This window comes from Callorhinchus milii, unplaced genomic scaffold (assembly GCF_018977255.1).
Source record: "Callorhinchus milii isolate IMCB2004 unplaced genomic scaffold, IMCB_Cmil_1.0 Scaffold13, whole genome shotgun sequence".
NCBI classification, from domain to species: Eukaryota; Metazoa; Chordata; class Chondrichthyes; order Chimaeriformes; family Callorhinchidae; genus Callorhinchus; species Callorhinchus milii.
In genome coordinates, this window is record NW_024704754.1 from 9255534 (window position 1) to 9327622 (window position 72089).

The window sequence follows — 72089 nt, forward strand, 5'->3', positions numbered from 1 at the left end:
TGCACACACTGTCCCCCCATCTCGCACACTCTTCCCCCTCACAGGCACACAATCGCCCCATCCCATGCACACACTCTCCCCCTCTAACACATACATTCTCCCCCATCACTCATACACACTCTCCCCCCTCTAACATACAAACTTTCCGCCCCTCACACACACTGTCTCCCCTCCCACACTCTCCCCCACTCTCACACGCTCGCTCTACCCCCTCTTATGCACACTCTCTGCCCTATCATGCACGCATTCTCCCCCATCACGCACACACTCTCCCCATCTCACATACACTCTCCCCATCTCAAACACGCGCTCTCCCCACTCTTACACACACATTCTCCCCCCTCTCAATCACACACTCTCCCCATCTCATGCACACTCTCCCGTCTCTCACATACACTCTCCCCACTCTTACGCACACTCACATATTCTCACGCACGCACTCTCGCCGCTAACATAAACACTCTCCCCCCTCTCACGCACACTCTCCCCCTTTCACACACTCTCTCCCTCTTTCACACACTCTTACCCCCCCTTCTCACACACACACTCTCCACCTTTCACACACACTCTCCCCCCCTCACATACACACATTCCGCCCAATTGAGTAATCCAAGTAGGAGATGACAAACGCATGCACGAGAGTTTCGGCTGCATTTGGGGTAAGGTACGGTCGGAGGCGGGCAATGTTGTAGAGGTGGAAGAAGGCCGGTCAAGGACCAGATGTGCGGGAGGAAGGACAGCTGGGGGTCGAACCAGGCCCCCTAGGTTGCGCACTGGTTCGGTGAGTCTGAGGGATAGCCCAGGGAGGTTGAGTTCAGATCCGCAGGACTGAAGACGTTGACGGGAGCCAAGGAGTATGGCTTTCATCTTGTCCATGTTCAGCTGCAGGAAGTTTGCACTCATCCAGGACTTGATGTCTGTCAGACAAGTTACATCAGTGGACCTGGAGTTGGTATTGTAGAAGGCGAAGTAGATTTGTGTGTCATCTGTATACATGTGGAAGTTTATCCCGTGTCTGCGGATGACATCGCCCAGAGGGAGCATATAGATAAGGAAGAGGGCCAAGGATGGAGCCCAGGGGTATCCCACAGATGACTGGGCAGGGGAGGGGGGAGAAACCATTTGCTGAGATGAAATGGAGGTTACTGGTTAGGTAGGACTTGAACCATGCAAGTACAGTCCCATTAAGGTAGATGAGGGAGGAGAGGCGTTGGAGGACGATGACAAGGTCGACTGTGTTGAATGCGGCAGAGATCCAGGAGGACGAGCCCTGACACTGGTCACAGATAAAGACATCGTTTGTGACTTTGACAAGGGTGTTGTGGGCAGCGCGAAAACCAGACTGCTGCGGCTCGAGGAAGTGGAGGGAGAGGATGACCTGCAACAATGCATTCCAGGACTTTGGCAAGGAAGGGTAGGTTGGAGATGGGATGGTCATGGTTGGATTAGAGGGATCAGGGTGGGTTTTTTTGAATACGGGGTGTAATAACAGCAGTTTTCACGGGGAGTGGAACAGAGCCTGAGGAGAGACCATGTCGGGCAGCAGGGGGAGTTGAGTGACCAGCAGGTAGGTGGGGAAGGGGTCGAGGTAGCAGGTGGTGAACTTCATCCGGGCGATTGTGATTGAGAGGGAGGGAGAAATGGGGGCAAAGTGGCAGGAGCTGTGGCGGAGGGAGAAGGCGGTGTGGATGGTCTCGGTGGAAGGCAACAGGGGAACAACCTTGCGGATGTTTTCAAATTTTGAGGCGAGAAAGTCTAGGACCTCTTTGCACTTGCAATTTGACAAAAGAGCAATTGTTCCTGAAATACCTTTGTGCAGCGTGTCACTTCACATTAAAAGCAGCAACAAATTGAAAGTTGATCATTTTATACAAAGTAAACAACCAGAATTTACATTTCATAGAATCATAGGATTATACAGCACAGAATGAGGCCATTCAACAACAACACAACAACAACAAGATTCCATTTATAGAGCGCCTTTCACGTCAGGAGGACGTCCCAAGGCGCTGCACAGTTGGGTCATGACCCGAGCAGGGCCATCGTCTTTGGTGCCGGCTCTTTGAAAAGAGTTTACCAAATCAATCCCACTCCCCCACTTTCTCCCCATAGTCCTGCAAACTTGTCCTTCCCAAAGAATCATCTACTTCTCTCATAAAAGTTGTTACCGAATCAGCTTCCACCACCCTTTCAGACAATGCATTCCAGATCCGAACAACTCGCTGTGTGAAAAAATTTCTCCTCACCTCCCGTTTCTTTCAACCAATTTAAATCGGTGTCCTCGGGTTACTGACCCACCCGCCAGTGGAAATAGTTTCTCCTTGTTCACCCTATTGAATCCCATCATAATTTTGAAAATGTCTATTTAAGTCTGTTTGTTAAACATCTGTACACCATAAAACTATGTATCCTCATTGTAATAGCAGCATTATTCATTAATAGTTCAAAATAAGTGCACATTGAGATTGGAGTACCACTATGGATAAAAATGGTACAACATTTTTGTACCAGTGGCCAGTTTAAAGTGGGCTGTTGAACAAATAAACACTAATTTAGGACGTGGAGTCCTGGAGCTCAGTGGTTAGAGCACTCGCTTTGCAAGTGAGAGACCTGAGTTCAGTTCCAGGCAGAGGGCGAAACCTTGGGCAAGTTTCCTTACTCCACACAGAGCCTAATAATAATCCCTCCAAAACCACAAACAATAATAAATTGGTCACTTTCAATCTACGACTGTTTGTGGGACATTGCTGTGTGCAATTGGCTGTCGCGTTCGCCCACAAATATACAATCAATTCACTTTACAGTGTGTTCTGTGAAGCGCTTTGGGACATCCTCCCGACGTGAAAAGCGCTATATCAAATGCAAGGATTATTATTATTATTAATTGAGCATTGATTGCTCCATTCGCAACACTACAATCGTGGATCAACACAGCACAAATCATCGGCTACATCGACCATGCCTTCAATCACCCTGCTTCCCACCCTCCCCGATCCCCAGCGCGGGTCAAAACACATTGACTGTCCAGCACCTTGGGACTTCCTCCCAATGTGAAAGGCGCTGTACAAATGTTGGAGGACAGCCACAAAAGCGCATTTCCTGTAGAATTACCTTCACTCAAATAGAAAGGAAAATCTGAAATAACCACCAAAACCACCTTAATTGTCAAGCACATTTTAATAGGATCATCCTCAGCCATTTGATTTGTTCTCCATCAGAATTCATTCTTCACTTCAAACTGTGCAAGAGTCCAAATAGCATGGCTGTCTTCTGCCAAAACCAAAATGACTGCAATACAACCCATCACCCTCTTCACCAGTAATGAGAGCCAAATGCTCATATCGTGCACAGGTGACGATCTAGCTGTGATTTAGTTGTGATTGCAATAATCAGTGTCGGCAGCACAGGCTGCAGCATTTCAATTGGCACATTTTCAGTGCTTTGATGAGAGAGACACAGACGTGGACACAATAACATAGTGACAGTGATTGAACAAACTAGCTGAGCCTGCAAGACATGTTTGAAAATGTTAAGATCGGGCAGAATTATGGAATTCTTTGTTTAGAAGCCTATTTACTGCGTTCTTAAAACAGAATCTGTCCAAATTGAAGCTTTATTTAAAAGTTTCTACATTTCTGCACAACCTTGAATTTTAAAGCAAAACAGTTTTAAGGCTAAAACTACGGGTGAAATTTCTGAATTGTGAATTACAAAGTTAACATATTCCAGAAATTGACCCCAACATTCGCAGGAGTGGATTGTAAGCCATCAACCATCTCCCTCCGCTTCTCCGAACTCAAAAAGTTTTGAGTGTCAGACACCAAAATGTATCGTTCCATCCTTAAGCAGCTAATTACTAAAATTACTACAATTCAAAATACGCATTAGAGAAAATAAACATGCAGCCCAAACCCGAACATTCATTCAAGTGATAATAATTCCTTAAATGTTTTGAATAATGACTATCGTCTTAATGGCATAGAGGCATAGACAAATTAATAATAAAACCCTCTCAACTGGATGAATTAAATTGATGCTATACCGTACCACAATCTTTAAAATTAACACGTCATTTACAAAGCATATACCAGCACAAAATGCCCCTTTTTGCAGTGCACCTGTCACACAGTGATTGATGCACCTCAAATTTGTTTCTGTTGGTCCATATTTCTTTACCAGCTGGACTCTCCCAATCAGATCAATGTCTTCCCTCCAACTACAGGTCACAAAGACACATCACTGCCACTCAAGTCTGAGAAGACTTTGACGGTTTTCTGATTACCCATAATTAATCCAGTTGTTCCAGTTTGCAGCACTTCCCACCTCATACATTCAAATACATTAAGCAAGGTCTCCTTGGAGCTGAACTGGCTGTGAGGCCCGGCCTGCAACCTGGCAATGGAATGTCGGAATCGAACCAGCCCTCTGTGGCAGTCTCGGTAGTTCGTTTCCTAAGCCAGGCGGGTCTGCAGTATTCCAGGGCACTGCTGATGACAGTCAGGTTCGATGGCAGGACCTGGAAGGGCAGACCAATCACTGAGGGCAGGGAATCATCTCACTCAGCTCCTGGCAACCTTGCAAACCAAAGCCCTAATGGGTAGGGTGGTCCTTCATGGACAAGCAGCAGGAAAGCTTGCTGGACAGGAATATCAATGGCAAGCTATGCGGTTTTAGCTGGTTAGACTCCCGCCGTACCCCAACGCATACTCTGGGTACCCCAAGCCTTGCCTCGTCTAATACTGCGTCTAATACTTTCCGGAATTAGGTAAGGATGTGTCCCTCTGGGATTTCCATGTGTAGATGGGATGCATGGAAATCTCAGCTTGGTTTGGATACTCTTAAGCACAATGGAGGGTTTCTGCATGTGTCAGACATCCAGCTGACCAAAAAAAAATACATTCAAACACACATCAATTATAGGAGCAGATCACACTGATGCAAATTAAAAAGAGTCAGGGCTTTTTTTGGATGACACCCTGTTTAAAACCATACAGGCAGATTCCATGCACCTCCCTTTACTGATTGGGACGTGAAAGGCACTATACAAATATAATTTTGTTGTGGTTGTTGTTGGGAATGGAACCACAACAAATTCATGATAAACAGCTGTTCTTTGTTGTTTGCTGAGCTATTAGAGTTAAAGTCTCCCTGAAAATGAGGAAAGAAAGGAGCCTTCAACCCTACAGGCTTGGATTGGGTCAGTGATGATCTGCACAGAAACCTAATTTGTTCATTGGGAACAAATCTCCCAAAGCAAGTGCTACTCTGAAGAGAGGTTAGAATACTGACATGGGTTTAATGCATTGCACTCTTTCACTTTACAGGTTTGTGGAAACTCAAAGGCTGCAGTTTGCTAGCATGTAGATGAATCGAAGCAGGGAGAGAGGTGAAACGTGTAACAGTGTGTACAGACACGCACTGGCTTCATGTGTCCATACCAAGGTAGTGTTGCTGAGTGTGAAGAACAGCGGGAGCAGAAAATCTGAAACCATAAGAAAATGGAGGTTAAATTTATAGCAACTTGCTGACAGAGACCTTCAGGTGATGGTACAAGACTGGAAAGGGGAGAAATTAACTTGTAAGCCATCCCAACCTAAATAACATTTTACCTTTTTATTGTGCGTCAGCCTCACTTTACCACAACACACTAAAAAAGTAGCAGCGAAAAGCACTGCTGCACACTTGCTGTTGCTGAAGGAATCACTCAGCTAATCTCCGGCTGAACTGCCAACTCAATAGAATTTGCGGACATAGGACTTCATTGGTTTAACTGCAGCCCGGGCCTCACGCTGCAGCCCGGGCCTCACGCTGCAGCCCGGGCCTCACTATAATTTATAGCACCTTTTGTGTTGGAACAATGTCTCAAAGTGTTTTAAATGTCTGTGATCTTTTCATTATGGTTTTACAACAGAATTTCCATTCCATGAACATAAACAGCTCACTAGCAGCACACCATAACAATAATAAATCCTTTCATTTGATATAGCACTTTTCACATCGTCTAGAACTCTCAAAGTGCTTCACAGAATATACTGTCAAATGAATTGATCGTATATTTGTGGGCGAATATACACACGATGGTCTGTCGTGGCTTGTTAAGAGCTTCATAGATGCTGAATTTTTTTTTTGGTCTGACACATGCAGAAACCCATCACCATGCTTAAGAGTATCTAAACCAAGCTGAGATTTCTATGTATCCCAACTACACATGGAAATTCCAGAGATAGATTTTTGGATTGGAATGCACACTCTCTCCCTGCAGGACGCATCCTGCTTACCCAATTCCGGAAAGTATTAGATGCAGGTCGGCACAAGCCAAGGCTTGGAGGCCCTAGTGTGTGCATTGGGGTACTGCTGAAGTTTAACCATAAGAATATAACAATTTGCTGGCGAAAGAAGACCAAGGTCATCTAGTTCGCCTTCCACCATCCTGGCAGTCACTTGACATGTCGTGTCCCAAACTATACACTGTATCCGGACATATTATTTCCTAGCAGAAATCTATCTAATTTATTCTTGAAACAAATTACGTATTCTGCTTCCAATGTTTCTCTAGGGAGCCCGTTCCATAAGTTTACTAGTCACTCACTGAAGTAGTGTTTCCGCAGATTTTTTCTGAATTTACCCCCTTCAGTTGTAGGCCATGTCCTCGGGTTATACTATTCAGTACAAGATAAAACAGCTTGTCATGGTCTACACTATCTATTCCCTTCAGAATCTTAAAGACCGTAATCATATCAACCCCCAACCTTCTCTTCTCATGCTCAGTTTATCTAATCACTCCTTGTAGTCCAGTCCCTCAATCATTTTGGTTGCCCTCCTCTATCCTCTCAATTGCTGCAATATCCTTTTTATATTGCTTCACCAGAACTGCACACAAGTGCGCACCAGTGATTTGCAAAGTGGCAGGATTACCCCATTATTTCGGTTCAATATTGCTCTTTTGATACAGCCTAGCATTTAGTTTGCCTCACTGCTACTGGGCACTGTTGGGATAGCTTCATTTTATTATCAATCAGGATCTGCGGGTCCTTTTCATTTTTTTTTAAACAGCACAGAAAGAGGCCATTCGGCCCATCGCATCTGCGCCAGCTGCTAAAAGAGCAACCCAACTCAATCCCACTGGCCCGTTTTCTCTCCATAGCCCTGCAATCCTGTCCTCCCCAAATGCCCATCTACTTCTCTCTTAAAAGTTGTTATTGAATCGGCTTTCACTACCCTTTCAGGTAATGCATTCCAGATCCGAACAACTCGCTGGGTGAAAATAAATTTCCTAACCTCCCGTCTGTTTCTTTTAACAACTATCTTAAATCGATGGTCTCGGGTTACTGATCCACATGCCAGTGGAAACAGTTTTTCCCGGTTCAACATGTCCTGCCACCTTCAGAGATTTGCTTATGTGGATCCCAGGTCTCTCTCTTCATTTGCCCCCTTTAGGATTGTACCATCAGCTTATACTGCCTCTCCTCATTCTTTCTAACAAAATGCAACACTTCGCATTTCTCCAAATTAAATCTCATCTGCCACGATTCTGCCCATTTTTCCAATCTGTCTAAGTCCCCTTGGAGTCTGGTGCTACCCTCCTCACCATTGACTACTTTTCCTAGCTTAGTATCATCTGCAAATTTGGAAATTGTGCTCCCTATATCCAGGTCCAGATCATTCATATAGATCAGAAAGAGCAGTGGTCCCAATACCAATCCCTGAGGGACACCACTACACACCTCCTTCCAGTCAGAAAAGCAACCGTTTACTACCACTCTCTGCTTTCTGTCTCCCATACAGTTCTGGATCCATGTTGCCTCAGTCCCTTTAATACCGTGGGCTTCTATTTTGTTTCTAAGTCTCTTATATGTCACTTTGTCAAATGCCTTTTGAAAATCTAGATAAACTACGTCTATTGCACTACCTTCATCCACCCTCTCAGTCACTTCATCAAAAAATTCTATTAGGTTTGTCAGACACGATCTGCCTTTAAACAAATCCGTGTTGATTGTCCTTTATTAAACCATATTTTTCTAAGTGAGAATTTATATTGTCCCGGATTATAGACTCCAGAAGTTTCCCTACTATTGATGTTAGGCTGATTGGCCTGCAGTTCTCAGCCTTTGAACGTCCTCCCGACGTGAAAGGCACTCTATAAATGAAATCTTGTTGTTGTTGTTGTTCTGCCCCTTTTTGTACAAGGGAGCAACATTTGCAACCTTACAGACATCTGGCACCACTTCAGTGTCCAAAGAGGATTGAAAGATTGTGGCCAGAGCCTCCGCTATTTCCACCCTTTCTTCCCTCAGTAACCTAGGATGCATCCTGTCTGGACCAGGTGACCTATGTTGAGCACAGACAGCCTTTTTAGTACCTCCTCTCTGTTGATTTTTATCATATCCAATTTCTGTTCACATGCCTGTGATATTGTGGCATTGGTTGCATCGTCTTCTTTTGTGAAGACATTTGCAAAGTACTTATTTAGTACATCAGCCATGCCCTCTGCCTCAACAAGAAGATTTCCACTTGGGTCCCTAATTGGACCCACCCTATCTTTGACTAACCTTTTACTCTTGATATGCTTATAAAATACCTTAGGGTTCCCTTTTATGTTTTCTGCTAATCTTTTTTCATACAATCTCTTTGCCCTTCTTATTTCCTTTTTACTTCTCCTCTGTACTTCCTATGATTATTTTCGGTACAGATTATTTTCTTACCATTTAAATAATAGTTCCTTTCTGGGTTTTTTGCCCCCATCCTGCATTTCTCTACATTAAATTTCATCTGCCATCGATCTGCCCAATTCCCAAGAATGTTCAAGTCCTCTTGTAACCTATCCTGTTCATCTTTGCAGTCTACACCTTCATTAGGTTTGTGCTTGTGACTCCTAGCTCCAGATCATTTATGAAGATGTTAAGTAAAAGAGGTGCCAAAACAGACCCCTGTGAAACTCCACTGGTAACATTCTCCCAGCCTGATGACATTTTCTGTGCCACCACCTTCTAGGTTCTATCGGTCAGCCAATTACGTATCCATTGTAAGATACCTGATTCCCTTTCTTTATTTTCAGTACCAGCCTTTCTCGAGGAACTGTATCAAAGGCCTTACTGAAATCCAGCTAAAACACATAGCTTACTATTGATATTGTTCTCCAGCAAGCTTTCCCACTGCTTGTCCAGCTCAGATCACCCTGTCCGTTAGGGTTTTGGCTTGCAGGGTAAACAGGAGCTGAATACAGCTACAACCACAATCACAATATGCAGTGAAGCCTTGTGAAACTTTCCAGGCTGGGCAAATATTTGTTACGCTCGCTGTAACTAGCATTTAATTAGCTTTTTACATGCAAAAATCTGAAACAAAGAAACTTTTAGCCACGCTATTGCCGTACCTTCCCACAGTTTCTGCAGTGATGCCGTCGCCTGAGGATGGTAAACGGAGCTTTACAGGACATGCACTGACTGCACGCAGAGTCAGTAATCCATTCCGGAGGCACTGTAACACAAACCAAGGTAAGACATCGGCTGTCACCTTCCTACAGATAAACCCAATTATATTGGAAAATTCTTCCTCTGGAATGTATTAACGGACACGCATTACGCAAAATAAATATTTCAGTACATGTACTTGGTTTTAGATTCAATACCATGTCAGAAATGTGCCTTTAGCAAGTAATATCAGCAAGTACCCAGAACACAGAGATTTACCATGGTTTGGAAGCTCTAATAGTTTCATTCTGTATTATGACCACATTCTGTACCTTCTAGTTTATTGTTGTTTGAGGTGGACGCTCTGGATGAATGGGAACGAGATTGTTGGCAAAGCACGCAATCCTCCAACGAGGGATCCTCATCCCTCCTCTCCTCTTCTGTAAGAAATAGAACAACCACCAACCCCAGAAATTCCAAGTTTGAAAACAATCGATTATGTCAAAGCAAAGTTCTTCTTTGAGTCAGATATAAAATTACTGCATTCCAAATAGTGGTTGTTTTTCTGACTGGAGTGAAGTGTCTCTCAGAGCTCAGTATTGGGACCACTGCTTTTATTGATCTGTATAAATGACTTGGAGTCCTGTAGCTCAGTGGTTAGAACACTCGCCTCACAAGCGAGAGACCTGGATTTGATTCCCAGCAGGGCAAAACCTTGGGCAAGTTTCCTTACTCCACACAACTGATCCCTCAAGAAAAAAAACAATAATAATTTGGTCACCTTAACGTACAGCTGCCTGTGGAACACTGCTGTGTGCAATTGGCTGCCACGTTTCTCCCACAAATATACAGTCAATTCACTTTACAGTATATTCTGTGAAGCGCTTTGAGACATCTAGAAGACGTATAAAGCACTATATCAAATGCAAGGTTTATTATTATTGTACTTGTGTATAGGGAGTACAATTTCCAAGTTTGCAGATGATACTAAGCTAGGAAAAGTGAGGAGTATAGCAAATGGACATAGACAGACCGGTAAAATGGGTAGACATGTGGCAGATGACGTTTAATGTGGAAAAATGCGAAGTGATGCATTTTGGGAGGAAGAATGAGGAGAGGCCATATAAGCCGATGGTACAGTCTTGTAGGGGTTCATATAACTAAATCTTTGAAGATGGCAGGACAGGTAGATAAAGCTGTTAAAAAAGCATACGGGATACTAAAAACAAAAACAGAAGTCGCTGGGAACACTCAGCAGGTCAGGCAGCATCTGTGAAGAAAGGAAAGCGAGTCAACGTTTCGGGTCCACGACTCTTCGTCAGAACTGGGGCATGTTAGGAGGGAGAGGCTTTTAGGCTAACAGAAAGGGGGGAGGTAGAGCAAGGAAGGCAAAGGAGAAAATGGGGTAGAGGACAGGGGATGATGGGTTAAAGAGGTGTATTAACAAAGGGGAGATTGCAACAAAGCAGGGGAATAGAGGTGTTAATAATACTGTAGAATAAAGAGGGGGGAGAAAACTTGCAACAAAACAGGCAGGTCAGGGGGCTGTGAAAACGGGTTTTAGTGAGAACCTCATCAAACACAAGGGAAACAGATAGCAAAGAAGGAGAGCAGGGTAAAAGAGAAGAACGAAAGTCACGTCGAAGAGAAGAGCAAAACTTCTAGGCTTTATAAATAGGGGCATAGAATACAAAAATGTTATGATGAACCTTTATAAAACACTGGTTAGGCCTCAACAACAACAGCAACAAGATTACATTTGTATAGCGCTTTTCATGTTGGGAGTACGTCCCAAGGCGCTGGACAGAGTACAGCATTTCAGACCCGAGCTGGGGTTGGGGGGGTAAGGAAGGGAAGGGGAGGGGAAGGGGGGTGGCCAATGGCATGGTCAAAGAGGAGGGTCTTGAGGTGGGACTTGAAGGAAGCTAAGGAGGGGGCAGGGCGGAGTGACTGGGGAATGGAATTCCAGAGGTTGGGGGCAGAGTGGCTGAAGGTTCTCCCGCCAATGGTGGGGCGGGTGGGTCGGGGGACGTGGAGCAGGCCAGAGACGGCTGAGCGGAGGGAACGGGTGGGTTTGTAGGGGGGTTACGAGGTCGCAGATGTAGGGTGGGGTGAGGCCATGGAGGGCTTTGTATGTGAGGACCAGGATTTTGAACTGGAACCTCTGATGGATAGGAAGCCAGTGTAGTCGGGCAAGAGTGAGTCAGCTGGAGTAATGTGTTCAGTTCTGGGCACCACACTTTAGGAAGGATGTCAAGATATTGGAGAGGGTGCAAAGGACCAGGATGGTACCAGGAATAAGAGACTTCAATTATCAGGAGAGGCTAGAGCAGCTAGGATTATTCTCCTTGGAACAGAGGAGGAGGAGACTTAATGGCAGTTTTCAAAATTATGAGGGGATTCAATAGGGTGAACAAGGAGAAACCACTTACACTGGCGAGTGGGTCGGTAACCCGAGACACTGATTTAAAACAGTTGCTAAAAGAAACAGAGGGGAGGTGAGGAGATATTTTTCACACAGCAAGTTGTTCAGATCTGGAATGCATTGCCTGAAAGGGTGGTGGAAGCTGATTCGATAATAACTTTTAAGAGAGAAGTAGATAATTATTTGGGATGGACAAGTTTGTAGGGCTATGGGGAGCAAATGGGATTGATTGGATAGCTCTCTTCAAAGAGTCGGTACAGACACAATGGGCTGAATGGCCTCCTTCTATGCTGTATAACCTACCAAGAATAGAGGGGAACCAAGAAGAAAATGTTAGCGAGCAACTTGGGGGAATATTAGTAAAGAAATGGTTTTAGGTAAATTGTCAGGTCTTAAAATTGCTAAATCTCCTGGACCTGATGGCCTAAATCCCAGGGTTTTAAAAGAGGTGGCTAATGAGATAGTGGATGGCTTGTCTTTGATCTTCCAAAATTCTCTGGATTCTGGAATGGTTCCAATTGATTGGAGGATTGCAAACGTAACACCACTATTTAAGAAGGGTGGGAGAGAAAAGATGGGAAACTATAGACCAGTTAGTCTGACTTCAGTGGTAGGGAAAATTCTTGAGTCCTTAATTAAGATGTCGTTATGGGATTCCTGGAAGACCATAACAAGATTAGGCAGAGTCAACATGGCTTTACAAAAGGGAAGTCATGCTTAACTAATCTTTTAGAGTTTTTTGAAGATATATCTAGCAGGTTAGAAAGGGGGGAACCAGTAGATGTAGTATATTTAGATTTTAAAAAGGTATTTGGCAAAGTGCCACAGAAAAGGCTATTGCACAAGGTTAAGGCCCACTGGATTAATGGGAACATATTCGCATGGATTGAAGAGTGGCTAACGGGTAGAAAACAGAGAGTAGGGATAAACGGGTCATTCTCGAATTGGCAGGACGTGACTAGTGGAGCGCTACCAGGATCAATGCTTGGGCCTCAGCTACTTACAATTTACATCAGTGATCAAGACGAGACATTGAATGTTACTAATGACATCTTGACAATTTGCGACCAGGGCTCCCTCTGCCTCCTTGACCTATCGGCCGCATTCGATACAGTCGACCACTCTATTCTCCTCCACCGCTTGTCCTCCCACCTCAACCTTCAAGGCCCTATCCTTGAGTGGTTTAGCTCCTACCTCTCCCACCGTCTTCATTTTGTCTCTGCAAACGGCTTTTCCTCCGGCCCCCGCACTGTCTCGTGCGGTGTCCCTCAGGGCTCTGTCCTCGGTCCCCTCCTTTTCACCCTCTATATGCTCCCCCTGTGGTGACATCATCCGCAGACATGGGGTTAACTTCCACATGTATGCGGATGACACCCAACTCTACCTTTCCTCTTCTACCCTCAACTCCACGACCACCAATGTCCTGACAGCTGCCTGTCCGACATTGAATCCTGGACGAGAGATAATTTTCTTCAGCTCAACATGCGCAAAAGTGAGGCCCTCCTGATTGGCTCGTGTCAGCGCCTCCGCACCTCAGGCACTGACAGCATCAGCATCCAAGGCTGCACTCTCCACCTCTCAAAGCCAGTCAGGAACCTCGGGGTTCTGTTCGACCCTGAGTTGTCCTCTCTTCCTCATATCCGCGCCACAACTGGCACCGCCTTCCATCACCTCCGGAACATCGCCAGACTACGGCACTACCTCACCCCTCATGCTGCTGAAACATTGGTCCACTCCTTTATCACCTCAAGGCTGGACTACGGGAACTCTCTCCTCGCCGGCCTTCCCGGCACCTCCCTCCACAAGCTGCAGGTCATTCAGAACTCTGCAGCTCGTGTACTGTCCCGCACCAGGCTTCGCGACCACATTACTCCCACCCTCGCTCGCCTCACTGGCTCCCCATCCCCCAGAGGATCGATTTCAGGATCCTCATCCTCACCTACAAGGCCATTCACGGCCTTGCACCCTCTACTTCTCCGACCTACTATCCCCCTACTTACCTGCCTGTACCCTCCGTTCCTCTGGCTCCGGTCTGCTCCACATCCCCCGCCCTAACCGCCCTACCATCGGTGGTCGGGCTTTCAGCCTCTCAGCCCCGAGGCTCTGGAATGCCATCCCCCAGTGCCTTCGCCGCCTCCTCCCTTTCCTCCTTCAAGGCCGGTCTCAAGACCTTTCTCTTCAACCTTGCCTTCAGCTCCCCTCTTGACTCTCTACCCCTCCTCGCTCACTCCCTCCCTTCCCTCCCCCTGACCATTTCCCCCCTGCTCGGGTCCCGACCCAACTGTCCAGCGTTTTGGCGCGTTCTCCTGAAGTGAAAGGCGCTCTATAAATGCAATCATGTTTTTGTTGTTGTTGTATCTAAATTTGCGGATGACAATAAACTAGGTGGGAGAGTAAGCCCTGAGGATGATGCAAAAAGATTGCAACGGGATATAGATAGGCTAGGGGAGTGTGCGAGTAGGTGGCAGATGGAATTTAATGTGGGGAAGTGTGAAGTTATTCACCTAGGTAGGTAGAAAAAATAGAAAAACAGATTATTTTCTAGAGGGGGAGAGATTAGATAGTGTTAGTGTGCAGAGGGATTTGGGTGTCCTTGTACACCAGTCTCAAAAAGTTAGTTTGCAGGTGCAGCAGCAACTAAGAAGGCGAACGGCATGTTAGCATTCATTGCAAAAGGTTTAGAGTACAAGAGTAGGGAAGTCTTGCTGCAACTGTATAGGGCCTTGGTGAGACCGCACCTAGAGTACTGTGTGCAGTTTTGGTCTCCTTATTTAAGAAAGGACATACTTGCCCAAGAGGGGTTGCAGCGTAGATTCACTCGGTTAGTTCCTGGAATGAGGGGACTGACCTATGAAGATAGGCTGAAGTTTTAGGGCTGTATTCTCTAGGGTACAGAAGGATTAGGGGAGATCTTATTGAAACATATAAGATTCTTAAAGGGCTGATAAAGTAGACACTGAGAGTCTGTTTCCCCTGGTAGGAGAATCTATAACCAGGGATCACAGTCTTAAAGGAGTCCTGTGGCTCAGTGGTTAGAGCACTCGCTTTGCAAGCGAGAGAACTGAGTTCAATTCCAGGCAGGGAGAAAGCTTGGGCAAGTTTCCTTACTCCACACGCCTAATAATAATCCCTCCAAAAAACAAAAAACAATAATAAATTGGTCATTTTCAATCTACACCTGTTTGTGGGACACTGCTGTGCGCAATTGGCTGCCGCATTCGCCCACAAATATACAGTCTAGAAGACGTGAAAAGTGCTATATCAAATGCAAGGATTATTATTTATTATTAAAATTAAGGGTCAGCCTTTTAGAACAGAGTTGAGGAAACATTTCTTCACTCAGACGGTAGTGAATTTATGGAATTCACTACCCCAGAAGGCTGTAGATGCTCAGTCCTTGAACATCTTCAAGGCTGAGACTGATAGATTTTTAAAAAATAGAGCGATTAGGGGATATGAGGATAGGGCAGGTAATTAGAGTTCAGTCTGAAGATCAGCCATGATCTTATCGAATGGCGGGGCAGGCTCGAGGGGCCGAATGGCCTACTCCTGCTCCTAATTCTTATGTTCTTACGTATATTTCTGTGATTCTACACTTTGCATGCATTTCATCTGAAGAGAGAGGTGCTGTCCTTCAGATGAGACATTAAACCAAGGTCTCGTCTGCCTGCTCAGGTGGAAGTTAAAGATCACATGACACTATTTGGCAAGAGTAGGGAGTTTCTCCTGGTGTCTTGGCCAACTCAGTCACTCACTCTGCGTGCGCAAATTGTCTGCTTCATTATTGTCATAATTATGATTATGTAACTGTGTCTGCAGCTCTAGCGTTTGGTCTGCATACTGGTGCAACACTGAGTCCATTACAGACACATGTCAGAGACCTCCAGTCTCCTCAATCCATGTTAAAGAGATTTCTGGGTGTTCTCCAGACCACCTGAAAGATAGGCAACAGTCTCAACATTTTATTATAACATTTTAAGAGGTTCACCTACAAAATATACAGTCAGTACACTTTACAGTAAATCCTGTGAGGCACTTTGAGATGTGCTGCCAAACGTGAAAAGTCCTATACCAAATATAGCGATTAGTATTGCTAGGATTATTATAAACTGCCAGGATACATGTGACTTTTGGATCTTCCTATGAAAGTCAAAATATCTAGTAAAAAATCAGTGCTGGAACCCTAGTCTGTGGAGTTAATAATAATCCTTGCATTTGAGGATTATCACATTGTTAAGACGTCTCAAAGCGCTTTACAGAATCTATTGTGAAGTGGATTGACTGTTTTGTTGAAACATTACAAACTGTTACTGACTGTACCTGCTTTCTGTTCCAGTCAACCTCCATTTCTGGTCTGGATGTTGCGATCTGAAATACTGCCTTTAAAATCCGCCGCAAGTCTCCAGCAAAGTTGGTCTGAAGCTGGTCTGCTACACCTTTCCCAAACAGACAGTTGCTCTCTGAGATTAATGCAGTGTACACAGCAATAACGGAACACAGAGTCCAAGAAGGTCACATTTTACAGAGAAAGGTAGGAACACAATACCTGAAACTAAGAGACTTATGGTGTGATGGTACATGCACAAATGAGGTTAAACAAAAAATAATAATCTAATCCTTTCAAATGACCACTTTGAAAATAATACGTTAGAGTTATAGCAATAAAATAGAAACACATTTGATTTGGCAGATAATTGGCCCTTTGCACCAATGTTTGGGGAGGGAGGAAACAAGACAGAGAGAGAAAGAAAAGATTAGCAAGGTTTCCAGCTTTTATCTAGTTGCCCCACTAGAACATGCATGCTACATGATCCTCCTCAGTTAAATGACCTGCTTCAACCAAGCCTAAGCTGAACTCCACGGTGCCGTACATTGGTTCTGCAATGTGTTGCCTCTTTTGTCACCCCACCCCATAAAATCACATTCTGCAGCAATTTTTAGTGTTCTAAAAGCAATTGTTCATCCTTTGAGTACAGAGTCTCTGACCTGAAATACAGACAAATAGGCGGTGAATCATGTCACTGCTACTGTGATATCGAGATCGGACGTTCTCCCGCGCTGTGGCTTTGATTGCCCGGACCTTGCATCTCAGTGCTTCTTCGTGAGCTGTGGCCAGAGGTACGGTTTCAATGTCAGACTTTCTGTCAGCAGCAAATGTGAATAAATCAGTGAAGAGAAGCACTTCAGATCATTTTGTCAAACATATTTCTGGCAGTGAAACCATTACATGGATTTACATACAATTTTAAAAACATATTAGGAACGATCTAAAAACTGATGTGTGTAGACGCGCGCGCACGCGCTTGTGCGTGTGCATGCACACAACTGGGAAAACAAAGCGTCTGACACATATCCAGGATGAACCCATTGTCCAGTGACAGTGACCCTCCAGAAGCTTTCTACTGTCTGGATGCTTTACCAAAGTCAACTGGATTTCTCTCCCTGTCGCTCACTGCAGAGCGAGCCCAGCCATATACCAGTTCTCAATAGTTTGTAACAGAACCCCCACCTCCTACCCCCCAATTTAGTGTGAGACTCCAATGTAGGACTGTCCTCGCTGGATATGTATCATGCTGTGCTATTGCCAATATTTTCATTGCTTTAAGAATATTCTTCTGTGAAGCCCAAGTTATCACATTGGTCTTTGTCGATCATAAAAGTCCCCATGGACTACATGTAATTCTTATTAAGGTTACGTTCGATGAGTAGACATGGAATGCTCAATGTCTTTCTAAGCCTCTCACCTGCTGTGCAGATCACCAGGTGACTGGGATAGGTTTGTGATCCCTCCTTCACAAGTGGCACCTTTATTCATTTCATTCCCATTACTTTTCATCCCAATGCGCAAATCAGGGTGGTCCATGCGCTGTCTATTCACATTTCCCCCAGGAAACAATGCAAGTCCAGATGCCCGGTTTAAAATCTCCTCAGCATAAGAAGTGTAACATGGTGAACGGGGAGTGGGAGTCTGTTCATATATTGTTGGGAAGTTGCTCGTATCCAGGGTCTCAGATTGAAACGTACAAGAATTTGATGCAAATGTCCCTTTTGTGCCAAGTTCATCATTAAGTTCTGAATCATCAGCTTTCAAATGAAAGTCATCATCTCTCATACTATTGTCCTTTGAATAATTCACGTCATCAGTGCTGGCAAAAGATAACATTTCAGGAGTATCACTGAAGAACCTTTCACGACTAAGTTCACTCTCATCAGCATCCCGTCCAGTAGCAGTGCTCAGATGAAACATTTGCCCTCGTATTTCCATTTCTTCTTCATTTCTTCTCTTGGGTCTCAAGCTAGCAGTGTCTGATGAATCAGTCGTTTCAGTACGTGTTTGGTTTGGTAGGTTGGAGGCACAAGACAACCCATCTTGGTGGATGATTAGCTTCAGGGGATCATGTGGACGAGCATACTGGACAGACAAAACCTCACCATCAATGGCTCGAGTATTCAGTGAGCCGTTCTGAAGGGATGAAAGACTGGGCAACATTGTCTGTGTATTGAAGAAATCCACAGGCTCTGCAGCACACAGACTCTTCTCCAATACAAAAAGTTCCTCATCGGTGAGGACATAAAGTATGTCCCTGGAGATAAAATGGAAGATACAATTAGTTAGCATTGCAGTACCTATCTACAATACATCTCTCTTACATCCTAGCTTTACATCCCTCTCGGTTATCCCAAGTATGTACGATTCCTCAGCCACTCTCTGGTATTTTGTCCAAGTGGAAAATCTGGAGTCCAGTGCTTAGTGGTTAGAGCACTCGCCTCGAAAGCAAGAGACCTGGGTAGGGCGAAACATTGGGCAATTTTCCTTACTCCACACGCCTCTGTTTACATCGCAGTAAGTAGGAACCCGGTGTTATTCGATTGGCAGATCGTTTTTCCGGGGGGTAATAATAATAATTTTCCTTAAAAAAAATGGGTCACTCAATCCACAATTGTGGACATCGCTGTGCGCAATTGGCTTCTGCATTTCGCCCACAAAATATACAGTCAATTCACTTTACATTATATTCTGTGAAGCGCTTTGAGCCGTCTCGAAGACGTGATAAGGCGCTATATCAAATGCAAGGATTATTATTATTATAATACTCTCCATGTGGGCCTTGATAGAGAATAGCAGGCAGCGACTGGCGGTTCTATCAAAGGCAAGTTATGCGGTTTTAGCTGGTTAGACTCCAGCAGTTACTCCAACGCACACTCTTGGGTCCCCAAGCCTTGACTCTTGCCAACCTGCACCTAATACTCTGGGGAATTAGCTGAGCAGGATGCGTCCCTTCAGGGAGAGAGTGCGCGAGAGTACAATAATTTATCTCTGGAATTTCCATGTGTAAGTGGGATGCATAGAATTCTCAGCTTGGTATGGATACTCTTAAGCATGGTGATGGGTGCATGCGTCACAAACCCGGCTGACCAAAAAAAAACTATTGTAAAGTTTCATCATTATGGCAGACTTCTGCCCCCAGAATGCTTGTTACCTTATTTTCTGAAGGATGGAATAGAAAGGGCTAAAGAGTTTGGACATATCATCATTCTGTTGGTGCAGGCTGAGAGGTCCCTCTGGATAAATCAACAGTCCACTGCACAGAAGAAAAAAAAGATGTATAATGCTTTATATAAAGAGTTTACTTCAATATGAAGGCAGGCCCTAATATTAATTTGCCTAGTAAACAGTGCATCTATCTGACTCTCCATCTCTGGATTCTTTTGTGACACGAGTCAGCATTGTGCACACCATGTTCCTAGACCCTGACTGTTCCTTGATTGACCGTTTCTGTGTTGATGTCCCACACAGCACAAACTAAGCCACGGAACATCACTCTCAATGTCAGAGGTGCCGTCCTTTGGGAAAGACGTTAAACCGAGGTCCTGTCTGCTGGATGTTAAAGATCCCATGGCACTATTCAAACAGAGATGGGAGTTTTTACCAGTGTCCTGGCCATCAATACCCCAAATAAAATGATACAGCGCAGTACCAAATGCAAAGATTATTATTATTAATTACTTCCTTCTCGTCTATAGATTTCTAGGCAGTATACTGAGTCCTCCTACCAAGATGATGAGTGAATCTTCAGAGTCTCCTTCAATACCCTACTGTGACCAGCCAGCAGGGGACCCAAGAGCTGTAACACCATGAATTCTGCTAAGCCGCAGGGTGGTCCAATCTTTTGAGAAAGGTCCGCGGGCCACACCCAGCGTGGTCCAACTTGCGGTCCATGGGCCAGATTCAGCCCGGCGGTTGATTTTATCCAGTCCAAAACCATTTCCAACATTCCAACTTCCGCTCCCTCTCTGGTGAACGTCCTCCCAGGGCAGCAGCAGGAGCCGGCGGTTCGGCGGACTCAGCGCAGAGTGTGGAAATAACACCACCCATTACTGCAGTCGCCCTCAACCAATCGCCCACCCTCAAACAATCCCCCGCCCTCTCGCTCTCAGTTTTTTTTTCCACCTCTCCCTCACATTCACTCCCTCCCCCTCTCACTCCCTCACATTCACTCCCCTTCCTCCCACACCCTCCCACTCCCACACCCTCGTTGGCCAGGCTCCAAGGACCTTCTCAACCGATGGAAGCGGAGCTTCTTACCAGATGATAGCGAGCCGGGGGATGGTAAACATCAGCACAGGCTCCAGGCTATCAATCATCTCCTGAGACAAGTAGCCCAGCTTCAAGGCCCTGCAGTAGAGGAAACAAGTGATGTTACACACCACCAAATGGTCACTGGTGACTTGTAAACATTGCCTTGGGCTAATGCAGCAAGAATGGTAGAAGTGGCTGCAGGCGACTAATACTGGATCAAATCTAGTTACAACACCCTTTTTCATAGAATCATGGAATTATACAGCACAGAAGGAGGCTGTTCGGCCCATCCTGTCTGTGCCGGCTCTTTGAAAAGAGCTAACCAAATCAATCCCACTTCCCCGCGCTCTCCCCATAGCCCTGCAAACTTGTCCTCCCCAAATAATTATCTACTTCTCTCTTAAAAGTTGTTATCGAATCAGCTTCCACTTCTTTTTCAGGCAATGCATTTCCGATGCAAATAACTCACTGTGTGAAAAAAATTCTCCTCAGCTCCCCTGTTTCTTTTTGTTTTAAAAGTAAAGCCTTTTTACATACACACTGGGAGATAGCATTGGTGAGACTCCCCCAGCAATGCAATCAAGACTGGCCAGCAAGAGAGGCTTCCCCTTTTCCACAGGACTTGTAGTGAAATTAAAACAATAACAGGTAATTCAAGTACTGACCTCTCTATTGTTTCGCAGAAGAGCACAATAATCTGTTGTTGCTGGAAGAGCTCCTCAGGAGATTTTATTGGCACCACAGCAGACACGTAACTGGAATGAAGTAGCAATGTTAGGAAGGACAGACAAGCTGCTGTACTTTTATTTTTGCACAAGTGACTGAAAGGTATAAGTTGTGCGACTACTTTTAGTCTCTAATCTCAGAAATTGAAAGACAGCAAGTCTATACTCACGAGTGTAAATGAAACTGCCCTGTAAAGCTTATAAGAGTAGGTTCACCTACAATGAGCAGCTTTGGTAACAATTGCTGCCAATTCACGAGTAGAAAGCTACCCCCCCAATGCAATATTTATCAGAGGCTTGATAGCTACCGCCCACTAGACAAAGAGATGCAATCATCCGGTCTACCAGGCGGTTATTGGGAACAGGAGAAGGCTGTTCAGCCCATTGAACCTGATTCATCAGTTTTGTCAATTAGATCACGTCAGATCTTTTCATCCCATTTCCCAGTCTTTTCTCCATAACTTTCAACATCCTTACTTCTGAAGTATCAATCCACCTCCCTTTTAAATCCATCTCCCAATTGATTTTTCTTTTACAGACGAAGCAACAGATTAAAGTTTGTCAGTTTGCCATGGAGGAGATGTTAAACGACTATTGCAAAAAGGTTTTGACTTTGTGCATTTGCAACTTTTCACAATACCCTATGCCCTCACCTTAGTTCAAACTCAGCGAAGGAACAATCGAACCGAACAAGAGCTTCTTTCAGGAGATCGGGATACACACTGGCGTCAGACAGACACTGGTCCCGAAGACTTCGCCGCACCTCCTCCAGGCTGTGCAGCATCTCCTCCGCCAGTGGACGCAGGAGAAGAGCTTCAGCTTCTTGCATTTCAATGAGGGAACCAGCAACTAAACACTTGAGGCGGACAGAACACTTCCCTTATACACAGTTGGCTGCCGTATTTCATCCACAAAATACACAGTCACTATACTTTACAGTATTTTCTGTGGCATCTTACGTGATAAGGCGCTATATCAAATGCAAGGATTATTATTACACAAATTTTTCTCCCCAATGCAATATTTATCAGAGGCTTGAAATGTAAGAATTTTACTGAGTTTGGAAAACTCTTCAATTCAAAAAACATTTTTTCAGTGTACTTTAAAAAGAATGGGCTTCCAATTTAACAACAGCAACAAAATTACATTTGTATAGCGTCTTTCACGTCTTCTAGACATCTCAAAGCACTTCATAGAATAGACTGTAAAGTGAATTGACAGTATATTTGAGGGCGAAAGAGACCATTTAGCCCGTCGTGCTTATGCCGGCTCTTTGAAAGAGCTCCCAAGGCGCTAGACAGTCAGTGTTTCAAACTCGAGCTGGGGGCCAGGATTGGGGAGGATGGAGGGCACGGGGGATGATCGAAAGCACGGTCGAAGAGGAGGGTATTGAGATGGGTCTTGAAAGAGGCAAGGGAGGGGGCGAGGTGGAGGGACTGTGGGATGGAGTTCCAAGGGATTGGGGAAGAGAGGCAGAAGGCCCACCCCCCAATGGTGGAACACCTTAAATTCAGATTTTAACAACTTAAATTTGAAGTTAAAACAACTTCTTAAATTCAGCCTCAATTTGGATGCTTTTTTTCAGCAGTTTTTAAAGAAAATTAATTCCAAATTAAGAGCCAATTTGAGAACTTTCTACAATTCAGTACAACCTTAAAATTTAAGGCAAAATAATCTTATAGGCTATTTCTAGGTGGAATTTCAGATCAAGAGTCTAATCATCCACATTCCAATCATGAACATTTGGAGCACCATATTAAGAGGAGCCTCTAAAATATAGTAATTTAAACAGTCAGCATGCTAGCTTCACCATCACAGAAAGGTGACTGAAAGCACAGTCAAAATGATGGGTCAAGGCAGGGAGGGAGGGGCAAAGTGGAGGGTCAATGGGATGGAGTTCTAGAGAGCAAGAGTAGAAAGCCTGAAAGCCCACTGATGGTGAGGCACGTGAAACAGGCTGGCTTTTCCTGAGTAGAGGGAAGAAGAGAGTGCTACCAACTCAGCAGGTAGCAATTGAGAAACTTGAATTGTGTTCAGTGAGTTGTACAATCGGTTCCTGATCTGAACGCTCTCAGTGCAAAGGTTTACCTCGGCAGCGAACCATAGCTGCACTTCCAGGTGGTCCTGTAAAAACTCATCTGGAAACTTGATGTGGAAATCTCGATTTGGGCGCTCATTAGGAATCCTTTCATCCATGATTTGGTTAATAATCTGCAGCATGTGTTGCTGAAAGATGGCATTGAAAAAAATATCAGTTTCTGGACAGAAGGACATGATCCTTACATTTGTTTAGTTTTGCAAAACAGGGTGGAGGGAATTCACCTGCTAATCTCTGCTTCTCCTCCACCCCCACAGAAATCCAGACACTTCTACTCATTACAATAGAACATTCATCTACAAACACACAGTCTCTATCCATTTACAATAAAGCCTGTGAAAAGCCTTGAGACTTCTCTTGATGTCTCAAAACACTTATCAAAATAGAACTGATTGGTAATGGCAGGATTCCAAAGGTGTGCTCTACAATCCATGGCAAAGTTTTTTTTCCCTTGGGGAATTCATAACAACTGCTTGTTCAGTGAAGACCACCCACCTATTCGGGCTTTCAATAGGGTTAACTGGGACTGAATATTAAGAATCCCAGCCTCCAGTGTGGTCTGCTTGTCCAAACTCACCAATGAGCCAATCTGTCATTAACAATAGCCTGGAATACTGCAGACCTGCCTGGCTCAGGTATTGGAATACTGAGACCGACACCATAAGACCAACTCTATTATGATCTGCCATTTGCCAGGCAAGTCACCTTGGAACCAACTCAGCCCCAAACAGACCTTGCCCCCAATAATAATAATCCTTGCTTTTGATATAGCACCTGATATGTTGTTCAAATGTCTCAAAGCACTTCACAGGATATACTGTAAAGTGGATTCACTGTGTATTTTGTGGGGGAAATGTAGCAGCCAGTTGCACACAACAATATCCCACGAACAGTCATCGAGTGAATGAGTATAGCCACTAATTGACACGCCTGCAGATATTTAGCTAAATGCATAGATATTGCATTCCATTTAAAGATGACTCTGAACCTGATGATTCAGCAATAGACGATGTGACATTTAAAACCCACTTAAAATTACATGAAATTGCATGAAAAGGGCGGCCTCTTTAAATGAAACCTTAATGTGCGGTTTCTGTTCAGCATTTAGTATATAATGTTTGTAACCTATACTTACAGGTGTTGTGTACAGTTGTGTAACTCAATAAACCTCATTTCTAAGTTGGAACAAGTAGTTAGTAGAACCTTGAGTTAATAATCTGAGCAAAACAACAACAACAACAAGATTCCATTTATAGAGCGCCTTTCACGTCGGGAGGACGTCCCAAGGCGCTGAAAGGTTTGGTATTGAGATCACTGTGAAGTTGAAGCAATCAGAAGCTCTACGTTTATTTTAGAACCAATATTAAAGTGACTTTAGAAGCCAATTAGAAGTTATGTAATATTTAGTAGTGCTGTAAAGGCTCCAACGGTGCAGGTTGAAGGCTAGAAGATCGCAGCTTTTGAGGTTAAGTTAGAACCACAGAAGGTCACGGACTCAGAATCATAGAAACGTACACAGTAGAAGGCCATTTGGCCCATTTCTTTGTGTTATGTGATGAAGCCACCTGTCCTAAACTCAATTCCCCACTCTTGCTCCCCACCTTTCTTGCTCCCCACCTTTCAATACCCTTCCTCTGCATGTTGTCCAATTTTCCATGCTTGCCCTGGCCAATTCTTTTTAAAAAATTTAAAATGTTCATGTCAGGATGTCCTCCGACATGAAAACACAAATGTAATTTGTTGTTCTGTTTTAAATGCCCCCAATAGACTCTGTATTAAATTGTTATGGTCTAAAAACAATTATTGATGTTTGATATAGCAGGTTGGTGGTCCAGTGGGGGAGCACTATGCCAAGCTGGGCGAGTGGAGGGAGGTGACCATAGACACGGTCGAAGAGGAAGGTCGACCTGAAGATGAGGAGGGAGAGGGCAAGGCGGAGGGATAAAGGAAGAGTGTTCCAGAGTTTCAGGGCATAGTGGCTGAAAGCGGAGCCACTGATGGTAGAACGGAGGATATGAGGAGTTTCATACATGTGTTGCAGATCATTCCATAACCTGATGACACTCTGGGAGATGATGGTTTTCCAAACCTCTCCTTTTACTTTTCTAGACGCAATCTTGAATTCATGACCTCTTGGTCTCAAATCCCCAACCAGTAAAAAGAGTTTTCATGATTAATTCTTTTACACGCTTTCGTTACCTTAAGCATCTCTATCACCCCTCAAATTTCACTACTCCAATGGTAATAATTCTAACCTCTCTAGCCTTTCCTCAAAGCTATATCAGGTTGTAAGCAAGGTTCAAAGCTGCATGTACGTGTATGGGTGTGTTAGAGGACAAGCATAAGCAATACATGTGTGATACTCTCATGCCCTCCGTTCCCATCACTGGCCACGTTTTCAGCCACTATGCCCCGAAACTCTTCTGGTCGACCTTCCTTTTCGTCCGTGTCTATGGTTACCTCCCCTCCAAGCTTGGCGTAGTGCTCCCCCACTGGATCGCTACCCAGTGTGGGTGCCGCTATACCAATGCAAAACACCGATTGTCCAGTGCCTTAGGATGTCCCCTCTATGTGAAAGGTGCTATACAAACATGATTTTGTTGTTGTTAAATTTTAACAATATTTGAACCACAAGGTTAAATACGCATCCATAGAAGCTCTGACCTGTCTGGTTCGAAGATGGTTTAAGTGTACTATGTACTGCTGGGGGTTGTTTTGCAGGTCCGCATTGTTCAGCTCAGTCAGTACTTGAGTGACTTCTTTATCAGCAAAGTAGAATTGTGCCAAAGGATGGGGACTGGATCTCTGAGTGAATACAAGAAACAAGGGTCAGAGAATGGGTTATCTTCTCTCAGTTAGAACAACACTTAAGGTGTTACAAAATCAACCTCACTGCCTAGAATGGGGCAAGCGAAAGAAATGAAGCAGTCATGGTTGCATCCAGTGCTCATTGCTGGAAAGCACGCGTGACAAGGATCTGACTCAACCGAGATGTATCTTATAAGACTGTTTGCATCGGTGTCCAGGCTCAGACATGACCACCAGTAGAGTGACCAAAACCAAAGCTAGGGCAAAATGCATTCTTGCTACAGTGCACTCTTGTAGCATTAATGGAACGAGCTTGATGTTGGGGCGGTGATGTTTTCTAGCCAACAACAAATCAATGGACCAGTGAATTGGTCTCGCACTCCCTCTGGCATGTGTGTGGATTTTCCAGTTACTCCGGGTGTGGTAGAGTCCATGACATAAATAGGGTTGTTTCTATAGCAACTGAAATTGCAAAAACACTTCCAAAGAAGCTGTCCAATCTAAATACCATCAAATGCCAACCAGAGCAAAGAGCTAGTAGTAAATTCTGAAATTCTTCCAAATTCAATTGAGACAAAGCCTTAAATGAGATTCTCCTCTCTCCTGACAAGCATATCAGATACATAGTATTAACCCCTAATGCTAGCAGTTGATGCTGTGACAATTAATTCCTTCCAGGGATAGTACTGGAAGGTAGACAGCAGTGATAAATCAGATTGTATCAACAATGGCAAACACAGAGACTTGCAGATCTCAGGAAGTTCAATGGCAGATATAATATCAGCAGTTACAGGTGTTGCTCGAGTGCACCAACACACAACAGAATAGATCACAAGATCGATTCAGATGAAAAAGTCTCTTCAGCCCACCTGATCTCATCCTTTCAGAATGCCCACCCTACCACCTTCCTATCACAGCATTCAGCCTTTTTTTTTTAAATGAGTTATTATGAAGGGTTTCTGATTGTCAGCCAGGAAATTTTGAGCAGAACCCATCTCCCACTCTAATTCCCGGAAGGAGCGCCCAGAATGAGGAATCTCTTTTATAGCATGTTACAAAAATCTTCCATAGAATTATTTTTCTAGAATGGGGCATTCTCAATTTAATGAATTTAAGACAAAGTGGTCCTAAGATTAGGCTAAGATTAGGTGGAATTTTAAAGTGTCAGAAGTGTTGCTTAACAAAAAAAATACAAATGTTTTCTTTTAAATCTGGAGATGAGGCAGCAATGAACTAGACAGAAGCAAAGTGGTTTTTAGTTTAACTTAAAAAAAGTGGAAATTATTTTCAACCAACCAACCACTGCCTTTATGTTTAAGCAAGAGGATTACTAGAATCAACACATACAGATTAAAAAAGAATTGTCTGCAGACAACAGGTATTATGCAATGAAGCACTGAATGCATTTCAGTGTTTACACTTGCGTCAAGAATACTTACCTTTTCCACACCAACAACATTGAAAAAAAATAGTTCTGAGATTCAAAATCAACTTCCTGCAGGGAGGGGAATGAAATGAGAGAGAGCTCCATAAATTCAGCTGCTATTTTGGGAGCCTGTCTGACTGGTTCCTTCACCCTCTCCAAATACAGTGCGGTCCAGGACAGATTTCTACTTCTGTCTAATTTGTCATTTGTAATTTTTAATATATGTAAATGATCTGGACTTGGGTATAGCAAGCACCATTTCCAAGTTTGCGTACGACACAAAGTCGTAATAAACAGTGAGAAGGATAGTAGCCAACTGTAGGAAGACATAGACAGAATGGTAAAATGGGTAGACACATGGCAGATGAATTTCAATGCGGAGAAATGCGAGGTAATGCATTTTGGTAGAAAGAATGAGGGGAGGCAATATAGGCCGGTAATACAATCTTAAGGGGGGTGAAAGAACAGAGACCTGGCGGTTCAGGTAAATGAATCCTTGAAGGTGGCAGGACAGGTAGATATAGCTGTAAAAAGGGCATATGGGATACTAGGCTTTATAAATAGGGGCATAGAGTACAAGAGTCAGGAGGTTGTGATTAACCTATATAAAACACTGGTTAGGCCTTAGTTAGAATACTGCGCCCAGTTATTATTTATTATATATGTTATACATTATATATTATAGAATTATTATACTTTGAAACGCATCTTGAGCAACGCACTGTCAATACTGCAATCTGACACCAAGGAGATGTTAGCACACTCTCTACAGAGAGGAATTAGTTGCACCTCAAATGTGCAGGAACAGACAGTACAAGAACCGATATGATTACACACAACATGTGTTGTGCTCAAAACTGCTGCACCTTTTTCGAGGAATATAAGGTTCACATACAGTCGATACTTAACTATAATAATTTGGTCACTCAATCTATGACTGTTTGTGGGTCACTGCTGTGCGTAATTGGCTGCCACGTTTCAGCAACAAAATATATTTTGGAGGATTTTTTTTAGATAATACTGCATTGTCCTCAGCATGTAATCTGTTCCGCAATCAACAGCAATCAGAGCAGTTCACCGGTATACATTCCAGATTTGCACATCAACTACAGTATTTGCTTTACAGAACAATCTAAAATCTATTACTAGCTAATGTGCCTGATTCCTGCAAGACAGGATTTCTACATGACTGAGCTGCATACCAGTAGATTTGACTGCAGTCAAATTTCCTGTGTGAAAATTGGCTGTTGTATCTGCCTACCAAAGTAAACACACTACACTGCACAGTAAATCCTATGAAGCGAGTTCCTGACATACCAAATGAAAAGCTTATTTGTATTATTATTAGTTGGTGTTACAGGCAATGCTGACTGTTTACTTATGCTGTTCAGTATGTTATTACGGCAGTAACTCAGCATGGTTTCTCCTTGTTCACCCTATTGAATCCCCTCATAATTTTGAAAACTTCTATTAAGTCTCCTCTTAACCTTCCCTGCTCCAAAGGAGTATAATCCTAGCTTCTCTAGCCTCTCTTCATTCCTGATACCATCCTGGTAAATCTCCTTTGCGCCCTCTCCAATGCCTTGACATCCTTCCTAAAGTGCGGTGCCCAGAACTGAACACGGTACTCTAGCTGAGGCCTAAAGATCGAGAAAAACAGTGTGTTAACTTAAAACCATAGTAATTCCTGGAAAAGTCACTTAGACCAAAAGTGAATATCCACAGGGTTATCTATCATTACAATTTAAAATAATTGACAAAAGTACCAGAGGGGTGATGAGGAGAATTTTTTTTACATGGCGAGTTGTTATGGTCTGGAGTGCATTACCTGAAAGGGTGGTGGAAACAGATGCAACAACAATCTTGTAAAGAGAATTGGATAGTTAATTGAAAAAGAAAAATTTGCAAGGATAGGGAGGAGTTCGTCTGATTGAGAAACTTTTCCAAAGAGGCCCAGGCATGATGGACTGAATGGCCTCCTTCTATGCTGTAATATTCTATGATTCTACAATGCAGAGAGTACAAGTCCATTAAAAATCAATTCATGAATTACCATCAAGCATGGCAACCAAAAGCCAAAATTCCACTAGGGTCAGCCTGTAAGACAATTGCCCAGAATAGTAGGAAAATCTTCATTTCAATCTGAATTTTTTTCAAAAAAAAAAGTAAAGTGGAAAACTGGCTTCCAATGGAATAATTCTGCAAGATCTTAATTTTTTAACATAAAACAAGCTTAAAGGCTAAGACTATGTCAAATTTCAACTCATATGCCCCCCTTTACCCTCCTGACGCCATTTAATTATTATTCTATTTACTGGAGCACATGTGCTCTGATCCCCCTGTCAGCCATTTGGCTGACAAAGGACAATATACAATTTACATTTATGTAGCGCCTTTCATGTCAGGAAGATGACTCAAAGTGCTCAACACTGCTGCCTGGGGTAGGAACCAAAGGGATGGGGCAGAAAGAAAGGTCAAAGAATTACATGTTTCGCTCACAAAATACAGACAATCCACTTTACAATATATCCTGTGAAGTGTTTGAGACATCTTGATGACGTGAAAAGGCGCAAGGAATATTATTATTATTAAGGCAAGTGAGGAAACAAATCGGAGAGACTCCATGCCGAAGTTGCAGAGAATAGCCAATCAAACACACAGCAGTCACCAAACCAGGGAACCTTGCTGACTGTCAGCATGGCTCAGGTACTGATTGGCTAAATGAACTGAAACACAACAACAAACAACAGCTTCCATTTCTATAGAGCCCTTCATGCGACTTAGCACCTCGAAGCATAAGCACAAAATAAGCTATCCAAGTCACTGAGACAGCGTAAGTTAAAAAGTTGTTACAATTGTTTCTGAAACAGGAAGAAAGTAAACAGCAGAACATTCTTGAGTGGAATATCCTTACTTTAGGTTTGCAGAGCCATCTCTTCACTATGCTCGGTAGCATCCTCTCTGGCACTTCAAGGAGCTGGGTCTTCAATCCTGATGTCTGATGCCTTTGGTCTTCCTTCACTTGTTTTTGGTAAACTCTGTCTGACTTGGTGACATTTCTCACACCTGTTCTCAGGTATCCTGGTATAGCTTTCTCTCCCTCTTAGGGTATTACTGTTCACTCTCACTCCCTGGCCAGAGGACTTATCTTCACTCACTCTGTTAGGTTCTCAGTTCCCTTGGGTAAGATTGTAATCCTCACTCACTCAGTTAAAATGGTAATCCTCAAATCTCTCACTTGGTTAAGGTAGTAATCTTCACTCACTTGGTTAGGCTGTTGCTGTTCCTCACAGAGTGAAGGTTTCTCTCACTCTTACTTGGTTAGGGTAGTCATCCTCACTTTCTCACTCACCTAAGGTAGTAACTTTCATTCAAGACCATTGCTCCTCACTCACCCCCCACCCCGTCTCTCTCACACAGACTCTCTCTCTCTCACCCCTAACTTTGTGTAATGTATTCACTCATTTAATCTCTCCCCTTTATCACAGGCTCCCTCACTCCCTGGCTGTCAGGCTCCCTCACTCCCTCACTCCCTCACTCCCTGGCTGTCAGGCTCCCTCACTCCCTCACTCCCTCACTCCCTGGCTGTCAGGCTCCCTCACTCCCTCACTCCCTCACTCCCTGGCTGTCAGGCTCCCTCACTCCCTCACTCCTCACTCCCTGGCTGTCAGGCTCCCTCACTCCCTCACTCCCTCACTCCCTGGCTGTCAGGCTCCCTCACTCCCTCACTCCCTGGCTGTCAGGCTCCCTCACTCCCTCACTCCCTGGCTGTCAGGCTCCCTCACTCCCTCACTCCCTGGCTGTCAGGCTCCCTCACTCCCTCACTCCCTGGCTGTCAGGCTCCCTCACTCCCTCACTCCCTGGCTGTCAGGCTCCCTCACTCCCTCACTCCCTCACTCCCTGGCTGTCAGGCTCCCTCACTCCCTCACTCCCTGGCTGTCAGGCTCCCTCACTCCCTCACTCCCTGGCTGTCAGGCTCCTTACTCTCTAACAATCACTTTCTCACTGACTCTCGGTCTCATCTCTCACTCACTCTTTCACTTTGTCACTCACTCTCTCTCTCTGACACACTTTTTCACAGGGTATATGCCTCACTCTCTGGTACAGTTGGGAGTTGCCCTCAGTCACTCCCTCCCCTCGCTCAGCGCTGACATAATTCGGCTCCGTCATTCCAGCCGCCGCTCGGCCGCGGCTCCGCCGCTCACCTGACGCTCACACCTGTCTGAATCATAATTTACGCGCTGACGCACGCGCGTCAGTCCCACCGTTCACGCACACTATGCCCCGCCCCCGCAGCACACTGCGCCCCTCCCGCCAAAAGAGTGACAATTACAAATGTACTCCAAATGAATGAGAGTGAGGATTATAAACCTCCTCATTTGGGAGCAAAAATATACTTAAGCATAAAATGTGTCAACATCATATCAATAACCAAGTTTAAAAGAAACTCTGCAAATGAAACCCTCACTCTGCACGTGAGAATAAGTGAGGAGCAACAACCCACCTTCAGCAAGTCAGTCACTTCACGATTACCATTTTAACTGAGTGAGGGTGATGACACCTCTGGGGAGGGGAGTCAAAAGCAAATGGATACACAGGGAAGCGTGTGAATGCAATCGTCATTGGGGACACAATGGTGAAAGGAGTAGACAGGCGTTTCTGCAACCAAAGATGTGACTGACTTGCATGGTATGTTGGCTCCCTGGTGCCAAGGTTGAAGACATCACGGAATGGGTGCAAAACATTCTACAGGGGGAAGGGGAACATTCAGAAGTCGTGGTCCATGACATAATTTACACGCTGAGATCCTACAGGGAGAGTATCAGAAGCTAAAGAGTAGCCAAAGGTGGTGATCTCTGGATTACGCCCAGTGCCTTGTGCAAGTATCAAAACAGCAGATCAAACACATGAATCCATGGCTGGAGAAATGATGCAGAAAGAAGGGCTTCAGGTTCCTGGATCATTGGGACCAGTTCTGGGACAGGTGGGACATGTACAAGGTGGATGGGGCACACCTGAACATGGCTGGGACCAATGTCCTCGCAGGGAGGTTAACTAGTGCTTTAGGGAAGGGTTTGAACTAATTTCAAGGGTGGAAGGGAATCAGGATGTAGTATTAGAGAGGACAAACAAGTTTCATAGAGGACTGGGAGAGACGAATAGCAATGTAATAATTAGTAATCCAGAAAAAGGAGAGATTAGACGGGGGAGAAATACAGAACAGACTAAGTCGGTGTTGGAGCACATGTGTACAGAGTGTGACAAAAAGGTTGGTGAGCTGCAGCCTCAAGTTGCCACATGGGGTTATGATGTAGTGGCAATAACAGAGACCTGGCTCAAACAAGGGCAGGAATGGGAGCTGAATATTCCACGCTACAATGTATTCAGGAGGGATAGGGAAGAAAGAAAAAAGAGGGGGGGCGGTAATATTGATTAAGCACACGGTTATGGCCCTTAATGTGCTAGAAGGTCCAAAAACAGAATCTAATTGGTTAGAGTTAAGGAGCAGAAAAGGAGCTGTTACTTTGTTGGGTGTATACTATAGACCAGGGGTGGGCAATTATTTTGGCTGGCGGGCCACTTACGAGTTTTGGTAAAGCTTCTCAGGCCACACGCTTAATATAGATGCAAATGCTTAATAATAGCTCAAAATCAAGTCTTACACTTGCACATGCATAAAATAAAGTCTATATAACTGACATACATTCAAATTAGGCTAAATAAAAACAACTCATTGAGCAGACATTTATTCAATATTTATTCATTTATTCACATATTGATGAGAATGTGAGAAGTTCACTCAATGGGAAGAATGAAAGCGCTGATGCACGTTAACCAGACAATTGAAGTCAGGCATCGTCTCAGTTGTTGCAATGTGGAGTACTGCTGCAAGGTGGTCATCACAGATCTATGTTTTGATTTATTGAATTTCATCACAGAAAATGTCTCCTTGCATATATATGTTGATCCAAAAGCACAAGCATCCTCCGGGCATGAGCCTTTATTTTTTGAAAGATATATTCATTAAGAGGCGTAAAAACTAGGAAGCGGCACTGATTTGAATTGCACCGCAAGCAATGGATCACATCGCAGGTCAATGAGCTTGAGTCAGAGGTCAAATGGGGCTTTGTCAACATCAAATGAGAAAGGTGAAGAGACCAATTTTCATTTTCAATCAAATTGAAATCCTGGAATCAGCGAGAAAACTCAGCATGTAAGTCAAGTAGTGACAAATTATACTTTTTAAGGCTTTGATCGCAAACAGTAATCTGCTGCAAAGTTGGAATGTGGGCGAACTGCCTGTTTCCTATCTGACGCGATGAAAGAAACAATTTTGTTATAAATGATTTGACACTGCAATACAAATCGTACACAAAGACCCCCTTCCGTTGCAGTTTTGAATTCAGTTAATTCATGTGGCCCATGATATCAATGGCAAATGCGAAATCAGAGAACCAATTTGCATTATTCAGCTGTGGGAAATCCAAATCTTTTTGTTTCATGTTCAAAAATAAATCAATCTCTGCTCTCAGTTCCCACACTCTTTTCAAGACCTTTCCTAAACCAAGCCATCTTACATTTGTGTGATACAGAACACCCTCGTGCTCGGATTCCAATCCTCAAGCAGAGTTACAAATTGCCAGTGGTTTAATCCTCTTGCTCGAATGTAATTGACCACTTCCGTAACTGTGTCCACGACATTGCTTAGTTTTAGAACACTCTTACAGAGGACCTCTTGGTGAATAATGCAGTGTAGAAAAACAATATTCTGTTCTGGATTTGTTTCTTTGACTTGATCTTGAATTCTTTTCAGCAACCCAACATTTTTGCCTGTCAGATTTGGGCTTCCATCGGTGGTCACATTCACCAATTTTTTCCACTCCACTCCTAATTTTAAGATACACTTATTTACTGCCTCGCTTAGTTTATTTTGTAACTGCAGATACAGGTTCTCAGAGATATCCTCAACACGTCTCACAATAGTTTGCCTTGACAGGCTAATGTTCTCAACTTCAGAGAATGGTTTGCTGTTCTTGGCGATTTTGTGTGCAATCACATAACTCACTATGGTAATCTCATCCTGGAACGCAAATTGTTTTGTGAAAACGTTTTGCTCTTTTTGCATTTGAACAACCATCTCATCAGCTTTCTTTCCTTTGGCAGAAACATTCTTATTTTGCAAGCATATTTGCTCTCAAAATGGTGATTCAAGTTGTAGTCTTTGAGCACTGCCACACTTTCTTTGCAAATTAAGCACACAGCTTTTCCACCCACACTGGTAAAAAAAATTTAAAAGTCCATTCTTTGTTGAATATTCGGCCTTCAGGGTCCACTTTCCGCTTCTTTGATAAACTCATTTCGAATTAACGTCCTCTTCAGTGAATAGTATTGCCGCGGTTGCCGCACACGCGTTTGAAAATTTGCCGATCCATACATTTCTGACATCAGCCTGATTCAACACTTAAGGGAGCGTGCACACAACTAACCAGTGTGATTGGCTAATGTTCCCGGTCTGATTCAAATGCAAAATTTGTGGAGAAAAAAAACTAATGACTTTAGCAATTAAAAATCGATGCTGTGACAAAAGAAATGTAAGGGATGCATTTAAAACTGATCCTTTCTGGTACTGAACAAACTATAATTTTTTCTATTAGTAGACAATGACAGACCGGATAACATGATTTGGCGGGCCGCATTTTGCCCACCCCTGCTCTCGACCATCAAATAGTGGGAAGGAGATAGACAAGCAAATCTGCAAGCAGATTTCAGAAACATGCAAAACCAATACAGTAGCGATAATGGGGGACTTCAATCATCCTAACATAGACTCGCAAAATAACAGTGTAAAGGGCAAGAAGGGGGAAGGATTCTGGAAATGTGGGCAGGATAACTTTCTGGATTTCCAGCCCAACGAGGAAGGAAGCAATGCTAGAACTAGTTCTGGGGAATGAAGTGGAGCAAATGGAGCAGGTTTCAGTAGGAGAGCATCTGGACAACAGTGATCACCACATAATTAGGTTACAGTACTTATGGAAAGGGACAAGGAAAAGTCCTGTAGCTCAGTGGTTAGAGCACTTGCCTTGCAAGCGAGACACCTGGGTTCAATTCCAGGCAGGGCGAAACCTTGGGCAAGTTTCCTTGCTCCACACACCTAATAATAATCCCTCCAAAACAAAAATAAATTGGTCATTCTCAATCCACGACTGTTTGTGAGACACTGCTGTGCGCAATTGTCTGTTGTGTTTCGCCCACAAATATACGGTCAATTCACTTTACAGTGTGTTCTGTGAAGCGCTTTGGGACGTCCTCCCAACGTGAAAAGCGCTATATCAAATGCAAGGATTATTATTATTATGGAAGGAGGGTTAATTTCAGTAAGTTAAAAAGGGACCTAGCCAAGGTGGACTGAAAAGAAAGACTGGCAGGTAAAACAGCCAATGAGCCTTCAAGGAAGCCTTCAAGAAGGAGATAGTTCGGGGACAGAAAGTACAGAGGAGAACTGAAAAAGGAAATAAGAAGGTAAAGAGATTGCATGAGAAAAGATATCATAAAAGAAGAGGATGTAGCCTATTTCACAGTATCTGAGAGAATAGAGACATTGGATAGGATAAGAATAAACCGAGAAGAGGTACTAAAAAGTTTGACGGTGCTCAAGGTAGATAAGTCACCCAGTCAGGATGGGATGCATCCTAGGTTACTGAGAGAAGTACGGGTGGAAATAACGGAGGCTATGGCCACAACCTTTCAATCATCCTTGGACACCGGGGTGGTGCAAGAGGACTGGAGAGCTGCAGATGTTACTCTCCTGTAGAAAAAGGGGTAGAAGGATAAATCCGGGAACTACAGGCTTCAACTGTTCTCACTCCTTGTTGTGCTTGTGAATTTTAGTATCACGTACATACTTAGTATGCTCCCCCCTCCCTCATCCACACTCTCCCCAACTCTCTCTGCTCCTCAAACTCCTCAGTCATTTCTCCCCCACGACCCCAAATCTTCTGTATACTACTCTCTCCTCCATCCCCACACCGCACCCCTACCGCCCCAACACACACAGCAAACCAATCCACATTTCCCTCCAAAATGTCCGCTCCCTCTCCAATAAAGACCTTACTATCCATGACCTTATCCTGGATGAGGACATTGATATTCTTGGGTGTATGGAAACCTGGCTCTTCCCTGGTGACCCGTCCCCCTCATTGAAGACTCCCCTCTCGGCTACACTTTTCACCACACCCCCCATCCCAACAAACGCGATGGCGGGGTGTCCCTCATTTCCCAAGCTTGGTCTATCCCCCTATTTCTCTGACTGTTTCTCCTTCTTTGACTACCTCACCTTCTACCATCCCACCTCTCTCTCCCTCAAAATCCTCCTAGTTTATCGCCCCTCCCAAACCTCCTAGCTCCTTTCTCACTGATATCTCTCTCCGCTCATCCCTGTCCATCTGCACTGAACTCCTGCTCATAATGGGTGATTCTAACCTCCACCTAAACTCCCCTTGCACCACCTCCTCAGATTTCACTACCCTCCTCTCCTCCCTAAGCCTCACCCTCCACATCAACTCACTGACCCACAACCGTAGCCACTCCCTTGACATCACACGGCCTTGACATTTCCGACCTGTCTATCACAGACAAAGCCATCTCAGACCACTTCCTCATATCCCTCTCCGCCCTCTTCCAAGATCTCCACCATTTTTTTCCAGCCCTGGAAAAAAACTTCCTGAGTCCATCACAAATGCCCTCTCTTCCTCAGACCTGCTCTTCCTCTGGCCCTCCAGTCGCAGCAAACCTGATGTAGCTGTAAAGCTGCTGAATGACTGTCTTTCCACATCCTTCAATTCCCTGGCTCCCCTGAAATTCAGGGTAGTTTCCAAACCTACCCACTCCCCCTGGTACAACAGTCACCTCTGCTTACATAAAACACAAACCCAAACGCTCGAGTGCAGGCAGAGATCCATCCTCATGATTCATCGCCAGCTGTGGCTTGAGCACCTCCACATCTACTGTCTCTCCCTTTCACAGGCCAACACTGACTTTTACTCCAAAGTCATCCTGGAGGTCAAAAACGACCCAAAGACAATGTTTTCCACCCGCCATCACCTCCTCCGTGCACCCCCTCAAGCTCCCTCTATCCTCACGTCAAAAGCTAAGAGTAAAGAGATCCTAGACTTCTTCCCCTCAAAGATTGAAAATATCTGTTTGGCTGCATCAGCCTCCCCTCCATGTCGCTTCCACCCCATCCAGACCATCCATGCCACCTGTTCCCTCCGCCGAGGCTCCTGCCACTCCACACTCCTTTGCCCCCATTTCTCATTCCTGCCTCTGAACCACAATCACCTGGATGAAGTTCACCACCTGCCGCCTTGACACCCTCCCCACGTAGCTGCTGGTCACTGAATTCCGCCTTCTCTCCCCTCTGCTGGCCGACACAGTCAACTAGTCTCTCTCCTCAGGCTCTGTTCCACTTTCCCTGAAAACCGCTGTTATCACACCCCTCCTCAAAAAAACCACCCTCAATCCTTGTAATCTCTCACATCTGTACCATTTCCAACTTACCCTTCCTTGCCAAGGTCCTGGAACAGATTGTTGCAGGTCAACTTCAGTCATACCTCTCCCTCCACTCCCTCCTGAAGCGCCTGCAGTCTGTTTTTTTGCCCTGCCCACAGCACGGAGACAGCGCTTGTCAAGGCCACAAACGACATCCTCTCTATCTGTGACCAGGGCTCCATCTGCCTCCTTGTTCTCCTGAATCTCTGCTACGTTTGACATAGTCGACTATGCCATCCTCCTCCACCACCTCTCCTCTCTCATCTACCTTAGTGGGACCGCACTCGCATCGTTCAATTCTACTTAACCAATCACCTCCATTTCATCTTGGCAAGTGGTTTCTCCTCCCTCGCCCGCCCAGTCACCTGTCGGGTACACTTGGGCTCCATTCTTGGCCCTCTTCTTTTCCTTATCTATATGCTCCCTCTGGGGGATGTCATCCACAGATAACTTCTACATGTATGCGGATGATACACAAATCTACTTTGACTCCTCCAGTACCGACTCCAGGTCCACCGAAGTTCTATCAGCTTGTCTGGCAGACATCAGGGACTGGACGAGTGCAAACTTCCTGCAGCTGAATGTGGACAAGACAGAAGCCATGCTCCTTGGCTCCTGTCAATATCTTCACTCCTGCAGATCTGAACTCCTCAACCTCCCTGGGCTTTCCCTCACACTCACTGAACGCCATTCACAGTTCGACCCCTAGCTGTCCTTCCTCCCCACATCTGGTCCTTCACCTGGACTGCCTTCTTCCACCTCCGCCACACTGTCTGCCTCCGACCACACCTTACCCCAAACGTAGCCGAAACACTTGTGCATGCGTCTGTCACCTCCTGCCTGGATTATTCAAACGCACTCCTGGTCTCCTGAAGTTAACTTCCACATGTATGCGGATGACACCCAACTCTACCTTTCCTCCTCTACCCTCAACTCCACGACCACCGATGTCCTGATAGCCTGCCTGTCCGACATTGAGTCCTGGACGAGAGACAACTTTCTTCAGCTCAACGTACGAAAAACCGAGGCCCTCCTGATTGGTTCGCGTCAGCGCCTCCGCACCTCAGGCGCCGACACCATCAGCATCCAAGGCTGCACTCTCCACCTCTCAAAGCCGGTCAGGAACCTCGGCGTTTTGTTCGACCCTGAGCTGTCCTTTCTCCCTCACATCCCCACCACGACTGGCACCGCCTTCCATCACCTCCGGAACATCGCCAGACTACGGCATTACCTCACCCCTCACGCTGCTGAAACCCTGGTTCACGCCTTTGTCACCTCAAGGCTGGACTATGGGAACTCTCTCCTCACCGGCCTTCCCGCCACCTCCCTCCACACTGCAGGTCATTCAGAACTCTGCAGCTCGTGTACTGTCCCGCACCAGGCTTCGCGACCACATCACTCCCACCCTCGCTCGCCTCCACTGGCTCCCCATCCCCCAGAGGATTGATTTCAAGATCCTCATCCTCACCTACAAGGCCATTCACGGCCTCGCTCCCTCCTACCTCTCCAACCTACTATCCCCCTACCTACCTGCCCGTACCCTCCGTTCCTCCGGCTCCGGTCTGCTCCACGTCCCCCGCCCAATCGCCCTACCATCGGTGGTCGGGCCTTCAGCCTCTCAGCCCCGAGGCTCTGGAACTCTATCCCCCAGTGCCTTCGCCTTGCTTCCTCCCTTTCCTCCTTCAAGGCCGGTCTCAAAACCTTTCTCTTTGACCGAGCCTTCAGCTCCCCTCTCGACTCTCTTCCCCCTTCTCGCTCCCTCCCTCCCCTCACCCTGACCATTTCCCCCTTCCTCGCTCCCTCCCTTCCCTCCCCTCACCCTGACCATTTCCCCCCTGCTCGGGTCATGACCCAACTGTGCAGCGCCTTGGGACGTCCTCCTGACGTGAAAGGCGCTTTATAAATGGAATATTGTTGTTGTTGTTGTTGTTTCCCCAGCCCGACTATTCAAAAGGTCCAGCTCATTCATAATTCTGCCGTTCGCATACTGATCCAGACAAAACTCCGTACCAACATCTCACCAGTTCTGGCCAGACTCCACTGGCCCCCCATCACCTACCGGATCAACTTCAAGATCCTCACACTCGTATTCAAATCCCGTCAGTCTCTGGCACCTCTCTTACCTCTCCGACCTCCTCACTCCCCAATCCACCAAAAGGCGCCTCTGCTCAACTGGCATTAGCCTCCTGCTCATCCCTTTGCAGCCTCTGCTCCACCATCGGAGGTCGTGCTTTCATCCACTACGCCCTGGAGCACTTTCCCTCATCCCTCTGTCTTGCCCCCTCTCTCCCCTTTACGTGCGCAAAACTGAGGCCCTCCTGATTGGCCCACACCTCAGGCGCTGACAGCATCAGCATCCAAGGCTGCACTCTCCACCTCTCAAAGCCATCAGGAACCTCGGCATTCTTTTTGACCCTGAGCTGTCCTTTCTTCCTCATATCCGCGCCACAACTGGCACGGCCTTGCATCACCTCTGGAATATCGCCAGACTACGGCATTACCTCACCCCTCACGCTGCTGAAACACTGGTTCATGCCTTTATCACCTCAAGGCTGGACTATGGGAACTCTCTCCTCGTCGGCCTTCCCGGGACCTCCCTCCACAAGCTGCAGGTCATTCAGAACTCTGCAGCTCGTGTACTGTCCCGCACCAGGCTTCGTGACCACATCACTCCCACCCTCGCTCGCCTCCACTGGCTCCCCATCCCCCAGGATTGAAATCAAGATCCTCATCCTAACCTACAAGGCCATTCATGGCCTTGCTCCCTCCTACCTCTCGGACCTACTATCCCCCTACCTACCTGCCCATACCCTCTGTTCCTCTGGCTCCGGTCTGCTCCACATCCTCTGCCCTAACCACTCTACCATCGGTGGCCGGGCCTTCAGCTCTCAGCCCCGAGGCTCTGGAACTCCATCCCCCAGTGCCTTAGCCTTGCCTCCTCCCTTTCCTCCTTCAAGATCAGTCTCAAGACCTTTCTCTTCGACCGTGCCTTCAGCTCCCTTCTCAACTCTCTACCCCCCCCCTCGATCCCTCCCTTCCCTCCCATCACCCTGACCATTTCCCCCTGCTCGGGTCCCGACCCAACCGTCCAGCGCCTTGGGACGTCCTCCCGACGTGAAAGGCGCTGTATAAATGAAATCTTCTTCTTGTTGTTTAGTCCTGCCTGAAAATCTTCCTCTTCGACAGCCACCTTTCCCCCACCACCACTCCGGCTCAGGGTCAGGCTCCACCAAGGTTAAGAGCTCTGAGACACTGCCCTGCGTGGAGGGCGGTATATAAGTGCAAGTTGTTGTTGTTGAAGTGGCCTCTGCTCTTTCCTAACCCTATCACTGTGAGTCCCTACTCAAAGGTGTCTCAACCGAGTCAAAATCAGTCACTCACAGGTATTCAATTAGCTGCCGCGTTCGCCCACAAATATACAGTCAATTCACTTTACAGTGTGTTCTGTGAAGCGCTTTGGGATGTCCTCCCGACGTGAAAAGCGCTATATCAAATGCAAGGATTATTATTATTATTATTCCCAGTAAACTCCAATGCCGGTAACTGGGATGTTGAATCTGTCTGCATTGCCAGAACTCCGATGTCGACAGCTACTCTCCAACTGATTTACTCCTTTTCTTGTTTTAGAATATCAGAGACTAGAAGATACTATCGGTGAAAACCATAGCTCTTTATTAAGACCTGTAACCCCAGGCTATCTTGCCTGTAAGAAACACAACAATTTAAGTAATACAACAATGGAATCAAATTCAACCAACACACATAACTGTAACAAGCAGCAGCACAAAACTACATTGGCGTGAAGTGATTTAAACCAGCCTGACTGCACAGTAAGCCGCACATGCTAGTACACACCAACTGACGGCCATGAGGCAGCGAGCATTGCTTTTTATAGACCGTGTGACCGGTATGGGAGGGCTTTTTCCCGCGTGAGCATCCACATGACTTTCCAGGCCGTTTGCTAACCGTCTGTCAATCAAACAACCTCGAGCCCAGATCAAGCTGCCACTCGGGCACCTGGTGTCTGCTGTTTGCTACTTCTTTTGTGAACAGCTTTGCAACTAAATCGTTTGCAAGCTTTTGCTTAACCTGAATCTAATTGAAGGGACAGGCCTCCCCATTTCCCTTAAATAATATATAGATATGTATCATATTATTTATATATTACTGTGGGGTTACAAATCAGGGTAATTGTGACAAGGCCAGTCAGCCTAAAGTCAGTAGTGGGGAAACTTCTAGAGACTATAATCCGAGACAAAATAAATTATCCTCCTCGACCTATCTGCCACATTCGATATGGTCGACCACGCTGTCCTCCTCCACCGCTTGTCCTCTCACCTCAACCTTCAAGGTCCTGTCCTTGAGTGGTTTAGCTCCTACCTCTCCCACCATCTTCATTTTGTCTCCGCTAACGGCTTTTCCTCCGGCCCCAGCACTGTCTCGTGCGGTGTCCCTCAGGGCTCTGTCCTCGGTTCCCTCCTCTTCACCCTCTATATGCTCCCCCTGTGGTGACATCATCGCAGACATGGGGTTAACTTCCACATGTATGCGGATGACACCCAACTCTACCTTTCCTCTTCTACCCTCAAGTCCACGACCACCGATGTGCTGACAGCTGCCTGTCCGACATCGAGTCCTGGACGAGAGACAACTTTCTTCAGCTCAACGTGCGCAAAACTGAGGCCCTCCTGATTGGGTCGCGTCAGCGCCTCCGCACCTCAGGCGCTGACAGCGTCAACATCGAAGGCTGCACTCTCCACCTCTCAAAGCCAATCAGGAACCTCGGGGTTCTGTTCGACCCTGAGCTGTCCTTTCTTCCTCATATCCGCACCACAACTGGCACCGCCTTCCATCACCTCCGGAACATCGCCAGACTACGGCACTACCTCACCCCTCACGCTGCTGAAACACTGGTCCACGCCTTTGTCACCTCAAGGTTGGATGATGGGAACTCTCTCCTCGTTGGCCTTCCCGCCACCTCCCTCCACACGCTGCAGGTCATTCAGAACTCTGCAGCTCGTGTACTGTCCCGCACCAGGCTTCGGGACCACATCACTCCCACCCTCGCTCGCCTCCACTGGCTCCCCATCCCCCAGAGGATTGATTTCAAGATCCTCATCCTCACCTACAAGGCCATTCACGGCCTTGCACGCTCTACCTCTCTGACCTACTATCTCCCTACTTACCTGCCAGTAACCCTCCGTCCCTCTGGCTCCGGTCTGCTCCACATCCCCTGCCCTAACCGCCCTACCATCGGTGGCCGGGCTTTCAGCCTCTCAGCCCCTGGGCTCTGGAACGCCATCCCCCAGTGCCTTCGCTTTGCTTCCTCCCTTTCCTCCTTCAAGGCCGGTTTCAAGATCTTTCTCTTCAACCGTGCCTTCAACTCCCCTCTCGACTCTCTACCCCCTACTCGCTCCCTCCCTTCCCTTCCCTCACCCTGACCATTTTCCCACTGCTCGGGTCCCGACCCAACTGTCCAGCGCCTTGGGACGTCCTCCCGACGTGAAAGGCGCTCTATAAATGCAATCTTCTTGTTGTTGTTGTTATTACTTAAATATGGGTTGATAAAGGACAGTCAACACGGATTTGTTAAAGGCAAATCATATCTAACAAACCTGATAGTTTTTTTTAATAGGGTGGATGAACGTAGTGCAGTTTATGTAGTTTATATGAATTTTTAAAAGGTGTTTGATAAAATGCCACATAAGAGACTTGTAAGCAAAATAGAAGCCCACGGTATTAAAGGGACAGTGGCAGCATGGATACAGAAATGGCTGGGAGACAGAAAGCAGAGAGTGGTGGTGAACAGTTGTTTTTCTGACTGGAGGGAAGTGTGCAGTGGTGTCCTCCAGGGGTCAGTATTGGGACCACTGCTGTTTTTGATCTGTGTAAATGACCTGGACTTATAGGGAGTACATTTTCCAAGTTTGCAGATGATACTAAGCTAGGAAAAGTAGTACATGGTGAGGAGGATAGCAGCAGACTGCACATGGGCATAGACAGCTTCGTAAAATGGGCCGACACGTGGCAGATGCAGTTTAATATGGAGAAATTCAAAGTGATGCATTTTGGGAGGAAGAATGAGGAGAGGCCATATAAGCTGATGGTACAATCTTAAAGCGGGGGAAGGAACAGAGAGACCTGGGGGTTCATATAAGTAAATCTTTGAAGGTGGCAGGACAGGTAGATAAAGCTGTTTTTAAAAAAAAGCATATGGGATACGAGGCTTTATAAATAGGGTCATAGAATACAAAAGTCAGGAAGTTATGATGAACCTTTATAAAACACTGGTTACGTCTCAGCGAGAGACTGTTCAGTTCTGGGCAACACACTTTAGGAAGGATGTCAAGGCATTGAAGAAGGTGCAAAGGACATTTATCAGGATGGTACCAGGAATGAGGGGCTTCAGTTATGAGGAGAGGCTAGGGAAGCTAGGATTGTTTTCCTTGGAGCAGAAGAAGTTAAGAGGAGACTTAATAGAAGGTTTCAAAATTATGAGGGCATTCAATAGGTTGAACAAGAATAAACTATTTCCACAGGCAGGTGGGTCAGTAACCCAAGGACACCGATTTAAAATAGTTTTAAAAGAAACAGAGGGAAGATGAGGAGAATTTTTTTCACACAACAAAAATTATAATTATAGAGCACCTTTCACGTTGGTAGGATGTCCCAAAGAGCTGAACTGTCAGATGTCAGGATTCAACCATGGTGGAGGGGTGGTTTAGAGGTGAGGGACGGCAGAGAGGTGGGAGGGAGACCAAAGGCACGGTCGAAGAGAACGGTCTTGAGACCAGCCTTGAAGGATGTAAGGGAGGAAGCGAGGCGAAGGGACCGTGGGATGGAGTTCCAGAGTGTGGGGCAGAGAGGGTGAAAGCTCGGCCACCGATGGTAGGGCGCCCCGATGGTGGGAGACATGGAGCAGGCCGGAGCCTGATGAAAGGAGGGAGCGGGCAGGTTGGTAGGGAGTCAGCAGCTCAGAGAGGTAGGAGGGGGCAAGGCCATGGATGGTCTTAAAGGTGAGGACAAGGATCTTGAACTCGATTCTCTGGGGGATGGGAGCCAGTGGTGTCGGGCGAAGGTGGGAGTGATGGGGTTGCGGAGCCTGGTGTGCGAGAGTACATGAGCTGCAGAGTTTTGGATGATCTGCAGCTTGTGAAGGGAAGAGTTGTTCGGATCTGGAATGCATTGCCTGAAATGGTGGTGGAAGCCAATTCAATAACAATTTTTAAGGGACAAGTAGATAATTATTTGGGGAGGACAAGTTTGCAGGGCTTTGGGAAGAGATTGGGATTGATTTGGATAGCTCTTTTCAAAGAGCCAGCACAGACACGATGGGCCGAATGGCCTCCTTCTGTGCTGTATGTGATTCCATGCTAACACCTTACACCAGTGGTGGGCAACCTTTTTGGTCAGCCAAACAAATAATTTTTTTTGATTGAATATTTCTTAATTGATTGGCCATCCATAAACATTGTCACTCAGAAGCTACTGGAAATAAAACACTGATTTAAAAGACTCACCTTAACTAGTGCAAATGTTGGGGGCCACTTCTTGAAGGCCCTGTGGGCCACTTCCAGCCCATGGACCATGGGTTGGCCACCACTTTCTTACACATTAGAAGAATGACTCACAGTGCTTTGCAAAGCTGGCTGAGCATCTGAATGGGGTTGGGGGGATGGGGGGGGGGGGGGAGAGAGAAAAATGAACAAACGGCAGTCAAACAAGTTCCTATTAAACTTCTATATAAATTACCTGTACTTGGGTATAGGGAGTGCAATTTCCAAGTTTGCAGATGATACTAAGCTAGGAAAAGTAGTAAACAGTGAGGAGGATAGTAGTAGAATACAAGAGGACGTAGATAGACTGGTAAAATGGGCAGACACATGGGTGAACAAGGAGAAACTATTTCCGCTGGCGGATGGGTCGGTAACCCGAGGACTCCGATTTACAATAGTTGTTGAAAGAAACAAAGGGGAGGTGAGGAGAAATTTTTTCACATAGCGAGTTGTTTGAATCTGGAATGCATTGCCTGAAAGGGTGGTGGAAGCCAATTTGATACCAACTTTTAAGAGAGTAGATAATTATTTGGGGAGGACAAGTTTGCAGAGGGAGTGGGATTGATTTGGATAGCTCTTTTCTGGACAGGATGGGACAAATGTCCTCTTTCTGTGCTGTATAATTCTATAATTCTTCTCGTCCCTTCGAGTCCCAACCCCATCTTGGGTGCCCAGCCAGCAGTGCTGAGTGCTTTCAGAGCTGTCCTGCCAATGTGAAAGGTATTGTACGAATGCAAATTGTTGTGTGCATGCCATTAGGTAGGGTGACCATATTTTGTAAGCCAAATCCTGCAACGCATATATATTGTGAAGTCCTGTAGTTTAGTGGTTAGAGCACTTGCCTCACAAGTGAGAGGACCTGGGTTCGATTCCTGGGCAGGGCGAAACTTTAGGCAAGTTTCCTTATTCCACACACTTCTGTTTACCTAGCAGTATGTAGGAACCTGATTGTGGATTGCTTTTCTGGTGGTAATAATCCCTTCAAAAATAATAATAATTTGGTCACTCAATCCCCGACTGTTTGTGGGACACTGCTGTGCACACTTTACAGTATATTCTATGAAGCGCTTTGGGATGTCTTGAAGATATAAGGCACTATATCAAATGCAAGGATTATTATATTAAGAAATTGAACTTGCCACAATTCCTGATGCAGGCAGTACTGGAGAAGCTTGTTGGACTGATGGCTGCATTTCTCTGATGAGTGTATTGTCTTAGAAATGTATTGTTCTTGCTCAATTTGTTGAAAAAATTTGACAGGGACACAATGCCTCATCTGGGGAGAATTGGGGAGGACAAGCTTGCAGGGCTATGGAGAGAGCGCAGGGGAGTGGGATTGACTTGGATACCTCTTTTAAAAGAGTCAGCAGACAGAATGGCCTAAATGGCCTCCTTCTGTGCTGTATAATTCTAAGTGTGGTACCCTATATTAGGTATTTGTGAGCATGAATCTCACAGCTCTTCCTTGACCTGTGGAAACCTTGGCAATGGACAGTAACCCAAGTTAATGGGAATTGACCAGTTTTATTGGTTTAGTTGGCGGCACTTTGAGACTGGTTTGGGATTGCAGCCACTTGTTGCCAGTATAAAAGATGGCGGTCGCGGGTTGTGACAGTTCCGGTGGAGAGGGATAACGTGGGAGGAGTAGTTTTGCCTGCTTCCGGTTGACCTTTGCTTCCTACTCCCCCCACGGCCGCTGTTGTCCACCATATTGGGTTGAGTTGCCCGGAGCGATGGAGGAGACGAAGCGGGAAAGTGAAAAGTTCGTTTTAGCGAGGATGAGCTGCGTCGAGGAGAAACGAGCCGCCGGCCGTAGGAAGAAAAATAATAACAATAGCAGCAGTGGTGGTGGAGGAGGCGGCGTTAGCGCGGCGGTCCCCCGAGAGAACTGGAGCCCCATCCTGGCCGGGGAGTCGCCGAGCCTTGAGCACGGCAAACAGCGGGGGATGGGGACGGGTACAGGCCCAGACTGGGCTGGGGAGCAGGTAAAGAGCTGATGCCCACAGGGGGGAAAGAGTCTGCGGGGAAGTCGGGGCTCCTGTTCACAGGAGAGATCGGGGTAACTCGGTGAATCCTGTACTTTCATTTTCATGCCCTTTTTAAGCTGGAGATTTTTTCAAATTATATTTAATTTAATGGCTCTATTTTCGTAAAGCAAATGCTGCCAGGTGTGCGCCACCTTGCGTGGTGTGTGTGTTGGAAGGGGGCGGAGTGTCTGTACTATTGACTTGGGGGCTGATCTGCTGATTGATGAGAACCGCGCAAGAGACCTGGATAAGTCCTGTCACTCGCAACTATCCTTTTAAACTTCTGAACTGTTCAATTCAGTACGTTTATTCTCTACCCCCTCCCCTTTAAATGTCAAACTCTGAAGTGTTCTTGACTCTTCCTTTCAAATACGTTTCGCCGGTGCATCAGGGCCACAATCGGTGCAAAAATCTCTTTCCCGGAACTGTGATAGAAACTTCTTATATATTTTGTACACAGGTGTGTTTTCTAAGTTTGTAAAAGCACAACACAACCGGGATGCACTTACTTTGCAAAGCATTCACCAGGCTAGACATCCAGTTTGTCGTCTTGCCTTTAGTCCAACTAGGATTGGCACGTTTGCTAAACGTGGCTTAGTTTACTGAAACAGTCTCTCCTTTAGGGTTGTCGATTTGTTACTAATTGTTCTAAGCTTGGTTAAGCAGAGCAATCTCTTCCTGTCATTTGTAGGTTACTAAATGCACTGAGTTTTCAATACTTTTTGTAAATTAGGTTTCACAGGCCAGTTGGTTTTTGCACCTTGTACATTATAAGCTTTGAAATATGTTCTGCTTTAAAGCGACAAATCCTTAATATATCGATGTAGTTCATAATGAATAGCGGCTGTATTGGTTGTCTTTTATATTATGGCACATACTTGCTCTAAGAGACTGCCTTGGTATCCTAAGGCATCTATTACAACCATGTGTGCCACACAATGGTTTAATAAAATGGGTGGAATGCCACAAATCCAGCCTTAATTAGGCCATAGTCAAATGCTTGTATAATTGCTTCTCTGGAGAGGATTGTAAATATGGTAAACTGAATATGTTGCAGTGGATTAATTGTTTTTTTTATTCAGTTTGAACAGTGAGCTATCATCATCTCCATGCAGGGAATGCTCCCAATGCCTCACATCTGGCCCATGTGAACCGGAAGGTGATGTTTTGCTTGCCCTACTGCATTCCTGTTTGTATTTTTATTATTTTTGTTTAGTTTTTTCTCGATGTGTCCCTGTCACGATACTGTTTCATATATTTTCCATAAACTGCTCACTTTCAGATATTTTTTTCTGGGTTGTTGTCATATCTGATGTTGCTACAAACTATAGGTTCCACTGTTTATTTTCTAATCTTAGATTCCCTGTGCCACCTTTCCTGGCTGTGACCTGATTTCCCCAGGCTCCACCTTACTGTCACCCATTCTAACTTGAATAATATTAGCAGACCCAGTGTGGACCAGAAAGCTGACAGATGGCTGCAGGTATTTGCACAATGGAACAGCGATGAGGTTGGTCTTGACCTATTAAGCCAGTCAGGAACCTGGGTATCTTGTTTGACCCTGAACTGTCCTTTCTCCCCCATATCCACGCCATGACCGGCACTGCCTACTACCACCTCCAACATTGCCAGACTCCGCCACTGCCTACTACCACCTCCAACATTGCCAGACTCCGCCACTGCCTACTACCACCTCCAACATTGCCAGACTCCGCCACTGCCTCACCCCTCAGGCTGCCGAAACCCTCACCCACACATTCGTCACATCAAGGTTCGATTACGGGAACTCCCTCCTCATCGGCCTTCCCAACGCTGCAGATCATCGAAAACTCTGCAGCTCGTGTACTCTCACGCACCAGGCTCCGTGACCCCATCACTCCCACCCTCGCCCGACTCCACTGGCTCCAGAGGATTGAGTTCAAGATCCTCGTCCTCACCTTTAAGGCTATCCATGGCCTTGCCCCCTCCTAACTCTCCAATCTATTGAGTCCCTACCAATCTGCCCGCTCCCTCCGTTCATCAGGCTCTGGCCATGTCTCCATGTCTCCCGCCCTACCAGCGGTGTCCTTTCAGCCTCTCTGCCCCCACAGTCTGGAACTCCATCCCACGGTCCCTTCGCCTCGCTTTCTCCCTTGCCTCCTTCAAGGCCGGTCTCAAGACCCTTCTCTTCGACCGTACCTTTGGTCGCCCTCCCACCTCGCTGCCATCCCTCACCCCTACTCCACCCCTCCCCCATGCTTGGGCCCCAACACCAGAATGTTCAACGCTTTGGGACGTCCTCCCAACGTAAAAGGCACTCTATAAATAATTTTGTTGTTGTTCCAATCACAAAACAATACCTCAATATTGGCTGTGGTATTTCTTTATCAATAAGTGTTGTTGGGAAGATGATGCCATGCAAACTTTTCCTTCCCCATTTTCTCCCGGCATCTCTCTTCTCTCTTCCACCCCACACCCCACCCCCCGCCCAGTTTCATTCAGTCAGTTGATCTTGCGAGGGTTCATGATAATCTCCATAATCTTTCGGTACAGTTGAACGGGGATAGTTTGTGCGGCTTTGCTGTGTTCTGCTGGTAACTGTTGCATAACTGCTATAGCAACAATGTTAATGCTGTATTAGACATTGCTCTTTACATTATTTTTCAGTAAGCAGTTGGTTCAGGTCAGTGGATTATATATAAAAGTACAAAATGCCGACTTTATGGATGGACTGGGGTGGCAGAAAATAAGATGAGTTGGGATGCATTAACCCAAGTCCCAGAAAGGCAAATTAGTTATATGCAATTTTCTTAAATTAGCAATCTTTCCAATTTATAATGGAGTTTACAGAAGTGTCAGTTTACCCTGTGTTCAGTGTGTGATATAATTATCCATAGATGACTGTGTCAGATAACCTGACATGTTAGTTCGCATGCGTACAGTATAAAGAAAATGGGAAGAATGTGTAGTCAAGTGCTGAATTCTGAAGATGCATTTATCCGGAATTCACTTCTTGCAAGTCCTGACAAGCAGTAATAAGTTACTAGGCCTGATCTGCTCATCTCATAATGGTTGTAGGTAAATTAATGTAGCAGTGACGTATAATTGCCAATTGTATATATTTTTAATGATGATCTTTGAATTTTTATTAGGATTAGAGTTCCTCAGATTATCATCTCCAACCTGGGGGCCTTCTCTGGCGCTTCTGCCATCTCTGCTTTAAAACTATCTGCTTGAAGGTGTGTGAAAGTGGAGGAGTGTTAACTCTCCTTGACTGTTCTGAAGTGTTTAATCTCTGCTCAGTGCTTCATTCCACAACTGTGCAATTAAAATGATGGCTACAAGATCCATCAAAATGAACCCTATCCCCATCATTCTGTGGCATCGAACACTGGCACCTTCATGTCTTCTTGCCAAATTTCAATAAATTATGTGCAGTAATGTCCCCCAGAGGTCAGTATTGGGACCACTGCTCTTTTTGATCCATATAAATGACCTAGACTTGGGTACAGGGAGTATAATTTCTAAGTTTGCAAATGATACTAAGCTATAAAAAGTAGTAAGCAATAAGGAGGATAGTAGCAGACTGGTAACATGGGTAGACATGTGGCAGATGAAGTTTGATGTGGAGAAATGCAAAGTAATGCATTTTGGGAGGAAGAATGAGGAGAGGCAATATAAGCTGATGGTACAATCTTAAAGGGGGTGAAGGAACAGAGCGACCTAGGGTTTTATATAAGTAAATATTTGAAGGTGGCAACTCAGGTTGTTAAAAAAGCATACGGGATACTAGGTTTTATAAATGGGGGCATAGAATACAAAAGTCAGGAAGTTATGATGAACCTTTATAAAACACTGGTTTGGCCTCAGCTCGTGTTCAGTTCTGGGCACCACACTTTAGGAAGGATGTTAAGGACCAGGAATGAGGAACTTCAGTTATCAGAAGAGGCTAGCAAAGCTAGGATTATTCTCCTTGGAGTAGAGAAGTTTAAGAGGAGACTTAAAAGAAGTTTTAAAATTATGAGGGAATTTGATAGGGTAAACAAGGAGAAACTATTTCCACTGGCGGGTGGGTCGGTAACCCGAGGACACCGATTTAAAAAGTTGTTAAAAAAAAAAGCAGGGGAGGTGAGGAGACATTTTTCACGCAGCGAGTGCATTGCCTGAAAGAGTGGTGGAAGTTGATGCGATAATAACTTTTAAGAGAGATGTAGATAATTATATGGGGAGGACAAGTTTGCAGGGCTATCGAGAAAGAGCAGGGCAGTGGGATCGATTTGTATAGCTCCTTTCAAAGAGTCGGCACAGACACGATGAGCCGAATAATAATAATAATATTCCTTGCACTTGATATAGCTTTTTTCACATCTTCTAGATGTCTCAAAGCATTTCACTGTAAAGTGAATTGACTGTATATTTGTGGGTGAAATGCCTCCATCTGTGCTGTATGATTCTATGTAAATTGCTCCAATGTCCGTACACTGCTTGGGACATGATTCTGCTCTTATATAATTGGGCAATAAGAGACAAATGAATCTTGGTGAGCTCTGAGGGTTGTGTGGGAGTATTGGGATTGTTTGTTTCAATTCAGGACCCAATCCGGTCCTGAATTTTGTTTTGCATTGTTGGTATGAGATTGTTGAACACTCAGATCCAGGCTGAGTTTTTGGCGTCTTCTTGGGACACATGCCCAGGAACTGATCGACTTTCAAACCCCTACCTGTATTCTGAACTAGCTGTTAAGTTTGTGTCCGTAGCCAAGAATCAGTTTTTTTTTGTCCATTGCTCTCCTTTATGGTGGACCTACGTTTCTATTGAAGGTTTTTTACCACAGTATAGCTGATGTGGCTTTTTGGCAGTAGTGGGTGCTAAAAGCGCTACATACGGAATGGATTTTACCAGGCATAGGATGACTATACTGAAGCCAGTCTGGACTGGGGCACGTATGGGATTTACTATATCTGGTAGTTCATATTGAACGTTATTTTGTTGAGGGCTTTTGAATGGCACAAGTTTGGTCAATGGGTTTAGGTCTGTAGCCACTGCTCTCAGCTCTCCTCACAACAGTGCCCGTTGCCTTCGCTCCACCGGGTCTGGCCTCCTCCTTGTCCACCGAATCCTCCGCTCCACCATCGGTGGCCGTGCCTTCAGCCACTATGCCCCAAGGCTCTGGAACTCCCTTCCTCACTCTCTTCACCTCGCCCCCTCTCTTCCTATTTTCAGGTCAGACTGAAGACCTTTTCGACCGCACCTTTGGTCACCTTCCTCCCCCTCGCCCTGGCTCGGCCCCATTATCCGTTACTGTGAAGCGCTCTGAGACACCGTCTGACATGGAGGGTGCTATATAAATCCAAGTTGTTTTTGTTGTACCATTTAATAATAATAATAAAAATCCATGCATTTGATAAAGCGCCTTATCACATCTTTGAGACATATGGGAAAAGCTGCTTTTCGACATCAAAACTGATAGCATCAGACAGAATAAATGTGTCCCTTTTTTGCAAGGGGTAAACGTATATTACATTTTTATCTCGAATGAAGCGGGAGTTATATTTATCTTCTTTATTAAAGTGTTATTGGCATTGTTGCATCCGGGCAAAAAGCATTTGGTTCTTTGTCTTGCTCTTAGTTTTGGGCACTGGTAAGTAGACAAAAAATTTATGAAACGCTAAAATTAAAACTCAATCCCAAAAGAAAGGCTCAGAATTGAGAGTACTCAAGCATCACAAAGTTCAAGACAGTTAAATTTAAGTTTGTCATTGTAAAATCTCTGCAGCAAACACTTTTTGTGAGAGTTCTTATTCTTTACCCTTCTAAGTCTTCCCAAACAATGTGCCACCTACTGAAAGTAAGCAACAAATTACATTTATATTACGCCTTTCAGGTCGGAGGACATCCCAGGGCTCTGAATAGTCAAGAATTTGTACCCAAGCTGGGGGTTGGAATCGAGGGATGGAGGGTAAGTGGATGTGGTGGGTGGATGAACGAAGGCATGGTCAAAGAAGAAGGTCTTGAGATGGGCCTTGAAGGAGGCAAAGGGTGGGAGGTGAGGCGAAGGGACTCCAGGGTGGAGTTCTAGTGGGTGGGGGCAGGAAGGCTGAAGGCCCACCACTGATGGTGGGGAAGGGCGGGAGTCATGGAGCAGGCCAGTCCCTACTGAGCGGAGGGAGCGGGCAGGTTGGTAGGGTTTAGTGGTTCGCAAAGGCAGGGAGGAGAAAGACCATGGAGAACTTTAAAAGTGAGACAAGGATCTTAAACTCGTTTATCTGGGGCAGTGATGGCTGACTTGTTACCTGTGTGACTACGCATGTGTTATGCGGCCCATGGATTGCAAGTTGTCCATCCCTGCTCTGAGGGATGGGGAGCCAGGCAAGGATGGGTGTGATTGGCTCATGGAGCTTGGTGTGAGAGACCTTGAGATGCAGAGTTCTGAATAATCTGCAGCTTGTGGAGGGAAGTGTTGGGAAGTCTAGCGAGCAAGAAAGAATGGAAATCCTTGGTCTGTACTTTAGTTCTGTAGATGCAGGCGAATATTGCAGTGACTTGTGGAAAATAACCCGAGTTAGTGCTCTTGCCCTGAACATGTGTTAAGGAACCTGCATCCTTACACTGAGTTGTACAGTTCATTTCCTTTCTGATGCACTGTACTGCCTAACATATCTTCTGCTTACCGATGTGTTTGATGTCTTAGTATCTTACTTATAATATGCCGTGTTTTGGCCAGAAAATCTACAGTAATTTCACTTTACACTATATTCGGTGAAGCGCATTGGACGTGATAAGGCGATGTATCAAATGCATAGATTATTATTTCAGCGTCGGGGTGATTGCAGTATAGATTGTTTGTGGTCTTAATGTTCATCCATGCCCTCTCCTCCATCTCTTGATTGGTAAACAACAACAAATTATACTTGTCTAGCACCCTTCACGTCGGAAAGACATCCCAGAGCGTGGACAATCAAGGTTTTTTTGGATCCGAGTTGGGGTCAGGAGGGGTGAGGGCAGTGGAGGTGGGAGGGTGGCTGAAGGCACGATCGAAGAGAAAGGACTTCAGACAGGATTTGAAGGCGGCCAGAGAGTGGGTGGGGTGGAGAAATTGTGGGATAGAGTTCGAGAGTGGGGGGGCAGAGATGCTGAATGCCTGGCCGCCAGTGGTGGAGCGGGAAGTGCAGGAAACCTGAAGCAGGCCAGTGAAGTTATGAGGTCAGAGAGGTAGCGGAGAGAAATACTGTGGAGGGCTTTGTAAGTGAGAACAAGTGTTTTGTACTCTATTCTCTGCGGGATGGGAAGTGAAGAATGGGGGTGATTAGGTCGCAGAGCCTGGTGCAGGAGAGGGCATGAGCTGCAGAGTTTTGAATGATCTGCAGCTTGTAGAGGGAAGAGTTGGCAAGTCCAGCGAGCGGGCAGTTAGCGTAGTCAAGCTGGAAAGTGATGAAAGTGTGGATCAGGGTCTTGATGGCCTATGGTGAGAGGCAGTGCCGGAGGCTGGCAATGTGGTGGAATGGATCATGGCATGAATGTGGGGTTTGAAGAATGGCTGGGAGTGAAAGGACACCAAGGTTTTGTATTGGCTCAGTGAGGTGAAGATTGCAGCAATGAATAGTGATTACATCAGTGGCTGAGGTGAGGAGACGCTGCTGGGAGCCGACATTGAGCTGGAGGAAGTTGGCACTCGTCCAGGACTTGATGTCAGACAGACAATTTGCCAGGACATCAATGGTCCTGGAGTCTAGGGTGGAGGTGGTGAGATAGAGTTGGGTGTCATCTGCATACATGTGGAAATTGACCCCATGCCTGTAGATGGGGCATGTATAAATTGAAGAGGAGGGGATCAAGGACAGAGCCCTGAGGGACGCTACACGTGACAATGCTGGGGCTAGAGGAGAAGCTGTTGGTGGACACTAAGTACAAACAGTGGGAAAGGTAGGATTGGAACCGGGCAAGGAGGTGAAAGGAAAGGCAGTGGGAAGAATAGAATGGTCAACAGTATCGAAAGCGGCCGGGAGGTGAAGGATGAGGAAACGGAGAGAGCCCTTGTCACAGGTGGACAGAATGTCATTTGTCACTTTGACTGGGCTGTCTCTCAGCTGTGAGCTGCACAAAACCCAGATTGGAAAGGTTCATGGAGGGAATGCTGGGAGAGGAAAGAGCGAAGCCGGGAAGCGACAACTCATTCCATGACCTTGGAAAGAAAAGGAAGGTTTTGAAATGGGACGGTAGTTGGAGAGCAGAGATGGGTCAAAGGAAGGTTTTTTGAGGGTAGGGGTGCTGACGGCTGTCTTTAGGAGGATGGGTACAGTGCCTCAGAGGGAAGAAGATGTAGAAGAATAGTGGTATATTAATATTCAATTTAGGTTGTTTACAAATGGGGGTCATTTGCTTGGAATCTTTTAAAAGAAGTAATGGAAATTATTGGCACTTAGTTGAAATTTAAAAACTGGTGAGCTTGATTTTCTTGTAAGGGTGTTTGGGTGAAAACAAGTATGTTGGTCAGGTGGAAAAATAATTATAATCCTTGCATATATGTCCTTTCTTTGTTTCATTTATCTGTTTCTTGGTTCGTGCATTCTTAATATCATTCAGCAACAACAATATTATATTTATAGAGCTCCTTTCACGTCGGGAGGACATCCCAAAGCGCTGAACAGTCAGGTGTCGGGGCCCGAGCATGGGAGAGGTAGGGTGAGGGAAGGCAGAGAGGTGGGAGAGCGACCAAAGGCATGATCGAAGAGAAGAGATTGGCCTTGAAGGAGGCAAAGGAGAAAGCGAAGGGACCGTGGGTTGCAGTTCCAGAGTGTGGGGGCAGAGAGGCTGAAAGTCCGGCCACCGATGGTAGGGCGGTTTGGACGGGGGACATGGAGCAGACCGGACGGAGCCTAGTGAATGGAGGGAGCGGGCAGGTTGGTAGGGAGCCAGCAGGTCAGAGAGGTAGGAGGGGGCAAGGCCATGGATGGCCTTGAAAGTGAGGACAAGGATCTTGATCTCGATCCTCTGGGGGATGGGGAGCCAGTGGAGTCGGGTAAGGGTGGGAGTGATGGGGTTGCGGAGCCTGGTGTGCGAGAGTACACGAGCTGCAGAGTTTTGGATGATCTGCAGACTGTGAAGGGAAGATTTGGGAAGGCCGATGAGGAAGGAGTTTCCATAATCGAGCCTTGAGGAGATGAATGTGTGGATCAGGGTTTCGGCAGCCTGAGGGGTGAGGTAGTGGCGGAGTCTGGAAATGTTGCGGAGGTGGTGGTAGACAGTGATGGTTATGGCCCGGATGTGGGGGAGAAAGGACAGTTCAGGGTCAAACAAGACACCCAGGTTCCTGACTGGTTTAGTGAAGTTGAGCGTGCAGCTGTGGATGCTGATGCTGCGAGCACCTGAGGTGCAGAGACGCTGGCATGAGCCAATCAGAAGGGCCTCGGTCTTGCTGACGTTGAGTTGGAGAAAGTTGTCTCTCGTCCAGGACTTGATGTCGGACAGGCAGTCGGTCAGGACGCCAGAAGTCCTGGAGTTGAGGGGAGGCAGAGAGATAGAGTTGGGTGTCATCCGCATACATGTGGAAATTTACCCCATGTCTGCGGATGATGTCACTAAAGGGTGTAGAGGGTAGAAGAGTAAGAGCATGTAGAGGGTGAAGAGTACCTGGTCAGACAGAGTAGATTATCCACATTGGCATAATTGTGATATCTCTTCATCTTTATAGGCTCTCAAGAGTAATTTAACATCTCCAGCGATGTAACATTAAAAATATAATCAGTTGTCTCACAATTTATTCATTCCTATACAAGTGCCCTGAGTTGGACCTTGAGGCAGTTTTGGCAAGAAATCACTTAGCATCACTGCAGCATGAATGTAGGGAACACAAACCAGAAACGTTTTATTGAGGTCTTTATTAAATTGAAGAGCCATCTATTTAATTCTCTTCAGTTCATAGACAATGCTATTTTAGTCTGAGTATCGCTAATTTTCTAGTCCAAATCACTTTACTGCTTCCAACAGAATAAATACTGCACCAGGCATTGGTATTTCCCTAGTTAGTGATGTTTTACTTTTCCAGAGATCTCATTTATTGTATATTATGGGCACTGTTAATGATCATTGCATTGGCTAAAGCATTGTATCATGTTAATGTCTCAAAGTGGTTAACAAAACTTTCTTTGAAGTGTAGTTTATTTGTAGGTGAACACTGCTTTGCACAAACTGGCTGCTATTTCACACAAATCCCTTTTCTTTTTGAATAGTAGTATGGAAAACATTTATTAAAGTGGAGTACTTGAAGATTCCCAAGATGACAAGCCCTGAAATGAAGGTGGAAAAAGGCTGTTGGAAAGTTTGTGTAGATGGCTGAATGGTGACAGTGGAATACAGGAAAGGCCCAAATATACCATTTTCTGATTTTAAAAAGTATTGTCCCTACTGTTGGCCTTTTAGTGTGACGTATCTAATAGGGAAAGTACGGCAATTGTTGTGAAGAAATCTGTTTAATAGATTTAATAAAAGTAAAGACAATAAATTCCACATGTGAATCATGCCACTGCTGTATTTGAATTTTCAAAGCTGTGAGTTATCAGATGACAGTAATCTGAGTGGATGAAATAATATGGGAAGCATTTAAACTTGCTCGCCAGAGATTTATGGCTGCAAGGCAGAAGTTTAGAACAAGGAAGAAGTTGTAAACTGGATAATGAATTGGCCAGATAATTGACAACATGGAGTAAAACAACAACACAATTAAATTTCTAAAGCGCCTTTCACGTCGGGAGGACGTCCCAAGGCGTTGGACAGTCGGGGGTCAGGACATGAGCGTGGGGAGCAGGGTTGAGATGAGGGAGGGAAGAGAGGTAGAAGAGCGGCTGAAGGCATGGTTGTAAAGGAGGGTCTTGAGTCGTGCCTTGAAGGAGGTAAAGGAGGGAACAAGGTGAAGGGATTGTGTGATGGAGTTTCAAAGGGTGGGGGCAGAGAGGCTGAAAGCCTGGCCGCTGATGGTAGGGTGGATCAAGCAGGAACCTGCTGAATGGATGGAGCGGACAGGTTGATAAGGGGTTAGCAGGTCAGAGAGGTAGGATGGGGTTTCAGTGGCTTGAGGGGTGAGGCAGTGGCGGAGTTGGGCAATGTTGAGGAGGTGGGGGAAGGCAGAGTGAGTGGCACGGATATGAGGGAGAAAGGACAGTTGAGGGTCGAACAAGACCCAGGTTCCTAACTAACTTGGTGAGGTGGAGTGTGCAATCGTGGATGCTGCCAGTGTTGAGGTGCTGGCGTGAGCCGATCAGAGGGCCTCAGCCTTGCTGACATTCAGCTGTAGAAAGTTGGGTCTCATCCAAGACTTGATGTCAGTCTGTCAGTAAATCAGTTGTCCTGGAATCGAGGGTGGAGGCAGAGAGATAGAGTTGGGTGTCATCCTTGTACATGTGGAAGTTGACCCCATGTCTGCGGATAAATAATAATCCTTGCATTATTATTATTGGAGGATGATGCCTCCAAGGGGGAGCATGAGGAGGCTGACTGAGGACAGAACCCTGAGTAGCTACTAATAGTTATACTGTAATTAGGCACTAGTTACTCTATGAATTATCAATAATAAACCTTGTATATGATATACAATCTGTACATATTTTGGCCTCTATACAGGAGGCCAAACTGGGAATAGTCAGAAAGAATATAGTGGTGATTGGGGATGAGACAGTCAGGAAGACTGACACACTTTTCTGCAGTCGTAGCAAGGAGACAAGAAGACTCTGTTCCCTTCCTGGGGCCAGGGTGAAGGACGTCACTTCTGGGCTGGAGAAAAATTTGAAACAGGAGGGAGTGGATCCAATAGTTATGATTCACATAGGGACCAATGATGTAGGTAGGACAAGTAGGGATGAGTTGAGGAGCACGTTCCGGGAATTGGGAGTTAAGCTAAAGAGTAAAACATCAAAGGTGTTAATATCGGGATTATTACCTGAGCCAGGGGCAAATTGGTACAGGCAAAAGAAAATTAAAGAGCTGAATACCTGGCTTAAAGAATGGTGCGGAGGGCAGGGGTTTCACTTTATAGGCCACTGGCACCAGTATTGGGGGAGACAGGAGCTCTTCCAAAGGAATGGACTCCACCTAAACAGGGCTGGGACAAATGTCCTGGCAACACGAATAAATAGGGAGGTAGACAGGGCTTTAAACTACTAAGGGGGTGGGGGGTAAATTCAATCAGATGTAATCCGTTACAATTAAAATTAGGACCAATGAAAGTGGGAGAGCAGATTAACCATGGAGATGAGCAAAGTGTATCAAACGGGGAAAGGAAGCCCAGGTATAGGGTACTGGTGAATAGGACTAATAGCCCGAAGTCAGAATTAAAGGTGCTATATCTGAATGCGTGAAGCATCGAAACAAGACAGACGTTAAGTGCACAAATAGAAACAAACGGGTATGATCTGGTAGCCATCACCAACATGGTTACAGGGAGATCAAGGGTGGGAGCGAAATATTCCAGGGAACTTGGTGTATAGGAAAGATAGGCAATGTGGTAAACGAGGAGGGGGGTGGCACTGCTAATAAAGGATGGGATAAGAACAGTAGAGAGGAAAGATTTCAAATCAGAAAAGCAGGAAGTAGAGTCGGTATGGGTAGAGGTACGTAACAACAAGGGGCAGAAAACTCTAGTAGGAGTAGTTTATAGACCCCCGAACAGCAGTCACAGTATCTCTCAAGGTATAAATCAGGAAATTAGCAGAGCATGTAGTAAAGAAAAAACATTATTTGTGGGTATTTTAATCTGCACATAGGACAACTAAATTGGGAAAAGTATGATAGAGGAAAAGTTTATAAAATGTATTAGGGATAATTATCTAGATCAGTATGCCGAGGAGCCAACCAGGGTACAGGCCATATTAGACCTTGTTTTGTGTAATGAAGCAGGGCTGATCAGCAAACTGGAAATTAAGGCTCCTCTAGGGCAAAGTGATCACAATACATGGAATTTAGCATTAAGTTAGAGAGAAATAGTTAAGTTCGAAGCAAAGGTTTCAAACTTAAGTAGAGCTAATTTTACTGGTATGAGAGAGGATTTAGCCAAAATAAACTGGGAAATTAGACTTAAGGATTTGACAGTAGACCAGCAATGGCAGACGTTTAAGGAGATGGTGCAAAATTCCCAGCGAGCACGTATTCCTTTGAGGAATAAGAATGCCGTGGGAAAGGTGGCCCAACCGTGACTAACTAAAGCAGGTTAGGGAAAGTGTAAAGTTAAAGGAAGAAGCCTATAAAACAGCTAAGATGAGTAGTAAACCCAAGGATTGGGAGAACTTTAGGAATCAACAAAGGAGAACCAAAAAATTGATGAAGAGGGAGAAAATGGAATATGAGGGCAAACTGGCGAGGAACATAAAGACAGACTGTAAGAGTTTTTATAAATATATAAAGAGGAAGAAATTGTCAGGGGTAAATGTGGGTCCGCTACAGGCAGAGACGGAGGGAATTATAGTAGGGGACAAAGACATGGCAGAGTCATTAAACAAGTACTTTGCTACTGTCTTCACCTTAGAAGACACTGAAAACCTACCAAGAATAGAGGGGAACCAAGAAGAAAATGTTAGCGAGCAACTTGGAGGAATTAATATTAGTAAAGAAATGGTTTTAGGTAAATTATCAGGTCTTAAAACTGATAAATCTCCTGGAACTGATGGCCTACATCCTAGGGTTTTAAAAGAGGTGGCTACTGAGATAGTGGATGGCTTGTCTTTGATCTTCCAAAATTCTCTGGATTCTGGAACGGTTCCCATTAATTGGAAAATTGCAAACGTAACACCACTATTTAAGAAGGATGGGAGAGAAAAGTTGGGAACTATAGACCAGTTAGTCTGACTTCAGTGGTAGGGAAAATTCTTGAGTCCTTAATTAAGATGTCGTTATGGGATTCCTGGAAGACCATAACAAGATTAGGCAGAGTCAACATGGCTTTACAAAAGGGAAGTCATGCTTAACTAATCTTTTAGAGTTTTTTGAAGATGTATCTAGCAGGTTAGATAGGGGGAACCAGTAGATGTAGTATATTTAGATTTTAAAAAGGCATTTGACAAAGTGCCACACAAAAGGCTATTGCACAAGGTTAAGGCCCACGGGATTAATGGGAACATATTAGCATGGATTGAAGAGTGGCTAATGGGTAGAAAACAGAGTAGGGATAAACGGGTCATTCTCGAATTGGCAGGATGTGACTAGTGGAGCGCCACAAGGATCAGTGCTTGGGCCTCAGCTATTTAAATTTACATCAATGATCTAGACGAGGACATTGAATGTAACGTATCTAAATTCGCGGATGACAATAAACTATGTGGGAGAGTAAGCTCTGAGGATGATGCAAAAAGATTGCAACGGGATATAGATAGGCTAGGGGAGTGGGTGAGTAGGTGGCAGATGGAATTTAATGTGGGGAAGTGTGAAGTTATTCACCTAGGTAGGTAGAAAAAAATAGAAAAACAGATTATTTTCTAGAGGGGGAGAGATTAGATAGTGTTAGTGTGCAGAGGGATTTGGGTGACCTTGTACACCAGTCTCAAAAAGTTAGTTTGCAGGTGCAGCAGCAACTAAGAAGGCGAACGGCATGTTAGCGTTCATTGCAAAAGGTTTAGAGTACAAGAGTAGGGAAGTCTTGCTGCAACTGTATAGGGCCTTGGTGAGACCGCACCTAGAGTACTGTGTGCAGTTTTGGTTTCCTTATTTAAAAAAGGACATACTTGCCTAAGAGGGGGTGCAGCGTAGATTCACTCGGTTAGTTCCTGGAATGAGGGGACTGACCTATGAGGATAGGCTGAATAAACTAGGGCTGTATTCTCTAGGGTACAGAAGAATTAGGGGAGATCTTATTGAAACATATAAGATTCTTAAAAGGCTGATAAAGTAGACACTGAGAGTCTGTTTCCCCTGGTAGGAGAATCATAACCAGGAGTCACAGTCTTAAAATTAAGGGTCAGCGTTTTAGAACAGAGTTGAGGAAACATTTCTTCACTCGGAGGGTAGTGAATTTATGGAATTCACTACCCCAGAAGGCTGTAGATGCTCAGTCCTTGAATATCTTCAAGGCTGAGACTGATAGATTTTTTTAAAAAACAGAGTGATTAGGGGATATGGGGATAGGGCAGGTAATTAGAGTTCAGTCTGAAGATCAACCATGATCTTATCGAATGGCGGGGCAGGCTCGAGGGGCCAAATGGCCTACTCCTGCTCCTAATTCTTATGTTCTTATGTAACATTTTATCACACCATCAAAACATGTCAAAGGATTAAGGATTTTACTGTAAACTGTAAATTTACTGTACTTTGTAGAGAAATGTGGCGACTGTCACACAAACAGTCACGAAGTATATAATCATTTTGTTTTAACCTGGGGGTTGTTGGCCAGGAAACTGGGAAGAACTCTTCTCATTTTGAATAGAAAAACACTTTAATATGTAGACATGACCTTGTTTTAACATCTCATCCGAATAACAGAATCTCCGAGAAAGCAGCACTCCCTCAGCACTGCTTTGGAGTGAGTAGTCTGGACTATAAGATCCTGATGGAAGGGCTTGAACTCACAACCTTCTGATTCGAAGAATATTTCCACCTTAGCCAAGCTAATGCCTGCATTGGCTGCTGCGTTTGTTTACAAAACAGTCACTCGACTTCACTGTGAACCTTACAAGGCACTTTGATGATATCCTCCTAACGTGAAAATCATTTTAACAAATGCAAGCGTTATTATCTTTAGAAACTTGGTAACTAGGCAGATGAATATTACTTCATGAATGTGAATACAAAATATATTAAAATGGTTGTGTCAGTAGGTAAGATGGAATCAGGAAATTAGTTCTGCAATAAATCAGATCAGCAAGTGTTGACTCGATAGCATTTATGGGCAGTGCCCAGCTGGTAACATATTTATAGTTGTCCAGCACATCCAGATTGGCTCCATGACCTGTCAAGCTTCGTCCTAATTCATCAAAATGAAGCCATTGTAGGATGTACCTTAATCCAAATGCTCATCAACAAAACCACCTCCAAATGCTTCAACGTGAGATCCACATCCGGTGAGATGGAAGATGTATGTATTCGACAGTGAATTCAGCCCTTTGGGGTTGAGAATGCCATAAATTCACTACCCTCTTGAGTGAACAAGTTTTTCCTCAACTCAGTGCGAAAGGGCTTACCCCTACTTTTAAGACTGTAACCCCTGATTATAGTTTCTCCAACCAGGGGAAAAAGTCTCCCATTATCTATTCTGTCGTGCCCCTTGATAATCTGATAGGTTTCTATAAAATCACCTCTCACTCTTCTATATTCTAGAGAAATATAGGCCTACATTGCTCAACCTATCCTCATAACTCATCCCCCTCATCCCTGGTACCAACCTAGTGAATCTACGTTGTACACCCTCCAAGGCGAGTACATTCTTTCTTAAATAAGGAGACCAAAACTGCACATAATACTCTAGGTGCGGTCTCACCAGGGCCCTATACAGTTGCAGCAATACTTCCCTACTCTTATATTCTAACCCTTTTGTAACAAATGCCAACATACCGTTAGCCTTCCTAATTGCTTGCTGTACCTGCAAACTAACTTTTTGTGACTGGTGTACAAGGACACCCAAGTCCCTCTGAACGCTAACACTATCTAGTTTCTCCCTTTCTAAAAACGAATCTGCTCTACTGTTTTTGCTACCTCGGTGGATGACCTCACACTTCCCTACATTATACTTCATCTGCCACCTATTTGCCCACTCACCTAGCCTATTCTATATCTCGTTGCATTTTTTTAATGTCATCCTTGGTGTTTACTCTCCCTCCTACTTTAGTGTCATCTGCGAATTTGGATACATTAAGTTCGATGTCCTCATCTAGATTGTTGATGTGGATTGTAAATAGTTGAGGCCCAAGCACTGATCCTTGTGGCACTCTACTAGTCACATCCCGCCAATCTGAGAAGGTCCTGTTTATCCCTACTCTTTGTTTTCTTCCCGTTAGCCATTCTTCAGTCCATGCTAATATTCCGTGGCCCTTAATTCCATGAACCCTAATCTTGTGGATCAACCTTTTATGCGGCACCTTATCGAATGCCTTTTGAAAATCTAAATACACTGCATCCACTGATTTTCCCCTTATCTAATCTACTTGATATGTCCTCAAAAAAATCTAAAAGATTTGTTAAGCATGACTTTGTAAAGCCAAGTTGACTCTGTCTAATCATATTATGATCCTCTAAGTATCCCACTATGACATCCTTAATTAAGGATTCTAGAATTTTCCCTACCACTGATGTCAGACTAACTAGCCTGTAGTTCCCCATCTTTTCTCTCCCACCCTTCTTAAATAGTGGTGTGACGTTTGCGATCTTCCAATCATTGGGAACTGTTCCAGAGACCAAAGAATTTTGGAAGATCCGACACAAGTCCTCCACTATCTCATGAGCTACCTCTTTTAAAATCCTAGGATGCAGACCATCGGGTCCAGGAGACTTGTCAGTTTTTAATGCAAACAATTTCCCTAGCATCAATTCTTTGCTAATGTAAATTTCCCTAAGTTGCTTCCCTATCATTAGCCCCTTGGTTCATCTCTATTTCTGGTAAACTTCTTGTGTCTTCTAATGTGAAGACAGAAGCAAAGTATTTATTTAGGAACTCTGCCATATCCTTATCCCCCATTATAATTCCTCCTGTCTCTACCTGTAATGGACCCACATTTACTTTTGCTACCCTATTCCTCTTAATGTATTTATTACTCTTCCAATCTGTCTCAATGTTCCTAGCTAGCTTGCCCTCATAATCCATTTTCTCATTCTTAATGAGGTTTTTGGTTTTCCTTTGTTGGTCCCTAAAACACTCCCAGTCCTCAAGTTTGCTACTCTTTTTGGCAGTTTTATAGGCCTTTTCTTTTAGTTTTATACTTTCTCTAACTGCTCTAGTTAGCCATAGATGAACTGCTTTCCCTGTGGTACTCTTATTCCTCAAGGGAATATGTGACCACTGGGAATTTTGCACTACATCTTTAAACGTTTGCCACTGTTGGTCTATTGTCATATCCATTAATCTAATTCCCAGTCTATTTTAGCTAATTCCTCCCTCATACCTGCAAAGTTAGTTTTATGTAAATTTAAGACCCTTGCTTCGGATTTGACTACATCGCTCTCTAACTTAATACTAAATTCTATCATGTTATGATCACTCTGCCCGAGAGGAGCCATAATATCTATATTACCGACTAGCCCGTTTCGTTACACAAAACAAGGTCTAGGATGGCCTGTCCCCTAGTTGGTTCCTCAGCATACTGTTCCAGAAAGCTATCTCTCATACACTCTATGAACTCCTCCTCTATCCTACTTTTGCCGATTTGGTTTTCCCAATCTATGTGACGATTGAAATCACCCACTGTATTACCATTTCTACATGCTCCTCTAATTTCCTAATTAATACCCTACGCTATGCTGTGATCACTGTTTGGGAGTCTATAAACTACTCCCACTAATGTTTTCTGCCCCTTGTTATTTTGTAATTCTACCCATGCGGTCTCTACATCCTGGTTATCTGATTTGAAATCTTTTCTCTACTATTTTTATTCCATCCTTTATTAACAAGGCTACCTCCCCCATCTCATTTTCCACATTGTCTATCCTTCCAATAAGCTGAAAACCCCGCAATATTTAACTGCCACCCTAGATCTCCCTGTAACCATGTCTCAGTAATGGCTACTGGATAATACCTATTTGTATCTATCTGTGCCTTTAATTCATCTACCTTATTCCGAATGCTTCGTGCATTCAGATATAGCGATTTTAATTTCTTACCATTTCCCCTACTCTCTGATGCCCTATCTTTTTCACTGAGGTTCTTACCCCTCTTTGACCTATTCTGTTTATCTCTCTCACTATTCTGTTCTGCCACCTTTAGTTTTCTCAATACTGCTGGCTTGCGGTTATTTCTAATTGTTCCCCCCCCCCCCCCCACCTTTACTAGTTTAAAGCCTTATTTACCTACCTGTGTATTCGGTTAGGACATTTGTCCCAGCCCGATTTAAGTGGAACCCATCTTTTTGAAGCAGACCCCTTTTCCCCCAATACTGATTCCAATGGCTCATAAAATGAAACTGCATTCCGTACCATTCCCTCAGCCATGCATTCAACTCTCTAATTTGCTTATTCCTGTACCAATTTGCACATGTCAAAGGCAGCAAACCTGATATCACAACCTTTGATGTTCTTTGTTTCAGTTTAGTTCCCAGCTCCTTGAACTCCCTCCTCAAATCATCACAACTAATCAGAGGTTGCTTATGTCCATATATATGAGAGCAAAATATCTACATGTCAACTGGTTCAGAAGATTGAAATACTTACTGCTTTTAGTCCTGCTGTCAGATGTTTTATGCTTTATAATTTTTTATTAATTTTTTGAACTTTTTTGTTTTCATTATTGGTGAGTGCAGCAGAGATGCCCTATTTTCATGTTAGAGGGGGAAAGCAGTACTGTAAATCTTGTCTTTGTTTAAAGGTAAGGCAATTAATGAAAAACTTTTAAACAAGATGGTTATTTAATTTCAGCCATCCCTCACAGCCCATCATCCAGCACAGGACTGTTGCTTGTTGTGCCACCACGAACGTAAAGACTGGGGAACGCAACCGAATGGGATTGCGGATCTAAAGACACTGGCACATGCGGTGCCCACATTGGCACACACCCTTTTGGAGCACATGCCTCTCTGGATATGTCAGACCTGTCAAAGAAGAGTTGAGGAAGAGGAGCAACGATCCATTCTTGAGCAGACCCTCATGGTNAAAAAAATTCTATTGATAGTCTTGCTGAAATTTTTTTAAGTATATTGCTGTGGATTCCTTTGGACCGCGGAAATGTATTCAACTGAATAGTTGCAAATGTATGAAGTGCTTTTAGGTTAAGGAAAACTTTTTTGTGGAAATTAGGGCAGTTTAATTCAGAATGTAGTTTATGTATTGTTGATGAAGTTGATTTCATTTAATGCAGTAATTTATTTGGTGGTGATCCTTGGGAGGCAATGAAGCACTATTCCATTTGTTACCTAGTGCCAAGCACTTCTAAATTACATGGATTCTTGGATGGAAGCCGAGTGAATGAAGTTTCCTCTGATATCCACTGAAAGATATCCAATGACCAAGTAGTGACTATCCTCTGAGAGGGGGAGATAATCAGATCTCTTTGCGGTTGAGTTGATTCCAAACTGACACACCTGTCAATGGAAGATTGGAATTGAGTCGATTCTCTGTGGTGGTCTCCATACTCCAATACCTCCAACTCCAGGACCACTGCTGTCCTGACATTGTCTGTCAGACATCAAGTCCTGGATGAGAGCTAACTTTCTCCAGTTGAACGTCAAACAAGACTGAGGCTCTCCTGTTGGCTTCCGCCAGCACCTCCACACCTCAGGAACTGACAGCATCACCATCCAGTTATGCACACAAAACACCATTGAGCCAATCCAGAACCTTGGTGTCTTGTTTGACCCTCAACTGTCCTTTTACCCCACATCCATGCCATGACCCGCTCTGTCTTTCCCGACCTCCATAACATCACTCAGCTCCACCACTACCTCACCCTTCCGTCCACTGAAACCATCATCCACGCATTTATTACATCTAGGCTTGACTGCACCAATTTTGTGCTTGTCTGCTTCACAACTCTCCCTCCACAAGCCACAGATCATCCTGAACTCTGCAGCTCATGTTGCTTCCCGCACCAGGCTCCGTGACCCAATTACCCTCACCTGGCTCCACTGGCTCCCCATTCCCCAGAGGATAGAGTTCAAAATCCTTGTCCTCTTCTTCAAGCCCTCCATGGCCTTGCTCCTTCCTATCTCTATGCAGTGAAGCCATATCAACCTGTCCGCTTCCTCTGTTCAGCAGGCTCCGGCGTACTCCATGTTCCCTTCCCCTGCCTATCCCACCATCAGTGGTCAGGCTTTCAGCTTCTCCGCCTCACTCTTTGGTACTCCATCCCACAGTGCCTTCGCCTGGCTCCCTCCTTTGCCTCCTTCAAGTCCAAATCTCTGACTGTCTAGTGCCTTGGGACATCCTCCTGATGTGGAGGGAGCTACACAAATGTAATTCATTGTTGTTGAACCAGGCAGGCAGGTCCATAGTACTCTTCTTGTAAGGCACTGTAGATTCTGGAAGCTAGGATGGCTTGTTTGTGTGACTTGGAGGAGCAGAACAGTCACTGGTGGTTGAGTTTCTATCCATGCAACATCTGCTAACTCTGGAAATCAAAGGCCTTTTGGGCAGAATTGTTCTTCCTGGGAAACAGTGAGGTGTTTGCCAGTGTTTGTAATTTTTAAGCCTCATAATTTTAGCTGGTTAAATTCAGCAACTGCAGTGAATGGATTCCAAATTGTCCTGATGTTTGTAAAGCAAGCATTGATTGGCCAGGATTTGGTCTAACAGCCATGTTTTTTTCCCACAAAGCATCAAAGAGTGCCCCATGGTCAGTGAGAGGTGGAGAGGGAATCCCTGTCTTCATTGCTCATTGGCTAGTCTGACTGAATCAAAACGTATATTAAAACCTCAGCTGGCCGGACCAATGGGGAAGCCAGAATTTCTGGTTAAGTGTAATTACAACTTGAGCAGAGAGACCAGCAGCTTGAGGAGCGAACTGAGTGAGGTGAAACAGTGAGAATTCTGTTAAGGAATTTGGTGAGAGTTGGAATTTGGTGCAGAGGGGGAAAGAGGTTCAGAATTATAAAATATGTTATATTACAATAATATAAAGCATGTCTGGGAGAATGGCAGGGCAGCTGAGATTGGTTGCATGCATAATGTATGCCACGTGGGAACTCCAGGAAGCTTTGCGTGCTCTGGACACGTGTGTAGGAAGTGCCTCCGGCTGCTCGAGCTTGAGGTCAGAGTTTCTGAGCTCAAGGAGAGGCTGGCATCATAGCATACGGGTGGCTAAAGAGTTCATGGATCGAGCGTTTCAGGAGGTGGTCACCCCACAGCCACATAGGGTTCAGAAGGAGAGTTAGTGGGTGACTACCCGGCATGGTAGGAAGAGTTGACTGGCAGTGCAGAAATCCCCTAACAGTGTGGCATTCACATCCAGTTCTCTGTACTGAATACCGGTCACGGTGATGACACCTCTAGGGAGCGGAGTCAAATGCAAATGGATGCACAGGGGGACACAGGGAAGCGTGTGAATGCAATTGTCATTGGGGACACAATGGTGAAAGGAGTAGACAGGCGTTTTTGCAACCAAAGACGTGACTCTTGCATGGTATGTTGGCTCCCTGGTGCCAAGGTTGAAGACATCACAGAATGGGTGCAAAACATTCTACAGGGGGAAGGGGAACATTCAGAAGTCGTGGTTCATGTTGGGATACATGACTTAGGGGGAAACGAAAAGGGCTGAGATGCTACAAGTAACTAGGGAAAAGCTAAAGAGTAGGACCTCAAAGGTGGTGATCTCTGGATTACTCCCAGTGCCTCATGCAAGTGAATATCAAAACAGCTGGATCAAACACATGAATCCATGGCTGGAGAAATGGTGCAGAAAGGAGGACTTTGGGTTCCTGAATCATTGGAACCTGTTCTGGGATAGGTGGGATGTATACAAGGTGGATGGGTTACATCTAAACAGGGCTGGGACCAATGTCCTCACAGGATGGAAGAGTTTAAACTAATTTCGAGGGGGAAAGGGAATCAGGATGCAGCATTAGAGAGGACAAACAAGTTACATAGAGGGCTGGGAGAGACGATTAGCAATGTAATCAGTAGTAATCCAGAAAAAGGAGGGTTCAGACGAGGGAGAAATGGGGTTATGATGTCGTGGCAATAACAGAGACCTGGCTCAAACAAGGGCAGGAATGGGGGCTGAATATTCCAGGCTACAACGTATTCAGGAGGCTTGGGGAAGGAAAAAAGGAGGGGGTTGATAATATTGATTAAAGACACAGTTACGGCCCTGGAGAGTGACGATGTGCTAGAGAGTTCAAAAATAGAGTCGAGTCAAGGAGCAGAAAAAGGAGCTGTTACTCTTTTAAGTGATACTATAGACCACCAAATAGTGGAAGGAGATAGACGAGCAAATCTGCAAGCAGATTTCAGAAACATGCAAAACCAAGAGTAGTGATAATGGGGGACTTCAATTATAATAATAATAATCCTTGCATTTGATATAGCGCTTTTCACGTCGGGAGGACGTCCCAAAGCGCTTCACAGAACACACTGTAAAGTGAATTTGTGGGCGAACGCGGCAGCCAATTGCGCACAGCAGTGTCTCACAAACAGTCGTGGACTGAAGTGACCAATTCATTATTGTTTTTTTTTTCTTGAGGGATTATTATCAGGCATGTGGAATAAGCAAAACTTGCCCAAGGTTTCACCCTGCTGGGAATCAAACCCAGTCTCTCACTTATGAGGCGAGTGCTCCAACCACTAAGCTACAGGACTCCCAAGGCTTGCTTCTTTTTTTTTTACTGTTAGCTTTTTCCAGTGTTGAAAAATCCAGGTAAACGCTGTTATTCAATTGTTATTCAATTGTTTGAATCCAGCGAGTAAGCTATCTCCTGTTGCGGGTTTCAAACTGAGTCAAAGTTGATATCCTCGACCACTGAAGGCCAGAAAGGATGGTAAGGCATGCTAGGGCTAGGGTGACATGCGAATTCCTGTCTGGTAAACCTGGGTTCACTGTATTTTTAAAGAACAGCTGATGCATTGAGACTCCTATTGGATGTTTGGTTAGGCAATAAAATAATGTTCATGTAAAATAGATGGTTATGTAGAGCATGTGGATGCTTTAGTTAAGCCTTGGTTACAATGGCATTCCATATGAAAAGCCAAAACGCTTACCCACGCAAAACTAAATAAAATCTGTCTGTTGATTCCAAAAGACATCTTTGAGGATTTGTTTGTGGGTGGAATAAGAAAACCAGAATTGCAGTAAGAACTGATTTCCTGGAAAGAGAGTCCATCAATCCTGAACCTTTCTCAGACAACATAATTGTATCACAGACACTCTTCCACCTGCTTTACCTTCTAAAAGGCTGTGCTGCACTAGTATTCGCTGTTCTCCTAGCCCTACCATCGGTGGCCGGGCCTTCAGCCTCTCAGCCCCGAGGCTCTGGAACTCCATCCCCCAGTGCCTTCGCCGCCTCCTCCCTTTCCTCCTTCAAGGCCGGTCTCAAGACCTTTCTCTTTGACCGTGTCTTCAGCTCCCCTCTCAACTCTCTACCCCCTCCTTGCCCCCTCCCTTCCCTCCCCTCACCTTGACCATTTCCCCCCTGCTTGGGTCCTGACCCAACTGTCCAGCGCTTTGGGACATCCTCCCGACGCTCTATAAATGGAATCTTGTTGTTGTTCTGAAGCAAAAATATTTAGCTATCCCTATATCTCCACTATTTAACCCTGACTTGTTATGCTTTGTTGGCATCAGTAATCTTTTTCCACTGCCTCAGTATATTTACAACAAATTTTACAGAAAGTTTTGGGGAATTCTTTAAGACCACATCTTCTGTCTATCCTCACCAAAAATGTATTGTCAATTATTT

At 45.1% G+C, this 72089-nt stretch overlaps 2 protein-coding genes across 4 annotated transcripts in view; one reads left to right on the forward strand and one right to left on the reverse strand.

The window, feature by feature from the left end:
* Window positions 1-9422: 9422 nt before the first annotated feature.
* LOC103188156 (lateral signaling target protein 2 homolog) lies at window positions 9423-31001 on the reverse strand. Of its 3 annotated transcripts, none has more exons than XM_007908025.2 (12): window positions 30388-31001; window positions 25904-26044; window positions 23230-23367; window positions 21795-21997; window positions 21082-21171; window positions 20423-20512; window positions 19317-19418; window positions 17580-18419; window positions 16822-16976; window positions 16156-16265; window positions 9743-9850; window positions 9423-9477 (listed from the first exon to the last, which is right to left on the reverse strand). In XM_007908025.2, the coding sequence occupies exons 1-11, from the start codon at window positions 30427-30429 to the stop codon at window positions 9746-9748; spliced, it is 2016 nt and encodes a 671-aa protein (XP_007906216.2). In that variant the 5' UTR covers window positions 30430-31001; the 3' UTR covers window positions 9423-9477; window positions 9743-9745. The 3 variants fall into 3 exon arrangements, with proteins under 3 accessions (XP_007906216.2, XP_007906215.2, XP_007906217.2); XM_007908024.2 differs by having other exon boundaries at window positions 16156-16271; XM_007908026.2 differs by lacking the exon at window positions 25904-26044 and having other exon boundaries at window positions 16156-16271.
* Window positions 31002-47274: 16273 nt separating this feature from the next.
* LOC121850034 (protein FAM193B-like) overlaps window positions 47275-72089 on the forward strand; it is a 29631-nt gene continuing 4816 nt past the window's right edge. The window contains exons 1-2 of the mRNA XM_042339936.1: window positions 47275-47562; window positions 67120-67350. Coding sequence (XP_042195870.1) covers window positions 47311-47562; window positions 67120-67350 — 483 coding nt within the window. The 5' untranslated portion in view covers window positions 47275-47310. The remainder of the gene's footprint in view (window positions 47563-67119; window positions 67351-72089) is intronic.

What these genes read in the sequence shown, in the direction of transcription:
- LOC103188156 (XM_007908024.2), bottom strand. Translation starts at nt 30,429, where the DNA reads ATGCTACCGAGCATAGTGAAGAGATGGCTCTGCAAACCTAAA. An exon ending in ACCATCTTCGAACCAGACAG is followed by an intron (nt 23,368 to 25,903) that starts GTCAGAGCTTCT and finishes GCCATCTTTCAG; the next exon opens with CAACACATGCTGCAGATTAT. An exon ending in TTGACTGGAACAGAAAGCAG is followed by an intron (nt 9,851 to 16,155) that starts GTACAGTCAGTA and finishes TATTTCTTACAG; the next exon opens with AAGAGGAGAGGAGGGATGAG.